Source organism: Oncorhynchus masou, chromosome 11, assembly GCF_036934945.1.
Source record: "Oncorhynchus masou masou isolate Uvic2021 chromosome 11, UVic_Omas_1.1, whole genome shotgun sequence".
Lineage (NCBI taxonomy): Eukaryota > Metazoa > Chordata > Actinopteri > Salmoniformes > Salmonidae > Oncorhynchus > Oncorhynchus masou.
The window spans coordinates 57,785,810-57,846,757 of record NC_088222.1 but is presented as its reverse complement, the minus strand read 5'-3'; the positions used below and the strand labels follow the sequence as shown (position 1 = coordinate 57,846,757).

General features: G+C 46.6%; 1 protein-coding gene and 1 pseudogene across 1 annotated transcript; one reads left to right on the top strand and one right to left on the bottom strand.

Moving 5' to 3' along the window:
* The first annotated feature begins 1,005 nt into the window (after positions 1 to 1,005).
* On the top strand, positions 1,006 to 37,898 carry LOC135547889 (probable glutamate receptor; annotated as a pseudogene).
* Positions 37,899 to 40,817: 2,919 nt separating this feature from the next.
* On the bottom strand, positions 40,818 to 43,051 carry foxr1 (forkhead box R1). The gene is made up of 6 exons (XM_064977208.1): positions 42,931 to 43,051; positions 42,710 to 42,814; positions 42,355 to 42,599; positions 41,905 to 42,173; positions 41,196 to 41,428; positions 40,818 to 40,846 (listed from the first exon to the last, which is right to left on the bottom strand). Exons 1-6 carry the CDS (start codon positions 43,049 to 43,051, stop codon positions 40,818 to 40,820), a joined length of 1,002 nt encoding a protein of 333 aa, XP_064833280.1.
* Positions 43,052 to 60,948: the final 17,897 nt, after the last annotated feature.

Here is a 60,948-nt window from a genome sequence, read left to right as displayed (position 1 = left end):
GATGAGATATGGAGCTTCCCCAAAACCTACAATAACTCAACCCTAGTCTTCGTGCAGATTTGCGGTGGGAATTTACGCACTGTAGCCCGCTGGCAAGGAAAAACTCCCCAGCATGCTGGTAAATTCCACCAAGCCACGGATGTGCCCCGAGACAACTGCTCAGTCCACAGACACCACACAAAAATAACAAACATTAACCATGCCCAACATATTCCAAAAAATGAAACACGTCGCTAAACCTATCAGGGGAAAAAGGCTATAGCTCCAGGTAGCAAGTTCCACTACCCTACCCAAATCTCCCACTGAGGTACACAGCCGATTACTCACCTCAGACTGACGTCCCAACAGAAAGTAGAACAAGAGTTCAGGCTAAGCAGGGCCTGGAAACTAACCATTATACTCTCTCCAACACAGCACGCAAACAAAATAACAAAGGCAACCAATACTGGGCCTATCACACGCAAACAAAATATGCAAACCAAACACGTAACTCCACGGCCTCCCAAACCAATAGTTCAAAAGATCCCGGACGAGTCCCCACTTGTCACGAACCGGCTCAAAGCCCGTAACAAAGGGAGACAACGTGGAGATAAGGAGTAGCAATATATATATATTTATTAAATAAGTAACTAAGTATAATATACAATGGTGTGTGTAATCAGTAATCAGCAGTGTAAGTGAGTGTTTTGCATGCATGAATGTGATAATGCAGGTTGTTGAAAGGTGCCAAAGCAAATAAACAAAAGACCACCAAGAACCACAACACAATCTACAATGGTGTCTGCATGGAGAGAGTCTCCTCCATGAATGTAGAGGAGGTCTATTTATCCTGGGACACACCTGGCCCAGGTGTTTCCCATGTAGCTGACGACCCTCCCCAACTCCGCCCACCGGCATCCTAATAAGGAAACAAGAACAAACAGAATACAGAAGACGGAGTGGGAGGGTCGTCACAAGTGGAAGACTGGGTTCATCACTGCTAGGGGACACTATGAACACCTCGTTATGCCATACGGTCTCACCAATGCTCCCGCAGTCTTCCAGTCCTTCATGAATGAAGTTTTCCAGGACATGATCAACCAATTCCTCATCGTGTACATTGACGATATCTTGATCTACTCTCACTCCATTGCAGAACAAGTACAGCATGTGCAACAGGTCCTCCAATGGCTACAGGACCACAATCTTTATGTCAAGGCTGAGAATAGCGCCTTTCACTTTAGTACGGTAACCTTCCTAGGTTTCGTGTTGACACCAGGAGGGGTCAACATGGACAAAGTCAAAGTCACGGCCGTGCTTAACTGGCCCAAACCTACCACCGTAAAGGAACTACAACATTTCCAAGGATTTTGTCGTAGGAGTGGATAGGGACACCTCCCAAATTACACCGATGTGGCTTCTTTTCCAAGAAACTGTCACCCATCTGAGAGGAACTATGATGTCGGGAACCGAGAGCTCCTTGCCATTAAGCTGGCTATCGAAGAGTGCCGCCACTGGTTAGAGGGAGCTCATCACCCATTCCTTATCCTTACCAACCACCAAAATTTGGAGTACTTAAGAAGTGCTAAGAGGCTCAACCCCAGACAGGCTCGCTGGGCACTCTTCATCACCCGATTCAGTCAACTTCACCATCACCCATCTGCCTGGCAATAAAAATGTGAAGGCTGATTCATTATCCCATCTATTTGACTCCCCTTCCTCTAACCCAGCTCCCGAACCCATCCTGCCTCCGTCTTGTGTCGTGGGACCCATACAATGGGAAATCTAATCAGCCGTCCAAGAGGCCCTACGCCACGATCCAGCACCCCCCGACACCCCTGCAGGCAAGACCTACGTTCCGGCGTCCGTCAGACTCCAACTAATGCAGTGGTGCCATACCTCGCTGAGTTCTGGCCATCCCTGGTTCACCCGGACCACGGAGCTACTGACACGCAGTTCTGGTGTTCATCCCTAACAGCAACCGTCCGAGATTACGTTCTTTTCTGTCCCGTCTGTGCATGGGTAAAGAGCCCTCATCAACTACCTACCGGTAAGTTTGAGCCTTTACCTACACCACACAGACCATGGTCCCACATCGCTATGGATTTCCTCACTGATCTGCCAGACTCTTCGGGCTTCACTACTATTTTAGTTTTAGTGGACTGGTTCTCCAAGATGTGCCGACTCATCCCCCTTCCGCATCTACCTAATGCCATGGAAATGTCCGCGTGCATGTTCCAACAGGTGTTTCTTCTTTATGGGATCCCGGAAGACATTGTTTCGGATCGGGGTCTCCAGGGTATGGCGAGCCTTCTGGGACCGACTGGGGGTCTCCATCAGCCTATCCTCCGGATACCATCCCCAAACCAATGGTAAGACGGAACGCCTGAATCAGGAAATAGGGAAGTACCTTTGCCAACTCTGCACACACCAACCACCAACCACACAAGTTGAGTCGCTATCTAGCCTGGAACGAATACGCACAGATTTCCCTGGTGCATTACTCTCTCCGTCTCCTTTTCAGTGTGTCCTCAGATACCACCCCTGCCGCTGATGAGTGGTTTCGACTGAGTGAGCCAGCACATCGACACCTACATCAAGCTTCCCTCTCCCAGAAACGGATTTCAGACCGGCGTCGCCAAATTACTCTTCCACCCTGGGCAACGTGTGTGGCTCTCTATCCGGAACATCCGGCTTCATGACCTCTGCAAAAGTTCAGTCCCCGGTTCATTGTTTCCTTCAAAATAACACACCGCATCAATCCTGTCATCTACCATCTCCAGTTGCCTCGACATTACCGGATCTCCTCATCCTTCCATGTGTCCCTTCTCAAGCCTGTGAGGTACCGTCCTTTCCATCCTCCAGTGGCGCACCTCGGTGCACCCTCTCCGTTTGATGTCGGTGCACTGGCCTATTCTGTCCAAGCCCTCCTTGACTCCAAGCGCCTGAGTGGTCGCATCCACTACCTGGTGGATTGGGAGGGGTACAGACCTGAAGAACAGTCCCACGACCCAGCCATGATTCTGGCTTTCCACTGTAACCGTCCTGACCACCCAGCTTCACGTCCCCGGAGGAGGCCCCCTGCTCAGCTTCCTAGGCCATGAAGAGCCGCCCGTGAGGGGGAAGGGGTACTGTAACGTCTGCTTCCAACTCACTCTCAAACATGTAGATCCACTGAATGAACGCAGCTCACTTTCTAGCCTACTTTCCAGCTCACACTCTCAAACACATAGATCACCTAAACACAGCTCACTCCCCAGATCCCATTCACCTGTTCACACACCTGTATGTCATTGTCACACACTATTTAGTTCAATTCTTTGCAGCCCATCATTGTGAGGTATTTTTTGTTTTGTGACACTTCTTTTCAAAGATCTGTTTTTCCCGTAATTGAATCCTCCGTGTATGATAGTTTCTGCCTGCCTCACTAACGACGCCTTTTTGCTTATTTCCTGCCTGTACTTTGGCCTTTAGGATTTCCTGTTATCAACCTATGGCCTGATCTCCCAGACAACGTTACTGTTTCCTTCTTGGACCCCCTGTGTATGACCTTCTGCCTGCCCCTGGACCCAGCTACCTGCCTCCTCCTGTGGTCTTTTACAAATAAACACCTGCTGCGTTCTGTGCTTGTCTCCCATAGTGTTCATTACAGGTCCCTGATGGAATATAGACAAAACACAAGAAAGGAACAGTACAAGAACGCATCATACAGCATAGAATAAATAAATACCTAACAAAGAAGAGAAAGTCCTAATCTCATCTCCTGGACTCTAATATATCCGTATCAACAATACTATAACAGCTAAGATTGTCTCTGGGCCAGACCTCTGCCTGCACCTTTCTGATTTGGGCTCCAGAGTGGCGCAGCAGTCTAAGGCACTGCATCGCAGTGCTAGAGGCGTCACTACAGACTGTGGTTCGATTCCGGGCTATATCACAACCGGCCCATGATTGGGAGCCCCAAAGGCCAGCGCACAATTGGCCCAGCGCCGTCCGGTTTTGGACAGAGTAGGCCGTCATTGTAAGTAATAATTTGTTCTTACTTGCCTAGTTAAAAAAAAATTTAAAACACAATGTGGCGGAGACATAAATGCCTGTCAGCGACCAGATTATAAAACGGCAAAGTAAAGTAAAGTGCTTAGATTTGGTGGAAAATGCCACGTGCTGTTTATGTGACCATGTTTGTCAACCTTTGGACAGTGTTATAATTGAGATATAGTTCAAATGAAATGTTACAGATCCAACTGGGTTAGAGATTGTAAATGCTTAAGATCCCGTTCAAATTCATAGAACATTTGGAAATCGTAACAAAAAACATTCAGGATGTAACATATACTGGATATCATTTATTTATTTATTTTTAAGATCTGATAGTGTTGGCAGAGGAAGGGGTGTGACCATATACATATAGAGCAACTAATATGTTTCTGTATCTATTACCACCTTAGTCCCTAAGCAATTTGTGTGTAAATGTGCAATGTGTAATAATTCCCATTTGACACTAGTGCGAATTTATCACCCTCCCCAGGCATCCTTTTGTGCTCTTAAGAAATTGTCTGACCTGCTGTCTAATTATGCTAAATCCGAATTATTAGTAGTGTGTGATCTTAATCTGGATTGGTTGATTCCAGTATCTGATATTTATCCTGAGCTAAATCTAACTCTGCGGATAACCAACTCACCCCAACTTTAAACACCCTGAGAAATCTACTTAGATATTATTCTAACAAATACCCCTCATAAATGTACAGCTAATGGGATAATTGCCAATGAGTTCAGTGACTATAGTCCCATTGCCTGTATAAAACATGTTAAACTACCTAAATCTTGCTCATGCATTATTACAGAGATCTTTTAATGCTATGTTTTTTTGTCTGAGCTAAGGTTGATTGCCTGGTGGGTTGTAGCAATGATTCGGATCAGACTCTTAACTTTTATTTCCCTGTTTTACTCTGTGGCAGATAAACATGCGCCGCACAAAATGCTATCGGGTGAAAAACAGATCTAATCCTTGGTTCACACATTAATTGTATGTGAAATTACAGCAAAGAAATGTAGTTTGGGCTAAAGCTGACTGATTCTACATTTGATTGAAAGTCCTTCAGAGAAATAAATGGTTAGAAAAGCAAAATCAGCATTTCTTGAATAGTGGTGGTAATCAATGTTCCCTCATTCTGTTGAGCACAAACTTGGAACAAAAATTCTGGGCAACTTCCGGTGTGTGTTTTACCGGGATCTCTGAGGCTGTACCCGCTTTAAGTTACAGTTTCAGACAGTGGTCAAGTAGGCTACTGTGGCTATTTGACCATAATGTAGTGGCCTACCATCAGAAACAATGGATAAAATGCATAACATTTTAACATGGAAATTGCTGTTCTATCATTCTGCCTACAATAGCAGTCATTGTGTGTTGTTCAATGTAATCCTACATTCCATGACTTTTGAAAAAAACTTGCAGGGCTAGATATTAACCTGAGCATCAACTTGTCCTTCAGACAACTGAAAATGTTGTGTTTGTTGCAAGAAACCACTTTACAAATTAAAATGCATTATTATTCCCATACCATTATTACAGAGACTCAGACAAATTATGCTACTCTCTGCCTATTGGCTAACTTATTCAAGCCCGTCTCAAAATACAACTCTGCAGGGGAAAAGGGAAAAAAGGCTCTTTTACCAGACTTGCTTTTCAAAGATGTCTAAAAAACTTGTAGGAGGTAACTGAAAATGTTGTGTTTGTACATGCAACTTTGTTCTAAAAAAACCACTTTTACAAATTAAAATGCATTATTATTTTATTGTTTGCCTACAACAATCTCTTGCATAGTTCCTTTTGTTTCATTATGTTGCATTGAAAGTGACTAATATTGCGTTGATTTGATCACAATTCCCACAGTGAAGGGAAACGTTGATAGTGTCAACAAATAAGGAGGAAATCTCTAGAAAGTTGAGTGAAGTTCAATCTCATGCTACTCTGAGGGGGCTGATATTTTTCCCAGTTTAGGACACATTTGTGGTAATCCAGCTAACTTCCCGAAAGTGGTCAAATCTTTGAAACAAAACTCCACCCCCTTATTGACAGCTGGTTTTGACATCCTTTGGTCCCATACTAGACACAATGGAAATGTGTGGTACTTTAATTGCTGTTTTGTTTCAGCTGGCCACCTATTTGAAAGGTTGATCTGAGTCCTCTAATGCATCATTCTCTACAATTTGTTCTGGGGTGACAAACAGACATATACTTTATTTTCATTTCAACCATTGGTGTCTATGATGCACTAAGTGCTTCGAAAAGATTTGTTTAAAAAATCCATTTGGGGCTGAGTCACTTAATCCCTTCTTACTGCAGCTGTCTGCACCACTTATTGCAGAACCTTTGACCTAGAGTGAGTGTTCAAAACATTAAGAACACCTTCCTAATATTGAGTTGCACCCCCTATTCCCTTCAGAACACCCTCAATTTGTTGGGGCATAGACTCTACAAGGTGTCGAAAGCATTCCACAGGGATGCTGGCCCATGTTGACTCCAATGCTTCCCACAGTTGGATATATGTGTTTTATATTTGTTTTGCCCATTCACCCTCTGAATGGGACACATGCACAATCCATGTCTCACGACTTAAAAATCCTTCTTTAACTCATCTCCCCCCCTTCATCTACACTGATTGAAGTGGATTTAACAAGAGGTCATAACTTTCACCAGGATTCACATGGTCAGTCTGTCATGGAAAGACGAGGTGTTCCTAATGATTTAGGAGATATTTCTGACTTATAACTACCATCCAATTTCCAAATAAATTTTGCCTCAAGTTGTAGAACTATATTGCAGTTGTTTCAATTGATTGTAGTGGTTTATTTGTTGAAATTGTTGTGTTGAGGTTGTGCCTTATGGTTGTTTTATTTGTAATGTACATTTTCATCCTGTTTGTGAAAAGGTTTTTACTCTGGGCACTATTGGGCTACCCTGAGTAAATAATTTTTTAAAAAATTATAAAGCCCTTCTTAAGTAGGCACTTATCAAAGTGCTTTAAAATAACCTGGTCTAGACCCCACATAGCAAGCAAATCAGTAAATATTTGAAAAGCTGTGTTTCAGTGTTTCTTTTCCAAGGACAGATATGGCAAAGACCAAAAATAGCTAAAAGATTTCCGACACACCCACTGAGCTACAGTATATTGCCACTTGAAAGTGCTAAAATCATGTGTGTTAATAATTCTCTAGTTGCCTGAACAAATTGTTGCCCTCAATAATGTCTCGTCATACTAACCAAGCAGGTATGTGACCAACCCAATGTCACACCCCTCCCCAAAACGTTGGGTGTTGGCCTTGCCTGTAAACCGGTGTAAAGCGGATAGTTCTGAGCACCAAGTGTCAGCGCACTCTTGGCTTTTAGTCTAGTCTGCCTTCACCTCTGTTTCCATCACCCTGATCATCCTGGTCTGCATTTGTCTAAGCCTGGCGTTGGACGCAGAGGCTCAGAAACCGAAGCGTTGCAGTGATTACACGACTGAATGATTTCAAATATTTATCTGGAAAACCAGAAAACGGTGACACAGCAGTCTGCGTTTCTACAGATCCTGGTTCGATACCGGGCTGTGTTGCAGCCTGCCGTGACCGGGAGACCCATGAGACGACACACAATTGGCGTCATACAGGTTAGGGGAGGGTTTAGCCAACCTTAAATGTCCTTGTCCCATCATGCTCTAGCGACTCCTGTGGCGGGTCAGGTGCATGCACTCTGACACCGTCGCCAGGTGTACAGTGTTTGATTCAACTAATTCTTATTTAATAACTGGTTCCACAGTCTTTTGTAGTTTACTGAACTTTTTGGTCAAAATGTTACCCGAACTTAAAATGTTTAGTTGGGCCAAACTTAGCTCTTGGACACCGACACATTCAATTAGTGCTTTTAAAATACAATGGTTTCAACATATGACACACGTTTTGACGTACATGATTACATTGTGCTTGTTCATTTATACACTAATTATTATTCAACATGTCCTCACCTGGGATTGGAACTCACAACCTTTTGGTTCACGGCATACTTATCTTCCTGCTACTATGTGTAAAGATGTGCGCTGAGAGTCGTGAAGCAAGTTCAGGGAGTGAGTGTTTTAATAAAGAAATGAACCCTAATACAAGACTCACAGACAGGAATGCCAGGGGAAGGAACCAAAGGGAGTGACAGGTAATCAAGGAAGTGACGGAGTCCAGGTGAGCAATGACACAGGTGCGTGTAATGATGGTGACAGGTGTGCGCCATAACAGCAGTCTGGTGACCGAGAGGCCAGAGAGGGAGCACACGTGACACCATGTAAATTTGCCAGGCCCTATTTAATGTGGAAGATCCCTTAACAGACATACTGTTGTGGACTTCCATCAGTCCTGGAAGAAAGAATCCTACTCAAACACATCAGATAAATACTGTTCCATAAAGTGGAATAGACACTTCTAAAGTAAACAAACCAAGTTTGTCAAATCATGTTATTTCTGTGATAATGTCTGTGATAAAGTGATAATGTCACCTCATTAAGTCAGGATTCCTATTTGACTAAGCCATGACTAGACTTATACTCAGCTGGCCCCTACCCGGATTTTGTGTTAAATACTCTGCAACAAAGCTATCTTAGTGTCCAACAAGCTTTCTCTACCCTTAACCTTGTTCTGAACACCTCCAAAACAAATGTCATGTGGTTTGGTAAGAAGAATGCCCCTCCTCCCACAGGTGTTATTACTACCTCTGAGGGTTTAGAGCTTGAGGTAGTCACCTCATACAAGTACTGGGAGTATGACAAGACGGTACACTGCCCTTCTCTCAACACATATCAAAGCTGCAGGCTAAAGTTATATCTAGACTTGGTTTCCTCTATCATAATCACTCCTCTTTCACCCCAGCTGCCAAACTAACCCTGATTCAGATGGCCATCCTATCCATGCTAGATTACGAAGACATCATTTAAAGATCGGCAGTTAATGGTGCTCTCTAACGGCTAGATGTTCTTTACCATTCGGCCATCAGATTTTCCACCAATGCTCCTTATAGGACACATCACTGCACTCTATACTCCTCTGTAAACTGGTCATCTCTGTATACCTGTCGCAAGACCCACTGATTGATGCTTATTTATAAAACCCTCTTAGACCTCACTCCCCCCTATCTGAGATATCTACTGCAGCCCTCATCCTCCACATACAACACACGTTCTGCCAGTCACATTCTGTTAACGTCCCCAAAGCCCACACATCCTTGGATCACTCATCTTTTCAGTTTTCAGCAGCTGAAGACTGGAACGAGCTGCAACAAACACTCAAACTGGACAGTTTTATCTCAATCCCTTCATTCAAAGACTCAATCATGGACACTTACTGACAGTTGTAGCTGCTTTGCATGATGTATTGTTGTCTCTACCTTCTTGCCCTTTGTGCTGTTGTCTGTGCCAAATAATGTTGTACCATGTTTTGTGTTGCTGCAGTGCTGTGTTGCTGTCTTAGGTCTCTCTTTATGTAGTGTTGTCTCTCTTGTCTTGATGTGTGTTTTGTCCTATATTTATATATATTTATTTATATATATATATTTTATCACAGCCCCCATTCCCGCAGGAGGACTTTTGTTAGGCCATCATTGTAAATTAGAATTTGTTCTTAGCTGACTTGCCTAGTTAAAATAAACTTTCAATAAAAAATGTAATATATTATACGGGGTCATTTACTATTAAAATAGAGAGCAAGAAGGCTGGTAACAGTTAAACCACAAACTGGACCGGTTTAGTGTGGTTTTATAGGTGTTTATACACTGATACAGTTTATACACTGTTGTTGTAATCATTTTGACCCCACGGGGTGAGATCTTGCGTGGAGCCCCAGATTGAGGGAGATTATCAGTGGTCTTGTATGTCTTCCATTTCCTAATAATTGCTCCCACAGTTGATTTCTTCAAACCAAGCTGCTTACCTATTGCAGATTCAGTCTTCCCAGCCTGGTGCAGGTCTACAATTTTGTTTCTGGTGTCCTTTGACAGCTCTTTGGTCTTGGCCATAGTGGAGTTTGGAGTGTGACTGTTTGAGGTTGTGGACAGGTGTCTTTTATACTGATAACAAGTTCAAACAGGTGCCATTAATACAGGTAACGAGTGGAGGACAGAGGAGCCTCTTAAAGAAGTAGTTACAGGTCTGTGAGAGACAGAAATCTTGCTTGTTTGTAGGTGACCAAATACTTATTTTCCACCATAATTGGCAAATAGATTCATAAAAAATCCTACAATGTGATTTTCTGGATTTTCTCATTTTTTGAAAATTACAGGCCTCATCTTTTTAAGTGGGAGAACTTGCACAATTGGTGGCTGACTAAATACTTTTTGCCCCACTGTATGTCATGAGGTGGAATGTGACATATTCTTTTGGATCTGGGTTGAGCAGGCAGTGAAGGACCAGTTTTAAAACATTTAATAAATGAAGACCTGGCTTCCGTCAGTTCATGTTTTCAGTACTGTCCAGGTTGACCCAAGAACACCAATCAACCATGCAAATTTAAAACATACCAAATAAAACGGAAACAAAAGGCACAGGAGGTGGTGCAGCCCAGGAGGCAGACGTCCATCTTGTTTCCCATAACTTCCAAAGTGTCAGACTCATTACCACATCCTAGTTTTTAGCCCAGTGGGCCAGTCTAACTTAGGTTTTTACAGTTAAATTAGAATTATCTGGCTAATAACAGGGGCCTCATGGGGAAAATAAATGGGCAGGTGTGGGGGCCTTGAGGAAAAGAATTGTCCAGTGTGGGTGCCTAAAGAGAGAGAATGGGCTGGTGTGAGAAATGCCAGGGCTGATTTCTGGTCCCAGTCCGCCCCTAATTGGAGTTCTAGGTATGGGTGGCCCCACTCCTCCTTGGCTGTGCTTCCTGCACTCTCCTTCCCGGTCTTCCCTGCCGCACCACTCACCCACTTTGAGTGGACCACCTCGTCCGACTTCTCCACAGCTCACATGGAAGCACCGTCCTGACCTCTTAGCTGGCAGTCCCCTTAGCTTCACCAGTGCATTGTCCATGTACTCTCAGCTGCTGAGCCATCACCCATAGGGAACTCAATCCTGCTCCAGTCTAGACCACACCGGGTCTTCCTTAAGGCCATCCTGCTGAAACTACGACAAATGTCATGAGGTGGAAAGTGACAGGTTCTTTTGGATCTGGGTTGAACAGGTGGAGTGAAGTGAAGAGTAACAAAGGACCAGTTTCTGAACATTAAATAAACATTAAATAAACGAAGGCATGCACCCGTGTTTGGGGAAACCCTGATTTAGTAGATGCTCTTCTCGAGCGACTTACAGTAATGCATTCATCTTAAAATAGCTTGGTGAGACAACCATATCTCAGTCGTAGCTACATTTTTCCCCCCCAAAAAGAATTTAAAACATACCAAATAACACAACAGAAACAAAAGGAGGTAGTGCAGCCCAGGGTGTAGGTGTCCATCTCTTTTCCTATAACTTCCAACATATCAGCACTGGCAGACTTACCATTAGGCAGAAGAGCCAATAGCCTCAGGCCTCACATCAAGGGGCCTCATTAGCTGGGCATGAAAATGTTTTTGATTTTTAAATAATAATAATAAAGGCCACCTCATGTCTGCTCAAGGTATAATAAAAAATAAACATCTGTCTGCTAAATATATGTTTTTTGTATGTTGACCTTTCGCATCTGCGGTGGAAGGTGGCCGAGCTACAGCTGTGTTCGTCTCATGAATTGGGGTTGGCAGGTAGCCTAGTGGTTCGTGTTGGGTCAGTAACCGAAAGGTTGCCAGATCGAATCCGTAAACTGACAGGTAAAAATATGTTGTTCTGCCCCAGAACAAGGCAGTTAACCCACTGTTCCTTGGCTGTCATTGTAAATAAGAATGTTCTTAATTAACTGACTTGCCTAGTTAAATAAAGGTGACATTTTTTTTAAATGTAGCTACAGAATTGTAAGGTGATAGCGTCATTCAGCATTACAAATCAATAAAGGTGGATTTAATTTCTGAATATTCTGCTTTTTGGAGAACCAACTGCAACTGGACACTAATGTTTAAGAGACCGGTTTCTTCCGAATTAAGAACAAAAAGTATTGCCAATAACCAATTGTGAAAAATGGGTGCCACTCTTCATTTAACCGACCTCTGTATCCATGATTCATTCACTCTTTAGTCCATCGTCTATGCTTCTTGCATTATGGGAACGTGGAGTTCAGGCCAATTGTGATGTTTCTCATTTCCCCCTTTTATGTAAGCCTCATCTTTAAAAATATGTTAATCAGTGCGGGTTATTTTTGTAATGTAGTAGACACACTGCACAGTCAATAGGATACATCTAGTAGTCAGTAAAGTGATTTCAAGAATGTAGTATCGAGATTTCAATCACGCATTATTGAGATTCCAACGAGAACAGTTGATGTCTTTGCCTACTCATCAGTGCAGACAGAGGGCCGGGCAACACCACGCACAGACTTCACTAGAATCGTTTGTAAAACGAAACAGAACGTACTTCAGTAAGCCCAAAAATTCTCACGAAGCAACTATTTTCTTCCGCTGACGGCGGAGTGGCTTCTCCGCGCAGCAGGATCGAACTTGATACCGCGTGGACATTTAACCGACTTTTTAGTTCTGCGTGGAATTAATTCTTTATCCGCAATGGGCACACGAGGAAGAGGATTACCGTGAGTGAAACCCACAGCACCTCGAGACCTGAGTGGTTTAATAGTGGATCTTGCATGAGATCCGACTTCAACTCGATTTGATCTGTTGGCCATAGAGGAAATTACAAACAACCTCATTCATGCTTTGATGGAGAGATTTTCTGGCGTTCTCTCAGGAAACCTGTAACTTCCAGACACCTTGGAAATAACGCCATTGTTTACTGAAGCTGACAGCAACGACCCTGCACAGGTTGTGGCACGCAGCTAATGGAGATTTAAACATTTCCACCGCTCAATAACAGCAGGTGCAAGCAATAAAGGGAAATACCCAACCCAAATCTCAAGCCGTTAAACAAGCGGAAACATATTTTAGCCTAATGTTTTCATGCCTGCCTTGGTAGGCCATGCATGTATGTACTTTATTCAAAGTGAGCTAGTGTATTCATACCTGCTGTGGTATTATATATAATGATTTCATGCCTGAATGCCTGTTGAGTTTCATTTCATGTCCGCCGTATTTCAAGATATAGCCCTAAAGTGTTTGTGGATGTTTTCATATGGCAAAAAGTGTGCACTTTTGGGCATAATGAAAACACTTCCAGGGCTTTCTATTCTTCCTTGCTTAATCAACGTGTGCCTGTACTGTAGATCGTTTCTTTGAGTGGGAGTGGTCGATCTGATCTCTGATATGTTATCGCATTCGACTGTCAGACTGAACAAACATAAACATATCCGTATTTTGTGACACTATACTTTGTTCCATTTTATCACTGAATTTGTCTGCTGCTATATAATCTCTCTCTCTGAATATGTAGGTGATAGACATGTGTATTTTGTTATGTTTTTTTTTTTACTGTCTCACTCGGTCAGGTGGCCTGTTTTGTCAGCAGGGTAGCCAAGTGGTTTGAGCGTTGGACTAGTAACCGGAAGGTTGCAAGTTCAAATCCCCGAGTTGACAAGGTACAAATCTGTCGTTCTGCTCCTGAACAGGCAGTTAACCCCCGTCATTGAAAACAAGAATTGATTCTTAACTGACTTGCCAAGTAAAATAAAGGAAAAATAAATAAAAGTGTTAGTAGTTATGTTAGCGGTTGCTTACTTGCGCTCCCTACTTGGCAATAATAACGGGCTTGTTTGTCAAGGGAAATGTGTGGTGTTTTAGGTCATATTTATCCTGTGTTATGTGATATGTCGGGGTATATTTGCTGTATTTTTTTTCTGGAAAATGTTACCCAGCCACACAGCAATTCATGCATATCTCCAAGTTTCACCATCAGCCCTAGTTATTTAGTTGCTTTGACCATGTTTATTTATTTTACCTTTATTTAACCAGGCAAGTCAGTTAAGAAACAAATTCTTATTTTCAATGACGGCCTAGGAACAGTGGGTTAACGGCAGAACGACAGCTCAGGGTTTGAACTCGCAACCTTCCGATTACTAGTCCAACACTCTAACCACAAGGCTACCTGCCCTGTCATTTCTGACGGATATTATTTATTTAATGTGATTAGTTAGTAATGTATGTCTGTACCTCATTTTAAGGTCAACCCTGTTACGTGAACTCTCGTTTTAATATGGTGAAACTTCCTTTAAATTATTTTTTTTCAAAAGCAACATTGAACATCTAAAGCATAAAGTCAACCGAGGTACGCATAAATAGACATTTTTTTCGGGTGAAGCTTGCATTCAATTGCCACACCCTGTTGCTCACGATCATTCCTCCTGTCATGATGGGATTTATGGGTGATTTAAGATGAAATCGTGTTACTTTATTTTGCACTTAAAATGCACATTTTAATTTATTTACAGTGCATTCGGAAAGTATTCAGACCACTTGAAATCTTCCACATTTTGCTACGTTGCAGCCTTATTATAAGTTTCGATTAAATCGTCTTTTTCTCATCAATCTACACACAATACACCATAATGACAAAACGATATATATACTTTTTTAAATAGTTGCAAATTATTAAAACAATAAAAGCTGTAACGTAACAAAATATGGAAAAAGTAGAGGCCTGAATGCTTTCCAAAGTGCACTATAACTTCAAAAGAGGAAGCGTGTTAAATTGAACATCTGCTCCCTATATGACATAATGTACACATTTGCTGAAATCAAACGTTTACCAGAAGTTATTTTGTTGCATCTGAAATAGTTTTAACTCGTGATTACTTTGATTTGATGTGCAGTATAATTTGTGATATTAATGTAAAGGAGAGTTCTAGAGTGAATGACAACGGCAACTGCCCTTAATAAAACAACTAATCCATTTGAAAACAGCCATCGATATTTTTATTACCTTTATTTTACTGGGCGCAGTTGTTTAATTGCCCCCAACGCGTTCAAAGGTCACAGCCGTTTGAGACCAAAAAAGCCCTAACTATACAGATTGATCAACTATGGTTTGCATGTCCTGCCGAAGGACCCTCCCTTGCAGAAGAGGGGGTTCTAGTTTGTTAGTCCCCAGTGGTGGTGAGTATACCGGTAGCTAGACCATAGACTGCTGGTTATGTATGTTTTTAATCATTACCATCATCATCGCTAGCATAATCGACGTTAGCTAGCTAGCTAACTTTAGCCTACTTCAATACAACTCGGATTTGGCTTGGAAACACGATAACATTTCAAAAGGAGGCAAATAATTAGTTAGAAGGAAAACCTTTCGTCATGATGTCGTCAGATTGACCTTATATGCAGTATCGCGTTAACCAGCTAACTAAGATTGAAGGGACCACTGTATTTTAGCTAGCTAACATTGCTAGCAATTCTTTTATTTTTTTTCTCTCGAGGTTTTTATTACATTCAATGATCTTCTTGAATTGGGTCAGCAACCATAAGACAGTAATGACAACATTGCCATGTCACTAAGGTAAATTGGACATCATAAATCGTTTCCTACTTCAGCAATGTGTCGTAATTTCAATCTCCTCTAAATTAGTGTAATTTAGACTAAACAGTCACGTTAGCCTCAGAGGTGCAACCCATCTCAAGGGCACAAATAAATATTGGATGCAGCTATGGCGGTACTAGCTAACTCATGTCTGACTACAACAGTGTACTAACTAGCATTAACAAACTAACAGTTGGCACAGTTAGCCACATTTTGATAAGAATCCGGCCAGCAACCTTCACCTGTCAGCAGCTTTCACAGGCCTACCATTTTGTACAAATACAGAAGGTAACCCACTTCATTACTTTGATATGTTTGATAACCTAATTGTGAAACATAGTTTATGTAAATTGACATTATTGTTTGCTTTTTAGATGCATATAATGTAACTAACCTGTTCAAACTTTAACATAGTATATCTGACACACAAACAGGTACTAACTGCCATTAGTAATAGAACAGTGACTATGTGTGTTTTGTGTTCACAGAAATATGTATGGAGTCAGCACATGGAGACTTGAAAGATGAGGTGATGAAGCCCAGACTGACAGATGGGCTTCATGGGGGATACATTTATTACATCCAATTTTGAATTATTACGTGGCTAGAGATTTGAGTCAGTATGTTGGCAGCAGCCACTCAATGTTAGTGATGGCTGTTTAACGGTCTGATGGCCTTGAGTCTGATTACTTTTTTCCAGTCTCTCGGTCCCAGCTTTGATGCACCTGTACTGACCTCAACTTCTGGATGATAGCGGGATAAATAGGCAGTGGCTCGGGTGGTTGTTGTCCTTGATGATCTTTTTGGCCTTACTGTGACATCGGTGGTGTAGGTGTCCTGGAGGGCAGGTAGTTTGCCCCTGGTGATGCCTTGTGCAGACCTCACTACCCTCTGGAGAGCCTTACAGTTGTGGGCGGAGCAGTTGCCGTACCAGGCGGTGATACAGCCCGACAGGATGCTCTTGATTGTGCATCTGTAAAAGTTTGTGAGAGTTTTTGGTGACGAGCCAAATTTCCTCAGCCTTCTGAGGTTGAAGAGGCGCTATTGCGCCTTCTTCACCACGCTGTCTGTGTGGGTGGACCATTTCAGTTTGTCCATGATGTGTTAGCCCGAGAAACTTAAAACTTTCCACCTTCTCCACTGATGTCCCTTCGATGTGGATGGGGGGGTGCTCCCTCTGCTGTTTCCTGATGTCCACGATCATCTCCTTTGTTTTGTTGACGTTGAGTGTGAGGTTATTTTCCTGACACCATACTGAGGGCCCTCACCTCCTCCCTGTAGGCCGTCTCGTCGTTGTTGGTAATCAAGCCTACCACTGTAGTGTCATCTGCAAACTTGATGATTGAGTTGGAGGCGTGCATGGCCACGCAGTCGTGGGTGAACAGGGAGTACAGGAGAGGGCTGAGAACTGTGGGGCCCCAGTGTTGAGGATCAGCGGGGTGGAGTTGTTGTTTCCTACCCTCACCACCTGGGGGCGACCCATTAGAAAGTCCAGGACCCAGTTGCACAGGACGGGGTAGAGACTAGAGGTTGACCGATTTAATTGAAATGGCTGATTTAATTAGGGCCGATTTCATAACAATCGGAAATCTGTGTCCAAATATTTTTGGACACTTTAAAAAAAAAAGTTTTTGTTTTACACCTTTATTTAACCAGGCAAGTCAGTTAAGAACACATTCTTATTTTCAATGACGGCCTAGGAACGGTGGGTTAACTGCCTTGTTCAGGGGCAGAATGACAGAGTTTTACCTTGTCAGCTCGGGATTCAATCTTGCAACCTTACAGTTAACTAGTCCAACGCTCTAACCACCTGATTACATTGCACTCCACGAATAGCCTGCCTGTTACGCGAATGCAGTAAGCCAAGGTAAGTTGCTAGCTAGCATTAAACTTATCTTATAAAAAACAATCAATCAATAATCACTAGTTAACTACACATGGTTGATGATATTACTATTTTATCTAGCGTGTCCTGCGTTGCATATAATAGATGCGTTGCGTATCCACGAAAAAGGACGGTCGTTGCTCCAATATGTACCTAACCATAAACATCAATACACAGAAGTATATATGTTTAAACCTGTGTATTTAGCTAAAAGAAATCCAGGTTTGCAGGCAATATTAACCAGGTTAAATTGTGTCACATGATAGTTTCCGGATTTGACCATATTAATGACCTAGGCTCGTATTTCTGTGTGTTATGTTATAACTAAGTCTATGATTTGATTGAGCGGTGGTAGGCAGCAGCTAGCTTGTAAGCATTCATTCAAACAGCACTTTCATGTGTTTGACATCAGCTCTTTGAAATGCTTCAAACATTGTGCTGTTTATGACTTCAAGCCTATCAACTCCCGGTGTGAAATGGCTAGCTAGTTAGCGGGGTGCGCGCTAATAGCTTTTCAAATGTCACTCGCTCTGAGACTTGGAGTGGTTGTTCCCCTTGCTCTGCATGGGTAACGCTGCTTCGAGGGTGGCTGTTGTTGATGTGTTCCTCGTTCGAGCCCAGGTAGGAGCGAGAAGAGGGATGGAAGCTATACTGTTACACTGGCAATTCTAAAGTGCCTATAAGAACATCCAATAGTCAAAGGTATATGAAATACAAATGGTATTTGTAGAGAAAAATAGTCCTATAATTCCTATAATAACTACAACCTAAAACTTCTTACCTGGGAATATTGAAGACTCATGTTAAAAGGAAACACCAGCTTCCATATGTTCTCATACTCTGAGCAAGGAACTTAAACATTAGCTTTCTTACATGGCACATATTGCACTTTAACTTTCTTCTCCAACACTTTGTTTTTGCATTATTTAAACCAAATTGAACGTTTCATTATTTATTTGAGGCTAAATTGATTTTATTGATTTATTTTAAGTTAAAATAAGTGTTCATTCTGTATTGTTGTAATTGTCATTATTACAAATACATTTTTTTTTAAATCGGTCGATTTAATCTATCGGCTTTTTCTGGTCCCCCAGTAATCGGTATTGGCGTTGAAAAATCATAATCAGTCGAGACCCAGGGTCTCAAGCTTAATGACGAGTTTGGAGGGTACTATGGTGTTAAATGCTGAGCTGTTGAGGAACAGCATTCTTACATAGGTATTCCTCTTGTCCAGATGGGTTAGGGCAGTGTGATTGCAATTCCGTTGTCTGTGGACCTATTGGGGCGGTAAGCAAATTGGAGTGGGTCTAGGGTGTCAGGTTGGGTGGAGGTGATATGATCCTTGACTAGTTTCTCAAAGCACTTCATGATGACGGAAGTGAGTGCTACGGGGCGATCGTCGTTTAGCTCAGTTACCTTAGCTTTCTTGGGAACAGGAACAATGGTGACCCTCTTGAAGCATGTGGGAACAGCAGACTGGGATAGGGATTGATTGAATATGTCCGTAAACACACCAGCCAGCTGGTCTCTGCATGCTCGGAGGACCCAGCTAGGGATGCCGTCTGGGCCGGCAGCCTTGCGAGGGGAGGGGTAACACGTTTAAATGTTTTACTCACATTGGCTGCGGTGAAGGAGAGCCCACAGGTTTTGGTAGCGGGCCATGTCGGTGGCACTATTGTCCTCAAAGTGAGCAAAGAAGCTGTTTTAGTTTGTCTGGGAGCAAGACATCGTGGTCTGCGACGGGGTTGGTTTCCTTTTTGTAGATTGACTGTAGACCCTGCCACATACCGCTCGTGTGTGGGCCATTGAATTAGCTTAGATTGTTTGATTGCCTTGCGGAGGAAATAGCTACACTGTTTGTATTCAGTCATGTTTCAGTCATGTTTCACGCTTTCATCTTTGCGCGAATGCTGCCATCAATCCACAGTTTCTGGTTGGGGAAGGTTTTAATAGTTGCCGTGGGTACAACATCACTGATGCACTTGCTAATAAACTCGCTCACCGAATCAGAATTTACATCAATGTTGTTATCCGGAACGTATCCCAGTCCACGTGATCATAGCAATCTTGAAGCGTGGAATCGCACTGGTCGGACCAGCGTTGAACAGACCTGGGCATGGGTGTTTCCTGTTTTAGTTTCTGTCTGTAGGCTGGGACCAACAAAATGGAGTCAGATTTGTTGAAAGGAGGGCGAGGGAGGGCTTTTTCTGCATCTCGGAAGTTAGAGTAACAATGATCCACGATTTTGCCAGCCCGGTTCGCGCATTCGATATCCTGATAACATTTAGGGAGTCTTGTTTTCTGGTTAGCTTTGTTAAAATCCCCAGTTACAATAAATGCAGCCTTGGGATATGTGGTTTCCAGTTTACATGGAATCCAATGAAGTTCTTTCAGGGCCGTCGAGGTGTCTGCTTGGGGGGGATATACACGACTGTGATTATAATCAAAGAGAATTCTTCTGGTAGGTAATGCGGTCGGCATTTGATTGTAAGGAATTCTAGGTCAGGTGAACAAAAGGACTTGAGTTCCTGTATGTTGTTATGATCACACCATGACTCGTTAATCATAAGGCATACGCCCCCACCCTTCTTCTTACCAGAGAGATGTTTGTTTCTGTCGGCGCAATGCGTGAAGAAACCAGGTGGCTGTACCGACTCTAACGTATCCCGAGTGAGCCATGTTTCCATGAAGCAGAGAATGTTGCAATCTGATGTCTCTCTGGAAGGCAACCCTTGCTCGGATTTCGTCTACCTTGTTGTCAAGAGACTGGACATTGGCAATTAGTGTACTCGGGAGCAGTGGGCGATGTGCCCGTCTACGGAGTCTGACCAGAAGACCGCTCCTTCTGCCCCTTCTGCGGCACGGTTGTTTTGGGTTGCCTGCTAGGATCCGATCCATTGTCCTGGGTGGTGGTCCAAACAGAGGATCCTCTTCAGGAAAGTCGTATTCCTGGTCATAATGTTGGTAAGTTGATGTTGCTCTTCTATCCAATAGTTCTTCCCGGCTGTATGTAATAAGACTTAATATGTCCTGGGTAACAGTGTAAGAAATAATACATTAAAAAACTAAATACTGCATAGTTTCCTAAGAACGCGAAGAGAAAAGGAGAGCCGCACACTCTAGGAGTTCAAACGCAATAATTTTATAACCAACGTTTCGACAGCCAAGCTGTCTTCATCAGGGCACAGTTATGAATGAGACTCTGGTCTCAATGGGTTTCCCCTGAATGAATAAATAAATAAAAGCTTCTGGCGTCTCACCATACATCTGCCTGGAGTTACTGAGCTCAACCTGCTGGAGATTTTTGTTTTGATTGAGTGGAGGGAAACAGCTGCAGGCAAAGTTCTAACAGATGGGTGTGTCTTGGTGGTGGCATGGATACACCTAAGAAACACCCACATCAAACCACACCTCCAAGCCAACTCACATTTGGCTTCTGTCTTGAGGAGCCAAAAAACGGGTGCAAAAAAAAGGCCAAATCAGCGGGTGCAGTTCCCCTTTAATAACTAATAAAACAGGAAAACAACAAATGCCTCAAGACATTGGTATTTCCAACACGTGTCTATAGACTCTCTAAAATGTCTCTGTCTTAATTTTAATGTCTTAAGACGTCTCAAGTAGAGGTCGACCAATTAATCGGCATGGACGATTTAATTAGGGCCGATCTTCAAGTTTTCATAACAGTCGGTAATCAGAATTTTTGGACGCCGATTACATTGCTCTCCACGAGGAGACTGCGTGGCAGGCTGACCACCTGTTACCTCACGAGGAGACTGTGTGGCAGGCTGACCACCTGTTACTCCACGAGGAGACTGTGTGGCAGGCTGACCACCTGTTACTCCACGAGGAGACTGTGTGGCACGAGGAGACTGTGTGGCAGGCTGACCACCTGTTACTCCACGAGGAGACTGTGTGGCAGGCTGACCACCTGTTACTCCACGAGGAGACTGTGTGGCAGGCTGACCACCTGTTACTCCACGAGGAGACTGCGTGGCAGGCTGACCACCTGTTACTCCACGAGGAGACTGTGTGGCAGGCTGACCACCTGTTACTCTACGAGGAGACTGTGTGGCAGGCTGACCACCTGTTACTCCACGAGGAGACTGTGTGGCAGGCTGACCACCTGTTACTCCACGAGGAGACTGTGTGGCAGGCTGACCACCTGTTACTCCACGAGGAGACTGTGTGGCAGGCTGACCACCTGTTACTCCACGAGGAGACTGCGTGGCAGGCTGACCACCTGTTACTCCACGAGGAGACTGTGTGGCAGGCTGACCACCTGTTACTCCACGAGGAGACTGCGTGGCAGGCTGACCACCTGTTACTCCACGAGGAGACTGCGTGGCAGGCTGACCACCTGTTACTCCACGAGGAGACTGTGGCAGGCTGACCACCTGTTACTCCACGAGGAGACTGTGTGGCAGGCTGACCACCTGTTACCTCACGAGGAGACTGTGTGGCAGGCTGACCACCTGCTACTCCACGAGGAGACTGTGTGGCAGACTGACCACCTGTTACTCCACGAGGAGACTGCTGACCACCTGTTACTCCACGAGGAGACTGTGTGGCAGGCTGACCACCTGTTACTCCACGAGGAGACTGTGTGGCAGGCTGACCACCTGTTACTCCATGAGGAGACTGTGTGGCAGGCTGACCACCTGTTACTCCACGAGGAGACTGTGTGGCAGGCTGACCACCTGTTACTCCACGAGGAGACTGTGTGGCAGGCTGACCACCTGTTACTCCATGAGGAGACTGAGTGGCAGGTTGACCACCTGTTACTCCACGAGGAGACTGTGTGGCAGGCTGACCACCTGTTACTCCACGAGGAGACTGTGTGGCAGGCTGACCACCTGTTACTCCACGAGGAGACTGTGTGGCAGGCTGACCACCTGTTACTCCACGAGGAGACTGGGTGGCAGGCTGACCACCTGTTACTCCACGAGGAGACTGTGTGGCAGGTTGACCACCTGTTACTCCACGAGGAGACTGTGTGGCAGGCTGACCACCTGTTACTCCACGAGGAGACTGTGTGGCAGGCTGACCACCTGTTACTCCACGAGGAGACTGCGTGGCAGGCTGACCACCTGTTACTCCACGAGGAGACTGCGTGGCAGGCTGACCACCTGTTACTCCACGAGGAGACTGTGTGGCAGGCTGACCACCTGTTACTCCACGAGGAGACTGTGTGGCAGGCTGACCACCTGTTACTCCACGAGGAGACTGTGTGGCAGGCTGACCACCTGTTACTCCACGAGGAGACTGTGTGGCAGGCTGACCACCTGCTACTCCACGAGGAGACTGTGTGGCAGGCTGACCACCTGTTACTCCACGAGGAGACTGCGTGGCAGGCTGACCACCTGTTACTCCACGAGGAGACTGCGTGGCAGGCTGACCACCTGTTACTCCACGAGGAGACTGGGTGGCAGGCTGACCACCTGTTACTCCACGAGGAGACTGTGTGGCAGGCTGACCACCTGTTACTCCACGAGGAGAGACCTGTTACTCCACGAGGAGACTGCGTGGCAGGCTGACCACCTGTTACTCCACGAGGAGACTGCGTGGCAGGCTGACCACCTGTTACTCCACGAGGAGACTGCGTGGCAGGCTGACCACCTGTTACTCCACGAGGAGACTGTGTGGCAGGCTGACCACCTGTTACTCCACGAGGAGACTGTGTGGCAGGCTGACCACCTGTTACTCCACGAGGAGACTGCGTGGCAGGCTGACCACCTGTTACTCCACGAGGAGACTGTGTGGCAGGCTGACCACCTGTTACTCCACGAGGAGACTGAGTGGCAGGCTGACCACCTGTTACTCCACGAGGAGACTGAGTGGCAGGCTGACCACCTGTTACTCCACGAGGAGACTGAGTGGCAGGCTGACCACCTGTTACTCCACGAGGAGACTGAGTGGCAGGCTGACCACCTGTTACTCCACGAGGAGACTGAGTGGCAGGCTGACCACCTGTTACTCCACGAGGAGACTGTGTGGCAGACTGACCACCTGTTACTCCACGAGGAGACTGTGGCAGACTGACCACCTGTTACTCCACGAGGAGACTTTGGCAGACTGACCACCTGTTACTCCACGAGGAGACTGAGTGGCAGGTTGACCACCTGTTACTCCACGAGGAGACTGTGTGGCAGGTTGACCACCTGTTACTCCACGAGGAGACTGTGTGGCAGGTTGACCACCTGTTACTCCACGAGGAGACTGCGTGGCAGGCTGACCACCTGTTACTCCACGAGGAGACTGCGTGGCAGGCTGACCACCTGTTACTCCACGAGGAGACTGTGTGGCAGGCTGACCACCTGTTACTCCACGAGGAGACTGTGTGGCAGGCTGACCACCTGTTACTCCACGAGGAGACTGTGTGGCAGGTTGACCACCTGTTACTCCACGAGGAGACTGTGTGGCAGGTTGACCACCTGTTACTCCACGAGGAGACTGTGTGGCAGGCTGACCACCTGTTACTCCACGAGGAGACTGCGTGGCAGGCTGACCACCTGTTACTCCACGAGGAGACTGCGTGGCAGGCTGACCACCTGTTACTCCACGAGGAGACTGTGTGGCAGGCTGACCACCTGTTACTCCACGAGGAGACTGTGTGGCAGGCTGACCACCTGTTACTCCACGAGGAGACTGTGTGGCAGGCTGACCACCTGTTACTCCACGAGGAGACTGTGTGGCAGGCTGACCACCTGTTACTCCACGAGGAGACTGTGTGGCAGGCTGACCACCTGTTACTCCACGAGGAGACTGTGTGGCAGGCTGACCACCTGTTACTCCACGAGGAGACTGTGTGGCAGGCTGACCACCTGTTACTCCACAAGGAGACTGTGTGGCAGGCTGACCACCTGTTACTCCACGGGGAGACTGTGTGGCAGGCTGACTACCTGTTACTCCACGAGGAGACTGTGTGGCAGGCTGACCACCTGTTACTCCACGAGGAGACTGCTGACCACCTGTTACTCCACGAGGAGACTGTGTGGCAGGCTGACCACCTGTTACTCCACGAGGAGACTGTGTGGCAGGCTGACCACCTGTTACTCCACGAGGAGACTGCTGACCACCTGTTACTCCACGAGGAGACTGCTGACCACCTGTTACTCCACGAGGAGACTGTGTGGCAGGCTGACCACCTGTTACTCCACGAGGAGACTGCTGACCACCTGTTACTCCACGAGGAGACTGTGTGGCAGGCTGACCACCTGTTACTCCACGAGGAGACTGTGTGGCAGGCTGACCACCTGTTACTCCATGAGGAGACTGTGTGGCAGGCTGACCACCTGTTACTCCACGAGGAGACTGTGTGGCAGGTTGACCACCTGTTACTCCACGAGGAGACTGTGGCAGGCTGACTACCTGTTACTCCACGAGGAGACTGTGGCAGGCTGACCACCTGTTACTCCACGAGGAGACTGTGTGGCAGGCTGACCACCTGTTACTCCACGAGGAGACTGTGTGGCAGGCTGACCACCTGTTACTCCACGAGGAGACTGTGTGGCAGGCTGACCACCTGTTACTCCTCGAGGAGACTGTGTGGCAGGCTGACCACCTGAAACAATTCGAGGAGACTGTGTGGCAGGCTGACCACCTGTTACTCCACGAGGAGACTGTGTGGCAGGCTGACCACCTGTTACTCCACGAGGAGACTGTGTGGCAGGCTGACCACCTGTTACCTCACGAGGAGACTGTGGCAGGCTGACCACCTGTTACTCCACGGGGAGACTGTGTGGCAGGCTGACCACCTGTTACTCCACGAGGAGACTGAGTGGCAGGCTGACCACCTGTTACTCCTCGAGGAGACTGTGTGGCAGGCTGACCACCTGTTACTCCACGAGGAGACTGAGTGGCAGGCTGACCACCTGTTACTCCTCGAGGAGACTGTGTGGCAGGCTGACCACCTGTTACTCCACGAGGAGACTGTGTGGCAGGCTGACCACCTGTTACTCCACGAGGAGACTGCCTGGCAGGCTGACCACCTGTTACTCCACGAGGAGACTGCCTGGCAGGCTGACCACCTGTTACTCCACGAGGAGACTGCCTGGCAGGCTGACCACCTGTTACTCCACGAGGAGACTGTGTGGCAGGCTGACCACCTGTTACTCCACGAGGAGACTGTGTGGCAGGCTGACCACCTGTTACTCCACGAGGAGACTGTGTGGCAGGCTGACCACCTGTTACTCCACGAGGAGACTGTGTGGCAGGCTGACCACCTGTTACTCCACGAGGAGACTGTGTGGCAGGCTGACCACCTGTTACTCCACGAGGAGACTGTGTGGCAGGCTGACCACCTGTTACTCCACGAGGAGACTGTGTGGCAGGCTGACCACCTGTTACTCCACGAGGAGAGGAGACCTGTTACTCCACGAGGAGACTGTGCAGGCTGACCACCTGTTACTCCACGAGGAGACTGTGTGGCAGGCTGACCACCTGTTACTCCACGAGGAGACTGCGTGGCAGGCTGACCACCTGTTACTCCACGAGGAGACTGCGTGGCAGGCTGACCACCTGTTACTCCACGAGGAGACTGTGTGGCAGGCTGACCACCTGTTACTCCACGAGGAGACTGAGTGGCAGGCTGACCACCTGTTACTCCACGAGGAGACTGTGTGGCAGGCTGACCACCTGTTACTCCACGAGGAGACTGTGTGGCAGGCTGACCACCTGTTACTCCACGAGGAGACTGTGTGGCAGGCTGACCACCTGTTACTCCATGAGGAGACTGTGTGGCAGGCTGACCACCTGTTACTCCACGAGGAGACTGTGTGGCAGGCTGACCACCTGTTACTCCACGAGGAGACTGTGTGGCAGGCTGACCACCTGTTACTCCACGAGGAGACTGTGTGGCAGGCTGACCACCTGTTACTCCACGAGGAGACTGAGTGGCAGGCTGACCACCTGTTACTCCACGAGGAGACTGTGTGGCAGGCTGACCACCTGTTACTCCACGAGGAGACTGTGTGGCAGGCTGACCACCTGTTACTCCACGAGGAGACTGTGTGGCAGGCTGACCACCTGTTACTCCACGAGGAGTGTGGCAGGCTGACCACCTGTTACTCCACGAGGAGACTGCGTGGCAGGCTGACCACCTGTTACTCCACGAGGAGACTGTGTGGCAGGCTGACCACCTGTTACTCCACGAGGAGACTGTGTGGCAGGCTGACCACCTGTTACTCCACGAGGAGACTGTGTGGCAGGCTGACCACCTGTTACTCCACGAGGAGACTGTGTGGCAGGCTGACCACCTGTTACTCCACGAGGAGACTGTGTGGCAGGCTGACCACCTGTTACTCCACGAGGAGACTGTGTGGCAGGCTGACCACCTGTTACTCCACGAGGAGACTGTGTGGCAGGCTGACCACCTGTTACTCCACGAGGAGACTGTGTGGCAGGCTGACCACCTGTTACTCCACGAGGAGACTGTGTGGCAGGCTGACCACCTGTTACTCCACGAGGAGACTGTGTGGCAGGCTGACCACCTGTTACTCCACTGTTACTCCAGGAGACTGTGTGGCAGGCTGACCACCTGTTACTCCACGAGGAGACTGTGTGAGACTGTGTGGCAGGCTGACCACCTGTTACTCCACGAGGAGACTGTGTGGCAGGCTGACCACCTGTTACTCCACGAGGAGACTGTGTGGCAGGCTGACCACCTGTTACTCCACGAGGAGACTGTGTGGCAGGCTGACCACCTGTTACTCCACGAGGAGACTGTGTGGCAGGCTGACCACCTGTTACTCCACGAGGAGACTGTGTGGCAGGCTGACCACCTGTTACTCCACGAGGAGACTGTGTGGCAGGCTGACCACCTGTTACTCCACGAGGAGACTGTGTGGCAGGCTGACCACCTGTTACTCCACGAGGAGACTGTGTGGCAGGCTGACCAGGAGACTGTGTGGCAGGCTGACCACCTGTTACTCCACGAGGAGACTGTGTGGCAGGCTGACCACCTGTTACTCCACGAGGAGACTGTGTGGCAGGCTGACCACCTGTTACCACGAGGAGACTGTGGCAGGCTGACCACCTACCCACGAGGAGACTGTGTGGCAGGCTGACCACCTGTTACTCCACGAGGAGACTGTGTGGCAGGCTGACCACCTGTTACTCCACGAGGAGACTGTGTGGCAGGCTGACCACCTGTTACTCCACGAGGAGACTGTGCAGGCTGACCACCTGAGGAGACTGTGTGGCAGGCACCTGTTACTCCACGAGGAGACTGTGTGGCAGGCTGACCACCTGTTACCACGAGGAGACTGTGGCAGGCTGACCACCTGTTACTCCACGAGGAGACTGTGTGGCAGGCTGACCACCTGTTCCACGAGGAGACTGTGTGGCAGGCTGACCACCTGTTACTCCACGAGGAGACTGTGTGCTGCCTGACCACCTGCAGGCTCCACGAGGAGACTGTGTGGCAGGCTGGCAGGCACCTGTTACTCCACGAGGAGACTGTGTGGCAGGCTGACCACCTGTTACTCCACGAGGAGACTGTGTGGCAGGCTGACCACCTGTTACTCCACGAGGAGACTGTGTGGCAGGCTGACCACCTGTTACTCCACGAGGAGACTGTGTGGCAGGCTGACCACCTGTTACTCCACGAGGAGACTGTGTAGGCTGACCCTGTTACTCCAGGAGACTGTGTGGCAGGCTGACCACCTGTTACTCCACGAGGAGACTGTGTGGCAGGCTGACCACCTGTTACTCCACGAGGGAGACTGTGTGGCAGGCTGACCACCTGTTACTCCACGAGGAGACTGTGTGGCAGGCTGACCACCTGTTACTCCACGAGGAGACTGTGTGGCAGGCTGACCACCTGTTACTCCACGAGGAGACTGTGTGGCAGGCTGACCACCTGTTACTCCACGAGGAGACTGTGTGGCAGGCTGACCACCTGTTACTCCACGAGGAGACTGTGTGGCAGGCTGACCACCTGTTACTCCACGAGGAGACTGTGTGGCAGGCTGACCACCTGTTACTCCACGAGGAGACTGTGTGGCAGGCTGACCACCTGTTACTCCACGAGGAGACTGTGTGGCAGGCTGACCACCTGTTACTCCACGAGGAGACTGTGTGGCAGGCTGACCTGGCAGGCTGTTACTCCACGAGGAGACTGTGTGGCAGGCTGACCACCTGTTACTCCACGAGGAGACTGTGTGGCAGGCTGACCACCTGTTACTCCACGAGGAGACTGTGTGGCAGGCTGACCACCTGTTACTCCACGAGGAGACTGTGTGGCAGGCTGACCACCTGTTACTCCACGAGGAGACTGTGTGGCAGGCTGACCACCTGTTACTCCACGAGGAGACTGTGTGGCAGGCTGACCACCTGTTACTCCACGAGGAGACTGTGTGGCAGGCTGACCACCTGTTACTCCACCTGTTAGGAGACTGTGTGGCAGGCTGACCACCTGTTACTCCACGAGGAGACTGTGGCAGGCTGACCAGGCTGACCACCTGTTACTCCACGAGGAGACTGTGTGGCAGGCTGACCACCTGTTACTCCACTGCGTGGCAGGCTGACCAGACTGTGTGGCAGGCTGACCACCTGTTACTCCACGAGGAGACTGTGTGGCAGGCTGACCACCTGTTACTCCACGAGGAGACTGTGTGGCAGGCTGACCACCTGTTACTCCACGAGGAGACTGTGTGGCAGGCTGACCACCTGTTACTCCACGAGGAGACTGTGTGGCAGGCTGACCACCTGTTACTCCACAGGAGACTGTGTGGCAGGCTGACCACCACGAGGAGACTGTGTGGCAGGCTGACCACCTGTTACTCCACGAGGAGACTGTGTGGCAGGCTGACCACCTGTTACTCCACGAGGAGACTGTGTGGCAGGCTGACCACCTGTTACTCCACGAGGAGACTGTGTGGCAGGCTGACCACCTGTTACTCCACGAGGAGACTGTGTGGCAGGCTGACCACCTGTTACTCCACGAGGAGACTGTGTGGCAGGCTGACCACCTGTTACTCCACGAGGAGACTGTGTGGCAGGTGACCACCTGCAGGCTGACCACCTGTTACTCCACGAGGAGACTGTGGCAGGCTGACCACCTGCGAGGAGACTGTGTGGCAGGCTGACCACCTGTTACTCCACGAGGAGACTGGCAGGCTGACCACCTGTTACTCCACGAGGAGACTGTGTGGCAGGCTGACCACCTGTTACTCCACGAGGAGACTGTGTGGCAGGCTGACCACCTGTTACTCCATGAGGAGACTGTGTGGCAGGCTGACCACCTGTTACTCCATGAGGAGACTGTGTGGCAGGCTGACCACCTGTTACTCCACGAGGAGACTGCGTGGCAGGCTGACCACCTGTTACTCCATGAGGAGACTGTGTGGCAGGCTGACCACCTGTTACTCCACGAGGAGACTGCTGACCACCTGTTACTCCACGAGGAGACTGTGTGGCAGGCTGACCACCTGTTACTCCATGAGGAGACTGTGTGGCAGGCTGACCACCTGTTACTCCATGAGGAGACTGTGTGGCAGGCTGACCACCTGTTACTCCATGAGGAGACTGCGTGGCAGGCTGACCACCTGTTACTCCACGAGGAGACTGCGTGGCAGGCTGACCACCTGTTACTCCATGAGGAGACTGTGTGGCAGGCTGACCACCTGTTACTCCACGAGGAGACTGCTGACCACCTGTTACTCCACGAGGAGACTGTGTGGCAGGCTGACCACCTGTTACTCCATGAGGAGACTGTGTGGCAGGCTGACCACCTGTTACTCCATGAGGAGACTGTGTGGCAGGCTGACCACCTGTTACTCCACGAGGAGACTGTGTGGCAGGCTGACCACCTGTTACTCCACGAGGAGACTGTGTGGCAGGCTGACCACCTGTTACTCCACGAGGAGACTGTGTGGCAGGCTGACCACCTGTTACTCCACGAGGAGACTGTGTGGCAGGCTGACCACCTGTTACTCCACGTGGAGACTGTGTGGCAGGCTGACTACCTGTTACTCCACGAGGAGACTGTGTGGCAGGCTGACCACCTGTTACTCCACGAGGAGACTGTGTGGCAGGCTGACCACCTGTTACTCCACGTGGAGACTGTGTGGCAGGCTGACTACCTGTTACTCCACGAGGAGACTGTGTGGCAGGCTGACCACCTGTTACTCCACGAGGAGACTGTGTGGCAGGCTGACCACCTGTTACCTCACGAGGAGACTGTGTGGCAGGCTGACCACCTGTTACTCCACGAGGAGACTGTGTGGCAGGCTGACCACCTGTTACTCCACGAGGAGACTGTGTGGCAGGCTGACCACCTGTTACTCCATGAGGAGACTGTGTGGCAGGCTGACCACCTGTTACTCCACGAGGAGACTGCTGACCACCTGTTACTCCACGAGGAGACTGAGTGGCAGGCTGACCACCTGTTACTCCACGAGGAGACTGAGTGGCAGGCTGACCACCTGTTACTCCACGAGGAGACTGTGTGGCAGGCTGACCACCTGTTACTCCACGAGGCGACTGCGTGGCAGGGACCACCTGACCGAGGAGACTGCGTGGCAGGCTGACCACCTGTTACTCCACGAGGAGACTGCGTGGCAGGCTGACCACCTGTTACTCCACGAGGAGACTGCGTGGCAGGCTGACCACCTGTTACTCCACGAGGAGACTGTGTGGCAGGCTGACCACCTGTTACTCCACGAGGAGACTGTGTGGCAGGCTGACCACCTGTTACTCCACGAGGAGACTGCGTGGCAGGCTGACCACCTGTTACTCCACGAGGAGACTGCGTGGCAGGCTGACCACCTGTTACTCCACGAGGAGACTGCGTGGCAGGCTGACCACCTGTTACTCCACGAGGAGACTGCGTGGCAGGCTGACCACCTGTTACTCCACGAGGAGACTGCGTGGCAGGCTGACCACCTGTTACTCCACGAGGAGACTGCGTGGCAGGCTGACCACCTGTTACTCCACGAGGAGACTGCGTGGCAGGCTGACCACCTGTTACTCCACGAGGAGACTGCGTGGCAGGCTGACCACCTGCTGACTGCGTGGCCACCTGTTACTCCACGAGGAGACTGCGTGGCAGTTTGACCACCTGTTACTCCACGAGGAGACTGGCAGTTTGACCACCTGTTACTCCACGAGGAGACTGCGTGGCTGACCACCTGTTACTCCACGAGGAGACTGCGTGGCAGGCTGACCACCTGTTACTCCACGAGGAGACTGCGTGGCAGGCTGACCACCTGTTACTCCACGAGGAGACTGTGTGGCAGGCTGACCACCTGTTACTCCACGAGGAGACTGCGTGGCAGGCTGACCACCTGTTACTCCACGAGGAGACTGTGTGGCAGGCTGACCACCTGTTACTCCACGAGGAGACTGTGTGGCAGGCTGACCACCTGTTACTCCACGAGGAGACTGCCTGGCAGGCTGACCACCTGTTACTCCACGAGGAGACTGTGTGGCAGGCTGACTACCTGTTACTCCACGAGGAGACTGTGTGGCAGGCTGACCACCTGTTACTCCACGAGGAGACTGTGTGGCAGGCTGACCACCTGTTACTCCACGAGGAGACTGTGTGGCAGGCTGACCACCTGTTACTCCACGAGGAGACTGTGTGGCAGGCTGACCACCTGTTACTCCACGAGGAGACTGCGTGGCAGGCTGACCACCTGTTACTCCACGAGGAGACTGTGTGGCAGGCTGACCACCTGTTACTCCACGAGGAGACTGTGTGGCAGGCTGACCACCTGTTACTCCACGAGGAGACTGTGTGGCAGGCTGACCACCTGTTACTCCACGAGGAGACTGTGTGGCAGGCTGACCACCTGTTACTCCACGAGGAGACTGTGGCAGGCTGACCACCTGTTACGCGAGTGCAGCAAGGAGCCAAGGTACGTTGCTAGCTAGCATTAAACTTATAAAAAAACAATCCATTTTAACATAATCACTAGTTAACTACACATGGTTAATGATATTACTAGTTTAACTAGCTTGTCCTGCATTGCAGATAATCAATGCGGTACCTATTAATTAATAATTTAATCACAGCCTACTTTGCGAAATGGGTGATGATTTAACAAGCGCATTCGCAAAAAAAGCATTGTCGTTGCACCAATCTACCTAATCATTAACATTAATGCTTTTCTTAAAATCAATACACAAGTATATATTTTTTTTCACTGCATATTTAAATTCATGTTAGCAGGCAATATTAACTAGGGAAATTGTCACGTTTCTTGTGTTCTGTGCAAGCAGTCAGGTTGGGCCGCATGGCTCGTTGCCAACTGTTTGAAGACCATTTCTTCCCAACAACAACCGTAATTATTTTGCCAGAATTTTACATAATTATTACATAACATTGAAGGTTGTGCAATGTAACAGGTATATTTAGACTTATGGATGCCACCCGTTCATTAAAATATGGAACTAACCACTAGGCTACCCAGCCGCCCCATATCCCCGCCTGTGTTTCTGTACAAATCTGAGGAATGGGGCTGGAGAAATCGAACCACTCTCAAATGTGTAGACAGAGCTATGGATGCAAGGACTGACCATCCATGATATCAAAATGATAGTTTTAACCATGTTATGAGGCTGTAGACTAGTTTAATGTTTTTTTGTTTTTGTTTTTACATTTACTTTGTTTACAAACATTGAAGTAAAACAAGCTTATATTTTGGTTTCTGATGGGGTACGACAGTTGAACTAAGCTCATGAGGCATTTATAAGTTATATTCTTCAACTATCAAAGGGTACATTTATAATTCTAAAAATGGATTGAGTAACAGCAGATTTACCGTTTTGAGGACGAGCCTAGGAATCTTTGTTTGGCCTTATCTCAAATTAAATGCATAAATAAATGGATTATTTTATAGGATCTTGACGTCAGAGGGTCATCCGGGCCTCAAGGTCCACTACACTGGGTTTTTAATAACCTACACACATTCAGCAGACACTTTTATCAAAAGCAACTTAACAGTAGTGCATACTTGTTTTTTTTTCCTGTATGGATGGCCCCAGCAGGAATCGAACCCACAATCCTGTCATTGCGTGTGCCATGCTCTACCAACTGAGCCTCACAGGACCAGTTTGCCATATTTACAGTAGGCTAACTGCAGTAGGCTAACTAATCACTTCCAGAAAGCTGACCTGGCTGTAGCGGGACACACCATCTCAGAGAGAGAGAGAAGGTCATTGACTTCTAACCCTTCATAACCCTGGGCATCAGCATAATGTACACAGCACATGTGGTGAGACACAAGCACGCACACATGCATAGAGAACTGGTCAAACAATGGTCACCGACTTTAGTCCATGAGTAGATTGGATGAAGAGCTTAGGTCAGTTTTACATTCTTCTCCATAATGTTAACGGTTTAGGATTGGGGATGCCAAGCTGATCCTAGATATGTGCATATGGGCAATTTCTCTACTGTAATCTGTCTAGTGAGTCAATGAAAGATGCCAAAATATGACTGCACAGTTCTTTGGTGAAACCAGACAACAAAATATGTTTATTATAGATACATGCACATCAGATATAGAAATTCATTTTCAACCATCTTGGAAATTTAAGAAATCTAAACTTCATTGATATACTGTAGTTGATCAAGGTAATTGAGTGTCTTTGATAGAGGTTAGGCACTCAAACCTGGTGAGTGTACCCAAATCCATTGTTTCTTATCAACCATATCAATGAGAGAATAGCACTTTCCTGGAAACTATTGAATCTCCATGGTAATTCTTTATAGCCTGGTGGATCCAGAATGTACACTACTTTCACTCCACTTATCAGTCTGTCTTCAAACCAATAGATGGGGCGAAGTGATTTAAACCTTTAAGTAGGTGGAGTCCAGGCTAAATGATTTATGCTCTGGCTTCTGTAGACCCGTTGACCAGGCTACTGGTCCTTCTTAGACCCCTTCTCTTCAGGCGTATGGCTCTGCATGCTGCTGGCCTATCTGATCGTCAGCTGTGTGCTCTTCCTAGTGGCCAGTTAAATGTGCAGATTGACACAGTCACCGACTGGTGGTGCTGTGGACTGTAACAGGTATTCTATTCTGAAGCTGCAGTCTAATTTCCACTATAATTCTTGGGGTGACCTGTTTGGTAGGCACCAACCGGAGAAAATTATTTTGAAAACGGCATATTAAAAGGTGCATACTTATTGGTTAAGATCAGATTGTAGCTTTCCTCCCCCGTTCTCAAATATGTGACTTCTGTTGTGTTCCTATTCAACCCTAGTTGTACGCTTTAATTTTCCCTATATTGAGCACCCGGTTTTTTATTCTCCTGGCTGAATAAGTGGTTCAGTACTGAGCCATGCCTGCGGGGGCGCTCTAAGCTGGTTCTGAACCAGTACACTCTGGGGAACAGTCTGTGGTTCCTTGTAGGGGAGTTCAAGCAGCAAGGCTCAGCCATGCCCTGTCCACACGCTGTCTGGTGAGTAGACTACACAACAATCCCCTATATAGGGACTGCATTGACCCATAGGCACGCATGCACACATACGTTGGCCATTTTCCGACACAAAGATAACCATTGGCCATTCATTATCTCTTAACATTGAGACACACACAGGTATTGATGCACTTTATGCTTACCACGCTGTATGAACCAATTTGACTGTCTCACGATAAACAGGATTCACACCTCAATATTCAAATGGGGCTTGTGCTTAACATAGTGTCCTCCAACACGGCTAACCTGGCCACCTTCCTCACTGTCCAGAGGATGGAGGCTCCCATTGAGTCAGCGAACGACCTGGAAGACCAGACCAACAGAGTATGGCACCATGCAGGGAGGCTCAACCATGGCCTTCTTTCAGGTAGAGAGAGATCATAATGCTTGCTATCTCATACGTTGTTTCAGCCAATTTTGTCTGCTTGGTTAGCCTTGTTGCAGCCTTCTCTTCTCACTTGCTTGCCCACAGAACTCGTGGTACCTACCAGCGCATGTGGAACTTCATTCACACCAAGTAACCCAGTGTGTTTGTGAAGAGCACGGAGGAAGGCTTCGACCGGGTGCTCAACTCCAACTACGCCTACCTGCTGGAGAGCACCATGAATGAGTACTACCGCCAGTGCAACTGTAACCTCACCCAGATAGGCCTGCTGGACACCAAGGGCTATGGCATTGGCATGCCACAAGGTAAGACCTGGGTTGTTCATGCCACAAGGTAAGACCTGGGTTGTTCATGCCACTGGGTAAGACCTGGGTTGTTCATGCCACAGGGTAAGACCTGGGTTGTTCATGCCACAAGGTAAGACCTGGGTTGTTCATGCCACAAGGTAAGACCTGGGTTGTTCATACCACAAGGTAAGACCTGGGTTGTTCATGCCACTGGGTAAGACCTGGGTTGTTCATGCCACTGGGTAAGACCTGGGTTGTTCATGCCACTGGGTAAGACCTGGGTTGTTCATGCCACTGGGTAAGACCTGAGTTGTTCATGCCACTGGGTAAGACCTGAGTTGTTCATGCCACTGGGTAAGACCTGGGTTGTTCATGCCACTGGGTAAGACCTGGGTTGTTCATGCCACTGGGTAAGACCTGGGTTGTTCATGCCACTGGGTAAGACCTGGGTTGTTCATGCCACTGGGTAAGACCTGGGTTGTTCATGCCACTGGGTAAGACCTGGGTTGTTCATGCCACTGGGTAAGACCTGGGTTGTTCATGCCACTGGGTAAGACCTGGGTTGTTCAGAACAACATATTCAAATAATGATTCACCTTTTTAAATTAAAAACGTTATTTTGATTAATGTATTCATACTATTTCATCCTTACACAAGATATCGTCCCAACACAAATATAGGGTTGCTCCCCAAGCTGGCTGGTCATTCTATCGGTTTGGTTGCCAGAGACATGACCCAGTCATTCAGTCTTTTTGTTCTGTATCTATGGACACGACTTAGTCATTCGTTCTAAATGTTCCATTGTGTACTTATCCCTTGTTTTCTAGCTAGCCAACTTCAGCTAACTTAGCCACGTCAAACAGTGCTGCCAGAATGACAGCAAAGTAGCCGCATTTCATTTGTTAAAGCTGTTTAGTGACATTTTATTTGGATACATCCATAACAATGAGCTAATAAGTTGCGAATTTGCCTGGCATAGAAAATGTGCTCACTCGTCAGGACATGGTTGTTCACAGGATCTAGCCAACAGGACAGCTAACACAATCACTTCAAACTGAAGCTGGAAAGACTGCAAATTACCTTATTTCAATTGAAATGTCGTTGTATATAGCCATAAAAATGATGCCAGCTGATTCATGATTTAGACTGGCTTAGAAACGATGCCTGTCGGTCTCGTCAGTCGTCCCAACACGTTCATTACTAAGGGACAGCAGGAGATCAAATTTGAATATTGAAACAATGTTAGACAGACAGCAAGGTTTATACAAATCTCTGCTGTTGAAAACTAAATGTGAGATAATGTCTAGATGCTTTTTATAGTGGAGATCAAGTTTATAACTTCCCTGTCTGGGCTGATGAGACAGTGGATTGCGCAGTCAGAATGAACAGAGTAAATAGGCATTTTAACATCATAGATTTAGCTGGTTGTAACTTGTGTAATAGACACCAGCTGGAATGCGGTTTTAACCAATCGGTATTCAGGATTAGACCCACCCGTTGTATAATGACATTTAACATCTATGCTTTTTATACAGCAATGCAACATCAATGTCAAGAGTTAATCATGAAAGTTTATCACCAGACCATGTACATCACATTTTTCTCTCTGGGGTAGGGCTGAGCATGGACAAATAGGTGGGTCCTGCTGTCTGGTCTACTGCTTGCGGTGTTCATTATGGGGCTGGAGTTTGCCTGGGTGCAGCAACACACTCTGGGGTCAGAGGTGAGGGGTTATCATATCTGCTCTCCCTGCTTCGCAGCCCTCTTAGGAGCAAATCCCATAATGTCAATCCAAGGGCGTTATGGAATAGCGCACTATACAGCCGACAATGCATCTTTTAGTCATTTTCCCTGGTGTTAGATTTCATTCATGGTAAAAGCTGCTCAATCGTAAATTACCTTTAAAAGATTGTTATAGTGTGGCTGCTCATTGGATTGTCAATGGGAGACTAAGTGAAAATTCAACATAAGAGAAAGTTAGGCCCCTTAGTAACTCATTACAAACCAGCCTGGCTGAGACTGCACATATCTCCCTAACAGCTAGCATCTTTATAAGGCTTTGTTTGTTATTCAGTATGTTAAATTTCACACCAGCTTGACAATGCAACTTTACATGTGAAGTTAAACAAATTGGAACCTAGACTTCAAAGAATGCAAAGCGGAAGAAAAAAGCTTTAAAGCACTGAAAACGAAGATACACTTATCGTTTTGCCCTTTCCTGTTCCGTTCTAGCTCTCCTTGTGTACAGAGAGGGTTCTCCATGGGATCCAGCTGTGCGAGGACAGTAATGGCACGGTGTGGTTTACGAGGCCCAGGGACATTACTACAGACACTTCCAGAGGAGCGCAGGCCCGGTACAGCCGCTTGCACCCTCAGTAACGGCATGTGTGGACCATGTGTGGGCCACAGTAGCAGCAGTCCTATGGCACCTCTGTCTCAGACGGGTACAGGAAGCCATTTTGGCTCCGCGTGGCTCTGCCCACGTCCGCATAAGCCCAGGCGATATAAAGGACTGCAGGTGCAACCACCACTACCCAGAGAACACTCACCAGATCTCAGAGGAGAATGTGTAGGTAGGGTGGTCAGAGACCTCAGTGGATCTTTGTGAACCATCCCCGAGCAGTGACCCTGGGCCACTTGTCTGTCTTTCCACTTGGTTTAGTTCAGTAGATGAGACATCAGGTCTGACATACCTGTGTTTCATCCTCAGCCTTGGGTTCAGGGATTACTACCCGCTCTGAAACAAAGCATTTGCCCTGTGGAGGAAAGTGTACCAGTACTGCTGTACTTCAAAGTCCCAGCTCCAACTGGCGGCTAATGCCGCTCCCCACATTGCACTACATCTGTAAGAGAAACAGGAGTGTTGCTCTAGTCCAGTTCATTATTTTATTTGGAAACATTTAAGTGGCAAAAACATTGGCCAGGATTCAATCCGAAACGTGCGACGTAGAGAGCTTCACATTTAAGGCGATTTCCAATTGAGCCGACATCTTCAGCGTTTACGCGGTAACATTGCCTATGAGCGCAATCGGATTGAATCCCTGCCATTCTTGTACAATGGAGTACACAAGATGCTAGCATGGATCTTATTTTGAAAATGTCATTGGCCTTTGTGGATCATTTCTGGTTCAGGTTGTCATTGAATGTCAAAATAAAAGGTTCCCCATGTTATAGATGGTTCAGCTGACAACGTCATGAAAACAATGCTCACACTTCAGTGGGACCAGGGTTGCCAGGTCAGGAAAAAAAAAGTGTAGCCGTTAGACCACTCAACCTGACCAACTTATTTTCACAGCGAGAAAAGAGTTGCCATATCTATACATTAACCCCTTTTTCCATAACGTTATCAAGCCAATTGAGGAATCATAACTTGTAACAGCGTTCGATTCAAAATTCAGGTTTTCAAAATAATTGCAAGCTAATGAATATGACAAGCGAAAAGGTAATTGGCCATATACCACCCCGGGGTGCCTTATTGCTATTAAACTGGTTACCAACGTAATTAGAACAGTAAAAAATTGTCATACCCATGGTATATGGTCTGATATACTACAGCTTTCAGCCATTCAGCACAGAGCTTGAACCAGGTGTATAATTGTAAATACCCTTTGCATAAATAAAATCAGGAGAGTTTGAGTGAAAGTTGGACAGATGATCTGAGCATGAAACAAACGTTAGACTATTTTCTGGCAATTGTGCTGTTAAGACAAACTTAAATGGCCCATTTGCGAGATTGTAGACGACCATTTGATAAGCATAGGCTAAAGGTTCATAATCTGCAAATAATCACATTGTAGAATTTGATGTATTTTCTGGATTTTCTCATTTTGTCTGTCATACCTATGATGAAAATTACAGGCCTCTCATCTTAAGTGGGAGAACTTGCACAATTGGTGGCTGACTAAATACTCCCCCCCCCACTGTACATTAGGCTACTTGATGACCTGAGGCAAATGTATAATTCTCCACATTTAGCCTTCAGTTTCATCGAGGACTTTTCCCCCATAAAAAGAACCATGCGAGGGAGTTCCATATCTTCCATTTAAAAGGTCTACTCAGGCAGCCCCCGAGACCCTAGAACTGAGCATGCATGAAGCACTTTAATACCATTTTCTTTAAGCAGTCAACATTAGAATGCAGTTTAAACCACCTCCGAACAGATGTAATACGCTCAGTTGCGCCCAAAGCCGTTTACCAGTGCTTTGTTTCCATTATTTGATGTACATCAGTTAGAGTATTCATGTTTTATGGAAAAAGGTTTGGAAATAAATGTCTCGATAATGACAAATCTAAATAGCCTACCTACAACTGGTAAAAAGTTGTCACAACATGAGTGCATGCCACGCTCTCCGCATATGTGGAAACTCCTTCAAGACTGTTGGAAAAGCATTCCAGGTAAAGCCATTCGTCAAGGAAGTGAGTTTATACAGAATGTACCACCCCCACCTACTGTCAACCAATCATGTCGCATGCGGAGCTCCATGGAGCCCTCCACATTGTTACATTTGGAAGGCGCCATGCAATGCGGTACAGAGCTCCATTTGGCCTCTGCAGCAGGCAACTCTGTTCCTGCAGGATTATTCTTCCAACTAGACACCACACATGACTGAGGTAATTGATCAGTTCAGTGATTGCCCAAAGTCAACACACCTGGTCTCCCAGGTTGGTTAAATCAGAGACATGAAGTGCCTGCTGCACTCTAGGACCAGGGTTGCCCTGCTCTGGAGACTCCGCATCACACCCTCCGCACAGAGCCTCCAGATCATGGCTCGATAGCTACCAACAATGACATGAAGCTACCATTTGGGGAATGGTAAATGCTTCATTTCAGCTGGTGTCATGTCAATGCTAATATGGCATTGACATGCAACAATCAAAGCAAACCCCATGTGTTTTGTCCCATAGTTGTGCACATGTAGATTGCGTTGCTCAACAACCAACCCATCTATTGTAGATTTATTTTATTACTATTCATCTTTACAGAAGCAAAACCATTTTTAGATGCATTATTAGGATCTATCAGCCAACAGATGATAGTAGATAAACAAGTGGTGTCATTTAATGCATTTTTATTTTCAGAACAAATCCAAAAGTACAGTTAGTGATAAATTCACACTTCTGAAAAACATTAGCACACCCCCAAAATCCATAACACACCCCAAAAATATACAGTCTAAGGAAAACATAACTGAAGTGCTGCTGTTCACTTATCCATTATCAACAGCCATCGATGCCCCTTGCATCACAGCCATTGTCCCAAGGTCCCACTTCAGTTTGGGGTAACCTCTAAGGCACAGATCATAGCGCAAACAAAGTCTGAATCAGATCTGTCAAATAAGAAGAAAAAAAACATTTATGTACAGGTTGCCACACCAATGTAACTGACTGCATTTCCAGCTCAGTATGAAAACCCTCCTGTTGTCCAACCACTCCCTTAGCCTCATTTGAAAGCCTGGCCCATACATTAGTATATAAAAAAATACTGGTACGCACAATGGTGGACATCATTGGGTCATCGACATCCAATATTAATCAAACACAGCCCTACGTATGTAAATAGCAAGAAAACAATGTCCTCTGTCACCCCCTAATAAGACAGCTCTGCACATGGAGGTTCTATAATTTAATTCCATGGCTCTGTGTGTAATTCTATGACTATGCTCCCCTGAAACTCACCAGGATTATTCATGCTTCTCTTCAACACTTTGTACGAGTCCCCGGTAAGGGTGTGGATTTCATCCCTCAGCCTCCGGCGTCCTTCTAGAGTCAGGTGCCACAGACAGGACTTCCTCTTCCCCTCGCTGCACACCTGCTGGGGGGTCTTACGAAAGCTGTTGCTGAAACACAGGTTGTGGCGGATAGTGTTCTTCCAGCCGTCAGGGGCTGTCTGGAAGAAGGGGAAGTGCTCTCTGGGAGACGGAGCCGTGAGAATCACACACAATCATCCATTACACTTTCAAGGACTGAGACCTCAAGGTGTCACAACAATGACGGATGGAAACGATAAAGATAATAACAAATAGATCCCTAAACTCTGAGACCTCAAGGTGTCACAACGATGACAGATGGACACGATAAAGATGGCATAATAACAAATAGATTCCTAAACTCTTCTGCATGCACTTGTGAAGCACTGAGAGGATGTTGTTGATACAAGCAACATGGTGAAACTTCCACCCTTAAGCTATCAGAGGACAAGGTGGCTCCATTACATTCTTACTGTACATCTGTCAAATCCTCTCAGCTCTCCACAAGTACTTAAGGGTCGATTTGGGATTCAGTATAGTTTCTCCAGCTTCAACAAAATAGTAACTGCATTGTGTTACTGGTCTCCAGCTATCAGTTCAAAAACACGTGATGCTTCTCTGTGGTCAGTAGTTCTTACCTTGTGAAGTTATAGATCTGCTGGACATTGAGGCTGCCAGTGCGGCTGCTGCCAATAGCCATGGCGATTAAGATGCAGTAGTTGACAGGGGGACGCAGCCAGGCTCCGCTCTTCAGGTTGTTGCTGTCTTGAAGGACCCGTTGGAGGCGCTTGCTTTGGGCCAGACTAAGCTTTCGTGGTCCACCCTTAGGGGCCTTTGCCTTGCGGGCAGTTTTGACTTTCCGACAAACGGGGACATCCACCGAAGAGGCGTCATCCTCATCTGTAAGCTATGAAAAATATGTCACAAGATGTAGTTATTGAAGCAAGAGATCAATTGAGTGCAATATGTCCAATGTGCTCTTAAATGCTTATACATATTGCACTGATTTAATCTGGTTTGAAAACCATGAACTAAATGCATATCTTTTTTTCACTATAAGTTTGCTCTCCAGATCAGAGTTTACCTACCATGCATTCACTGGAGGACGCGTCATGTCGAGAGTCGGCCAAGCAGGTGACCTCAGTAGGTGAAACTGGAAGCACATTTGGGATAGACTTGGGTTTGACATGGGTGACTGTGGGCTTGGGTACTGGTTCCAGGTGTTTCAGTGGCACCTTGGGACTCAATATCTTTGTTACTTTTTTGGGATACTTAATTGGGCAGGCTAGGTTGGGGTTGACAATCAACCACAGATTTGGCTGTATTGGAGAGTCTGAAATGCAAGTACATTTTAAGAGAACGTTGAAGCATCAAACACATACATGAAACATTTAAAATGGGGCTAAGACTAAAGTTAAGTAATGTCTCTATTAGGCATGTTACCCTCAACTGATTTCTGATAGTTTTGAAAAGAGAGGTCGTCCTTTCTTCTCGATATTCTTGCATACTGCCACTGAACCAGATACTCATCATTCCGTTTGTCTCCTGCTAATGAGTAATAGACAGACAAAAAAGACAAAAAGTGTTGTACAACAACTTTTCAGGGCAGCATGTCATCATTAATCCCCTTCGGAGGGTAAATTACACACAGGTGTTTTTCTTACCTTGGTAAAATTGGTCAGTTGTTGTGGTCAGCTTGATCTCTTCATCCATATCCCAGTCGTTAAGGCTGTTTGAAAGATGGAGCTCAAGAAACCTGCTTCGAGTTTGGAATTGTAGAGACATTCTCGTTCTGTTGATATGGAGTAACGTAAAAACCACTTCTGAATATAGTACACACGCCAAAATAACCCTCTCTTGAAACTCATCATAAGTTCTGACTGAATTCACTCAAATCTCCAATTATAGGTAAGGCCCTTGCCACAGCATTTATGCCAGGTGTGAAGAATTAGCCATTAGTGACTTGATCAGTTCTGTCCTTCTCTCCTATAACATGTTGAAATTACATTTGGTTAGGCCTCATAAAAAAAAAGATTGTATTTATTTAGGAAATATGATAAGCGTCCTAATTGTCATCAAGAAAAACTTTAAATGTTTTATAAAATGTATTACCACAGTTGTGTTTTCTAATAGCCATCATCCACAGGCGGCTGGTGGCACGTTAATTAGGTAAGACGGGCTCATAGTAATGTTTTGAACAGAATAAATGGAATGGTATCGAACACGTCAAACACATGGTTTCCATGTGGTTGGTATCATTCCATTCACTCCATTCCAGCCATTATTATGAGCCGTCCTCCCCTCAGCAGCCTCCTGTGCCATCATCACTGCAAAAGAGATGCTCAATTAACTTCCTTGATACTGTAGCTAATGGCAAAGCAGGTAAGCGGAGAGTCGCTGGTGTGAAAGGCAAAGACCCTGCGCATCGCGCTAATAGATGGAAATTGTAACATGGCTCTTATAGTAAGTATAGGAGCCACGTTCCAACGGGAAGGCATGGCCAGTGCTTCAACTTCTCAGCCCCCTTACACGTCCAGGCCAAACGACCGCCATCCCGCTTCTGACACCACTGTAGGGAATGGTGTGGCGGGGAAGTAAAACTGGGTCGCTGGCGTGAAAGGCAACTATCCTACGCATAGCGCCAATAGGGTTAACCCACTTGGTGGAATTTGGAACATGGCTCATTGGCTCATACAAGGATCACTTCAACATAAAAAAAGTATAATTATCAAGCATATTTAAACAAAAGCAAATCATGGTTCTGATATTAGCATTTTTTTGCGCATCAACTACCAAAAAATGCTAATATGGATACCATAACATGAATGGGATTTGTGCCACAGATGCAAAATCGTTAGCATTTGGAAACCAGTGCCGTGGAAATAAACCCCAAAATGTGTTGCCGTCATACATTGTCAATAGAACTGCTGACATGGTAAGGAAACCAATGTCTTTTTGTAATTTCGGTGAACTATCTTGTTAAAGATTCTAGTTTTGAGAATAGAAAACTGTCTTGAGATCCAAAAGATCCATGAGAAATGCCGAATGCCAACCACGTTTTATTATGCTCCGTCTTCTCTGCCTGTCACTGGATTTCACCACCAAATATATAGTGGTAAGTGGAATCCCCGACCAGATGCTTCAGGCTCTTACCCATAGAGATCAATAAATGGAAAAAAACCGTTTTTGCATGACCATTACCATTGAGGGCATTCACCATTTTAAGGTAGTCAACTGGGTGGGGATTCTTATGGGTTGGGAGTGATCAGCCAATGATCAGGTCATTGTCTTCTTCAAATTGGTTTGCCTAGTTTGTAAATGTCTTTAAGCTATATGGCCGCCATCTAGTGGCTACAATAAATGAATGACAAGATTTGGTTCAACTCCATTTGGTTCAACGCCAGCACTGCATGTGGTGGTAACCAATATTAACTTTACACGTTTTCAAACATCAAAAGAAGAAGAAAATGTACTACTTTAACATGGAGATAGCATGGGAAGCCCCATGATGCCACAGACCCCTCCTCTCTCGCTCCCTTTCTCTATTTCTCTCTCTCTCTATGTCTCCCTATTTCTCTCTCTCTCACCTGTTGTCTCGACCTCTGAGTGCTCGGCTATGAAAAGCCAATTGACATTAACTCCTGTGGTTCTGACCTGTTTCACCCGCTATAACTGTTACTATCATCTATGAACATTTGAACATCTTGAAGAATGATCTGATGATCTGGACAATCTCCACCCGGCACAGCCAGAAGAGGACTGGTCACCCCTCGAACCTGTTTCCTCTCTAGGTTTCTTCCTAGGTTCCTGCCTTTCTAGGCAGTGTTTCCTAGCCACTGTGCTTCTACATCTGCAATGCTTTATCTTTGGGGTTTTAGGCTGGTTATCTCTATAACCACAATTCTCATTTCATTGTGGTTAAAGTAGAGTGGGAAGAGGAAGCAAGAGACATCCCACTCCCACATTTTTTCTGGTTCATATACAGTCAATAAACTAAGCAGACCAGACCCAGCTGCTAATACATTTGTGTCTATGGGAAAGCCACCCCGCTAAAAGACAATTTATGCTTGATCCGTAAATGTGCTCAAAGGCTCTGTATGGAGGGTGTGATGCAATTGTGGTGCCTCCAGAGGCATGGAGAGGCCATATTGAGCTCTGTACTGAATTGCTATGCGCCTCCATATTTTTTTTTTACATGACTGGTTGAAAGTAGGTGGGGGAGGGAGGTCCTGTATAAACACAAACTCACTTTCTGGACATTTTCCTTCACAACAGCTCTAATCAACAGCTCTGCGCTGCTCCACGAAGCGCAAGAAGTATGAGTTCTGCTGAGGCCATATGGAACATACAGTACCAGTCAAAAGTTTGGACACACCAACTCATTCAAGGGTTTTTCTTTATTTGTACTATTTTCTACATTGTAGAATAATAATGAAGATATCAAAACTATGAAATAACACATATGGAATCATGTAGTGACCAAAACCAGTGGTTTTATATTTGATATAGCCCCACTTTGCCTTGATGAAAGTTTTTCACACTCTTGGTATTCTCTCAGTCAGCTTCATCAAATAGTCACCTGGAATGCATTTCAATTAACAGGTGTGCCTTGTTAAAAGTTTAGTTGTGGAATTTCTTTTCCTTCTTAATGTGTTTGAGCCAATCAGTTGTATTGTGAAAAGGTAGGGGTGGTATACAGAAGATGGCCCTATTTGGTAAAAGACCATATTATGGCAAGAACAGCTCAAATAAGCAAAGAGAAATGACAGTCAATCATTACTTTAAGACATTAAGGTCAGTCAAAACAGAACAATTCAAGAACTTTGAATGTTTCTTCAAGTGCAGTCGCAAAAACCATCAAGTGCTTTGATGAAACTGGCTCTCGTGAGGACCGCGACAGGAAAAGAAGACCCAGAGTTACCTCTACTGCAGAGGATAAGTTCATTAGAGTAAACAGCCTCAGAAATTGCAGCCAAAATAGATGCTTCAGAGTTTAAGTAACAGACACATCTCAACTGTTCAGAGGAGACTGCCTGAATTAGGCCCTCATGGTCGAATTGCTGCAAAGACACCACTACTTAAGAACACCAATAAGAAGAAGACACTTGCTTGGGCAAAGAAACACAAGCAATGGACATTAGACCGGTAGAAATCTGTCCTTTGTTCTGATGAGTCCAAATTTGAGATTTTTGGTTCCAACTGCCGTGTCTTTCTGAGACGCAGAGTAGGTGAACGGATGATCTTTGCATGTGTGGTTCCCACCGTGAAGCATGGAAGAGGAGGTGTGACGGTGCTTTGCTGGTGACAATGTCAGTGATTTATTTAGAATTCAAGGCACACTTAACCAGCATGGTTCCCACAGCATTCTGCAGCGATACGTCGTCCCGTCTAGTTTGCGCTTAGTGGGATTATCATTTGATTTTATAACAGGATACTGACCCAACACACCTCCAGGCTGTGTAAAAGCTTTTTGACCAAGAAGGAGAGTGATGGGTGCTGCATCAGATGACCTGGCCTCCACAATCACCTTACTTCAACCCAATTGAGATGGTTTGGGATGAGTTGGACCGCATTGTGAAGGAAAAGCAGCCAACAAGTGCTCAGCATATGTGGGAACTCCTTCAGGATTGTTGGAAATGCATTCCAGGTGAAGCTGGTTGAGAGAATGCCAACAGTGTGCAATGATTTCATCAAGGCAAAGGGTGTCAATTTTTAAGAATCTCAAATCTAAAATATATTTTGATTTGTTTAACACTTTTTTGGTTACTATGTGCAGTTCATCAACTGGAGGCACACACAGATGGAGCTTTGCAAAACTGCTAAACTAAGGGAATCTTTTTTTTAAAGCTTCTTTATCATTGACATGAAAGATAAAGGGAATATCAGCATATGTTTCAAAAGCAATGATTATTGGCGTTAAAACACAATGTCGAAATTGTAGTTTACATAGAGCCAAATGTAATGGCTGACAACAATACATACGGAGAAGACTGGTTTTTAAGAGCTAGCCTACAAGTAGCAAAATAGGACTCAACTGATTAAACATGAAATGTATTTCTATATGATTGAAATAGGCTTATTTATTTTTTATTTAACTAGCCAAGTCAGTTAAAAACATTCTTATTTACAACGACAGCCTAGGAACAGCAGGTTAAATGCCTTGTTCAGGGGCAGAACAACAGATTTTTACCTTGTTAGCTCTGAGATTCGATTTAGCTTTCGGTTACTGGCCCAACAATCTAACCACTAGGCTACCTGCTGCCCCTTATAGTCTACTGTTTATTTTTTAATGTAGTCATCAGTTTTCATTTGAAGCATATATTTATATGTCACATGTTTGTATCAATTGCAAAGACTTTGTCAACTTTGTATTTGTAGTCAACTTTGTTCTGAAGTTACAGTGCCTTGCAAAAGTATTCACCCCCCCTTGGCATTTTCCCTATTTTGTTGCATTACAACCTGTAAATTAAATAGATTTTTATTTGGATTTCATGTAATGGACATACACAAAATAGTCCAAATTTGCTTTGAAGCCCCGAAATAAGATGTGGTGCAGACAATTTCCTTCAGAAGTCACATAATTAGTTAAATAAAGTCCAGCTGTGTGCAATCTAAGTGTCACATGATCTGTCACATGATCTCAGTATATATAGACATGTTCTGAAAGGCTCCAGAGTCTGCAACACCACCAAGCAAGTGGCACCATGAAGACCAAGGAGCTCTCCAAACAGGTCAGGGACAAAGTTGTGGATTAGTATATATCAGGGTTGGGTTATAAAAAAATATCAGAAACTTTGAACATCCCACGGAGCACCATTAAATCCATTATTAAAAAATGGAAAGAATATGGCACCACAACAAACCTGCCAAGAGAGGGCCGCCCACTAAAACTCATGGACCAGGCAAGGAGGGCATTAATCATAGAGACAACAAAGAGACCAAAGATAACCCTGAAGGAGCTGCGAAGCTCCACAGCGGAGACTGGAGTATCTGTCCATGGGACCACTTTAAGCCGTACACTCCACAGAGCTGGGCTTTACGGAAGAGTGGCCAGAAAAAAAGCCATTGCTTAAAGAAAAAAATAAGCAGACACGTTTGGTGTTCACCAAAAGACATGTAGGGGACTCCCCAAACATATGGAAGAAGGTACTCTGGTTAGATGAGACTAAAATTGAGCTTTTGAGCCCTAAATTGAGCCCTATCCCCACATTGAAGCATGGTGGTGGCAGCAGGCTGTGGGGACGTTTTTCATCGGCAGGGACTGGGAAACTGGTCAGAATTGAAGGAATGACAGATGGCGCTAAATACAGGGAAATTCTTGAGGGAAACCTGTTTCAGTCTCCAAGAGATTTGAGACTGGGACGAAGGTTAACCTTCCAGCATGACAATGACCCTAAGCATATGGCTAATGCAACACTAGAGTGGTTTAAACTTCTTATGGCTGCAGGGGCAGTATTGAGTAGCTTGGATGAAAGGTGCCCAGAGGTGCCCAGAGTAAACAGCCTGCTCCTCAGTCTCAGTTGCTAATATATGCATATTATTAATAGTATTGGATAGAAAACACTTGGAAGTTTCTAAAACTGTTTGAATGATATCTGTGAGTATATCAGAACTCATATGGCAATCAAAAACCTGAGAAATCCAAACCAGGTTGATCGATTTTCAACCCAGGCCCTATTGAATTCACAGTGGGATATGGATAAAGTTGCACTTCCTAGGGCTTCCACTAGATGTCAACCATCTTTTTAAACTTGAATGTGGTTTCTACTGTGTTGTGGGCCTGAATAAGAGCTGAATGAGTCAGGTTACTGGCAGAGCCATTTCCTGGTCAAGTGCATTTCACATGATATCAACCTGTGTTCCATTGCTCCTCTACACACAAAGGAATTCTCCGGTTGGAACTTTATTGAAGATTTATGATAAAAACATCCTGAAGATTGATTCTTTACTTAGTTTGAAATGTTTCTAAGACCTGTAATATAACTTTTTGAAGTTTTTGTCCGAAGTTATGCGGGACCTGCACAAGCGTTTGGATTTGTATACCTAAGCCCTAACAAAAGTAGCTACTTGGACATAAATAATGGACATTATCGAACAAATCAAGCATTTTATTGTGGAACTAGGATTCCTGGGAGTGCATTCTGATGAAGATCATCAAAGGTAAGGGAATATTTATAATGTGGTTTCTGTTGACTCCAACATGGAGGAAAATTGTATTTATTTTCTAAGCGCCGTCTCAGATTATTGCATAGTTTGCTTTTTCCGTATTTTTTTTTTTAAATCTGAGACAGTGGTTGCATTAAGGAGAGGTATATCCATAATTCCGTATGACTTGTATTATCATCTACGTTTATGATGAGTATTTCTGTTCAATCGATGTGGCTATGCAAAATCACAGAATGTTTTTGGAACTAGTGAACGTAACGCGCCAATGTAAACTCAGATTTTTTTAATATAAATATGAACTTTATCAAACAAAACATACATGTATTGTGTAACATGAAGTCCTATGAGTGTCATCTGATGAAGATCATCAAAGGTTAGTGATTAATTATATCTCTATTTGTGCTTTTTGTGACTCCTCTCCTTGGCTGAAAAAATGGCTGTTTTTCTGTGTCTTGGTGGTGACCTAACGTAATCATTTGTGGTGCTTTCGCTGTAAAGCCTATTTGAAATTGGACACTGTGGTGGGATTAACAACTAGATTAACTTTAAAACGGTATAAGATACATGTATGTTTGAGGAATTTTAATTGAGATGTCTGTTGTTTTGATTTTGGCGCCCTGCACTTTCACTGGCTGTTGTCATATCATCCCGTTAACGGGATTGCAGCCCTAAGAAGTTAAGGGGAACAATTAAATGTCTTGGAATGGCCTAGTCAAAGCCCAGACCTCAATCCAATTGAGAATCTGTGGTATGACTTAAAGATTGCTGTAAACCAGCAGAACACATCCAACTTGAAGAAGCTGGAGCAGTTTTGTCTTGAAGAATAGGCAAAAATCCCAGTGGCTATATGTGCCAAGCTTATAGAGACATACCCCAAGAGACTTGCAGCTGTAATTACTGCAAAAGGTGTCTCTACAAGGTATTGACTTTGGGGAGGTGAATTGTGTAGGGATGTTGTGTAAATCAAATGATACAAACCCACAAAATATCTATTTTAATTCCAGGTTGTAAGGCAACAAAATAGTAAAAATGCCAAGGGGGGTGAATACTTTCGCAAGCCACTGTATATAGGGAACAGCCACTGTATATAGGGAATAGCCACTGTAAAGCCACTGTATATAGGGAATAGCCACTGTAAAGCCACTGTATATAGGGAATAGCCACTGTAAAGCCACTGTATATAGGGAATAGCCACTGTAATTCCACTGTATATAGGGAATAGCCACTGTAAAGCCACTGTATATAGGGAATAGCCACTGTATATAGGGAATAGCCACTGTAATTCCACTGTATATAGGGAATAGCCACTGTAAAGCCACTGTATATAGGGAACAGCCACTGTAAAGCCACTGTATATAGGGAATAGCCACTGTAATTCCACTGTATATAGGGAATAGCCACTGTAAAGCCACTGTATATAGGGAATAGCCACTGTAAAGCCACTGTATATAGGGAATAGCCACTGTAACTATGAATCTCCTGCTTTTAAGAAGCACAAGCTGGTCAAAGCCACCACACAACTACAGGAAAATATCTGCTCTTGTCATGACAAGCTGCTGGAGATTTACTCCCATACTGATAGCAGTGTATCTGTTTGATGGATGAACATAAAGGCCATGAAAGGCAGCTGAATTAGAGACTTTTCAGAATCTGCTGGATCTGAGACAGATGATCCATGAGAGGGAAAGGGAGCTGCGAGACATGAAACTGGATATGTTCCACATCGCACACTCTTCACATGAAGCAGTGGAGAACAGTGAGAGGATCTTTGCTGAGATGATCCGCTACATTGAGAGAAAGTGCTCTGAAGTGAAGGAGCTAATCAGAGCCCAGGAGTGAGGCTAAAGGACTCCCGGAGCAACTGAAGCAAGAGGATGGTGAGCTGAGGTAAGACGCCGAGCTGGAGCAGCTCTCACTCACAGAGGATCACATCCACTTTCTTCAGTGTCCAGTCTCTCAGTTCTGTGCTGGACCCCAAGGTTGTACCTACCACCTCCTGTTACCCCCTTTTCTGGTTAGAGGATGTGACGAAGAGAGTGTGTGAGCTGAAGGAGAGACTGGAGCAAATCTGTCAGGAGAGGTGGAGAAGATATCTTCTGAAGCCCTGCTTGCCCCCCTGCACAGCCCCTAGCCCAGCTCCAACCTCAGGAGAGCACCCTGCTTGCCCCCCTGCACAGCCCCTAGCCCAGCTCCAACCTCAGGAGAGCACCCTGCTTGCCCCCTGCACAGCCCCTAGCCCAGCCCCAACCTCAGGAGAGCACCCTGCTTGCCCCCTGCACAGCCCCTAGCCCAGCTCCAACCTCAGGAGAGCACCCTGCTTGCCCCCTGCACAGCCCCTAGCCCAGCTCCAACCTCAGGAGAGCACCCTACTTGCCCCCTGCACAGCCCCTAGCCCAGCTCCAACCTCAGGAGAGCACCCTGCTTGCCCCCTGCACAGCCCCTAGCCCAGCCCCAACCTCAGGAGAGCACCCTGCTTGCCCCCTGCACAGCCCCTAGCCCAGCTCCAACCTCAGGAGAGCACCCTGCTTGCCCCCTGCACAGCCCCTAGCCCAGCCCCAACCTCAGGAGAGCACCCTGCTTGCCCCCTGCACAGCCCCTAGCCCAGCTCCAACCTCAGGAGAGCACCCTGCTTGCCCCCCTGCACAGCCCCTAGCCCAGCTCCAACCTCAGGAGAGCACCCTGCTTGCCCCCCTGCACAGCCCCTAGCCCAGCTCCAACCTCAGGAGAGCACCCTGCTTGCCCCCTGCACAGCCCCTAGCCCAGCCCCAACCTCAGGAGAGCACCCTGCTTGCCCCCTGCACAGCCCCTAGCCCAGCTCCAACCTCAGGAGAGCACCCTGCTTGCCCCCTGCACAGCCCCTAGCCCAGCTCCAACCTCAGGAGAGCACCCTGCTTGCCCCCTGCACAGCCCCTAGCCCAGCTCCAACCTCAGGAGAGCACCCTGCTTGCCCCCCTGCACAGCCCCTAGCCCAGCTCCAACCTCAGGAGAGCACCCTGCTTGCCCCCCTGCACAGCCCCTAGCCCAGCCCCAACCTCAGGAGAGCACCCTGCTTGCCCCCCTGCACAGCCCCTAGCCCAGCTCCAACCTCAGGAGAGCACCCTGCTTGCCCCCCTGCACAGCCCCTAGCCCAGCCCCAACCTCAGGAGAGCACCCTGCTTGCCCCCTGCACAGCCCCTAGCCCAGCTCCAACCTCAGGAGAGCACCCTGCTTGCCCCCTGCACAGCCCCTAGCCCAGCCCCAACCTCAGGAGAGCACCCTGCTTGCCCCCTGCACAGCCCCTAGCCCAGCTCCAACCTCAGGAGAGCACCCTGCTTGCCCCCTGCACAGCCCCTAGCCCAGCTCCAACCTCAGGAGAGCACCCTGCTTGCCCCCTGCACAGCCCCTAGCCCAGCTCCAACCTCAGGAGAGCACCCTGCTTGCCCCCCTGCACAGCCCCCTGCACAGCTCCAACCTCAGGAGAGCACCCTGCTTGCCCCCCTGCACAGCCCCTAGCCCAGCTCCAACCTCAGGAGAGCACCCTGCTTGCCCCCCTGCACAGCTCCAACCTCAGGAGAGCACCCTGCTTGCCCCCCTGCACAGCCCCTAGCCCAGCTCCAACCTCAGGAGAGCACCCTGCTTGCCCCCCTGCACAGCCCCTAGCCCAGCTCCAACCTCAGGAGAGCACCCTGCTTGCCCCCTGCACAGCCCCTAGCCCAGCTCCAACCTCAGGAGAGCACCCTGCTTGCCCCCTGCACAGCCCCTAGCCCAGCTCCAACCTCAGGAGAGCACCCTGCTTGCCCCCTGCACAGCCCCTAGCCCAGCTCCAACCTCAGGAGAGCACCCTGCTTGCCCCCTGCACAGCCCCTAGCCCAGCTCCAACCTCAGGAGAGCACCCTGCTTGCCCCCTGCACAGCCCCTAGCCCAGCTCCAACCTCAGGAGAGCACCCTGCTTGCCCCCTGCACAGCCCCTAGCCCAGCCCCAACCTCAGGAGAGCACCCTGCTTGCCCCCTGCACAGCCCCTAGCCCAGCTCCAACCTCAGGAGAGCACCCTGCTTGCCCCCTGCACAGCCCCTAGCCCAGCTCCAACCTCAGGAGAGCACCCTGCTTGCCCCCTGCACAGCCCCTAGCCCAGCCCCAACCTCAGGAGAGCACCCTGCTTGCCCCCTGCACAGCCCCTAGCCCAGCCCCAACCTCAGGAGAGCACCCTGCTTGCCCCCTGCACAGCCCCTAGCCTGGCTCCAACCTCAGGAGAGCACCCTGCTTGCCCCCTGCACAGCCCCTAGCCCAGCTCCAACCTCAGGAGAGCACCCTGCTTGCCCCCTGCACAGCCCCTAGCCCAGCTCCAACCTCAGGAGAGCACCCTGCTTGCCCCCTGCACAGCCCCTAGCCCAGCTCCAACCTCAGGAGAGCACCCTGCTTGCCCCCTGCACAGCCCCTAGCCCAGCTCCAACCTCAGGAGAGCACCCTGCTTGCCCCCTGCACAGCCCCTAGCCCAGCTCCAACCTCAGGAGAGCACCCTGCTTGCCCCCTGCACAGCCCCTAGCCCAGCCCCAACCTCAGGAGAGCACCCTGCTTGCCCCCCTGCACAGCCCCTAGCCCAGCTCCAACCTCAGGAGAGCACCCTGCTTGCCCCCCTGCACAGCCCCTAGCCCAGCTCCAACCTCAGGAGAGCACCCTGCTTGCCCCCCTGCACAGCCCCTAGCCCAGCCCCAACCTCAGGAGAGCACCCTGCTTGCCCCCCTGCACAGCCCCTAGCCCAGCTCCAACCTCAGGAGAGCACCCTGCTTGCCCCCCTGCACAGCCCCTAGCCCAGCTCCAACCTCAGGAGAGCACCCTGCTTGACCCACACTCCCCTGAGCCTTGGTTCTTGACTCTGTGGATGTAAGTATGGGCAGTGATCAGTTCGAGCATCTTATACAGGTGACCCTGTATAAGTCAGATAAAGACACCTGCGTTGGATTTAGAACCTATACTGAACAACTCACCAGCCCATGGGTGTCTGCAAGTAGGGGATGAGTTGTTGACTGTGAACAATATGTCAGTGGGTTATTATGATTAGTTTGAGCTCCAAGACGAGATTGAAAGTGCTGATCATAATGGTCTGCTGAACCTGACCGTGTGGAGAAAGGTCTAGCATGTCCTGGTGTAGTCTGTAGTCTCCACCTGGGATGGCTCTATACTCTGACCCCTTTGTCTGTGCGTACGCCTGCTCAGTGCACTTTGCAAGGTGGTAGAGTGGAACAAGGGCTCAGATATGACAAATGATAAGAATTGACTTTTTTTCATTTTACAATTCAATAAAGTTAAAGGGATACATCGGGGTTTTGGCAATGAGGCCCTTTATATAATTTCACAGAGGAAGATGAAATTGTGGATACCATTTTTATCTCTGTGTCCAGTGAGAAGGAAGTTAGAGGTAGTTTCATGAGCCAATGCTAACTAGCATCAACGCAATGACAGGAAGTCTATGGGTATCTACTAGCATGCTAGCAGAAACCCATAGACTTCCAGTCATTGTGCTAATGGACAGTAACCAGGTTTCCATCCTTTTTATGCGAGTAAAGTACATGTCGGATTTAAAAATGTCACGACAGGCCTGATGGAAACAGCAACATTTGTAGGTAAAGTTGACAAAACCAAATGCGCTACACAAGGTGGGATCTTTAATTATGTGAGAAATGGTGGTGGAAATACTTTTTGTGCGCAAATATTGATATAATAACCATCATATTGAAGTGAACTTAGTTACGCAATGTCATGTTGTGTGGTCGTTCCACTACAATTTGGGAAAGCATGCAGTTTATTAGGCTACAGATGAAATAAATGACGAACTTAACAGCGTGGTGAAAATGAAAAGTGATGAACTTGATGCTCCTTTCCAATAGATATTGAGGGTTTTATTCTGGTGACATGATGACTGACGCTTGGCTGCTATTTGACAAATAAAAATAATTTTGCTCTTAATAATCTCATAATGTAGGCTTTACCCGCACTGTATCTGCGAGCTGTTAGCTATGGCGCATGAATGTATATAACACAACATTTTTTGCGACAAATCCATCACTAGAGTTGAACATTCTATTTTTTAATTTGGTACATCGGACGTTTTTTATGTGCACTAGGTCATCACTCACATCCTTTTGTCCGTACAATTCAATTTGATGTAAACACATCTCTGGTGGGAAAAAAACTGCATATTGTTTTTATGCAGTTTTTGAATATTCACATGAAAATCTGTCGCCAATTGGATGGAAACCTAGCTACAAAAAATGTATCCACTAGTTCAACTGACTCTGGAGAAGTAGATCAATTGTCAAAATCTGGAAGTATCCCTTTAATGTAGGCTAACTAATGGTGTTTATTACTATTAATAATCATGAAATGTAACTTTCGAATGTTGTTTAATTTTGCTTCCACATAGATATCATATCATTTGTAAAAACTAAGCAGCGCAGTAAAACAAATAACATGTAATATTTAACATGGAAATGGTGTTGTAATAGGGTTATTATAATACATTTTTGACAATGTTTAAGTGGTTATTAACAAACATTTTAAATCATTTGAATTCAGTCATTATCCAAATAAGCAAATGATAGACAGCAGTTGAAACGACATAAAACACTCAGTTTTAAATATACTAGAAAGTGTTGGAAATTCCTCATTGAATCTGATTCTAATGTTTCAATAAATAACTAATTCAACAATGTTCAGTACTGATGTTTGCATATACATTATAATTGTATACATTTATCCATATATACACATGTATTTTTATGTATAGAAAGACAATGGGATGGTCTGTCTTCAAAACCTCCTGGACGTTGCTCTTCTCCGCTCCTACCACATACTGAAGCCAGAAAATAAATAGAACAACAATTTGATTGTGGTCAAAATATTGAAGAACAAAATATATGCAAAGGAAAAATACAGTAGCTACCTGTATGTTGACCCAGTGGTGAGATTGTCACTTGGTAAAGTAGCCCAGTTTTCTCCTAACAGTGAACTGGCCATATTCTCAACGGTTGAGATGACATCCCTTATGAGACGACATTGAATATATTGACATTGAATATATTCCACATTTCTGTGGAATGAGACACTCATAGCCCAGTACTATAAATATTTCTAATGACCACAATAAAAACAATTACATCACTGGTTTAGTCTATTTCAATTGACCATGTTTTTATTTAACCATAACTAGATAAATAAAGGTTATCAGTCAAAATAACATCTACCAAGTTAATAGTTCTAGAAATTGAATGGAAAGTTATGCAAGATTCCTCCCATTGATTACAAAACAAAAGTCCAAATCAAACATTCACTGCTCTCGTTGGTGTCAGGGCTGTTGTACTCAAGTCACTCTCTGTGGTGCCAAAACACATGGAGGCAGACTCAAAAGTAGAGCCTGCCAACCTGCCTGTCACAACTTCATCTGACTCTTTCAGAAGACTCTCTTGGAATTCTAGAGTAAAGTAACAGTTTGAAGAAGGAACAACCACACATTATCAGCAATAGTAGTATTTATTTGTTATTGTATGTGCACATTAGGACTTTCACACACTCCTGCAGCCCCCGCAAGGCGGGGGAGCCTACAAGCTTTGGGGTCCCTCCAGAGGTAGGGCAACCCAGATAGCAAATAACATTTTGATTTGTTTAACACTTGGTTTTATACATGATTCCATATGTGATATTTCATGAAAAATTATCTCTGCTTCATGACAAAATTAGTAGAATAGTGGAAATTTGCTCTAAAACAGCATTTCCTCCCAGCTTAATGGCAAAATAGCATGAGATTTGCTCTAAAATGAATGAAATTAGCCAAACTGCAGTACACCACTGACTCAGTTGATAGTAAATATGAAAGATTTAACATTACAGTAAATGTGGACAGTAGGTAAAAAGCATAGCTGATGTCCACTACAGACCTCCAGAATGTTGCTCTTCTCTGCTCCTAGCACATTCTGAAGCATGGAAATAAATAAAGTCAAATCTTGAAGAAATAAAAGCTACCTGTACGTTGACCCAGTGGTGAGAGGCGCTGACAGAGATGGATGCCTCCCTTCCCGTTCTTAGTAAACTATGCAGTATTTTGTTTTTTTAATGAATTATTTCTTACACTGTTACTCTAGGAGATCTTAGGTCTTATTACATACAGTCGGGAGAAACTATTGGATAGAAGAGCAACGTAAACTTACCAACATTACAACCAGGAAAATTACTTTCCCGACGTGGATCCTCTGTTTGGACCACCATCCAGGACAATGGATCGGATCCCAGCAGGCGACACAAAACAACGGCGCCGCAGAAGGGGCAGACAGAGCGGTCTTCTGGTCAGGCTCTGTAGACGGGCACACCGCCCACCACTCCCGAGTATACTACTCGCCAATGTCCAGTCTCCTGACAACAAGGTAGATGAAATTCGAGCAAGGGTTGCCTTCCAGAGAGACATCAGAGATTGTAACATTCTTTGTTTCATGGAAACATGGCTCACATGGGATACGTCATCAGAGTCGGTACAGCCACCCGGTTTCTTCACGCATCGCGCCGACAGAAACAAACATCTCTCTGGTAAGATGAAGGGCGGGGGTGTATGCCTTATGATTAACGAGTCGTGGCGTGATCATAACAACATACAGGAACTCAAGTCCTTTTGTTCACCTGAATTCCTTTGATCATATGCCGACCACATTATCTACCAAGAGAATTCTATTTTATTATAATCACAGCCGTGTATATCTCCCCCCCCACCCCACCTCGACGGCCCTGAAATAACTTCATTGGGCTCTATGTAAACTGGAAACCACATATCCTGAGGCTGCATTTATTGTAGCTGGGGATTTTAACCGGCTGCTCTGAAAACAAGGCTCCCTAAATTTGATCAGGATATCGAATGTGCGGCCCGGGCTAGCAACACCCTGGATCATTGCTACTCTAATGTCCGCGATGCATACAAAGCCCTCCCCTGTATACAAAGTCCTCCCTCACCCTCCTTTCGGCAAATCTGACCACGACTCCATTTTGTTGCTTCCAGCTTATAGACAGAAACTAAAACAAGAAACCCTCATGCTCAGGTCTATTGAATGCTGGTCTGATCAATCCGATTCCACGCTTCAAGATTGCTTCGATCATGTGGACTGGGATATGTTCCGGATAGCATCGGACAATAACATTGATTCGGTGAGCGAGTTTATTAGCAAGTGCATCAGTGATGTGGTACCCATGGTGACCATTAAATCCTTCCCCACCCCAGAAACCTTGGATTGATGGCAGCATTCGCGCAAAACTGAAAGAGCGAACCACTGCTTTTAATCATGGCAAGGCGACCGGAAACATGACCGAATACAAACAGTGTAGTTATTCCCTCTGCAAGGCAATCAAACAAGCTAAGCATCAGTATAGAGACAAAGTAGAGTCGCAATTCAATGGTCCAGACACGAGACGTATGGGGCAGGTTCTACAATCACGGACTACAAAAAGACACAGATGTCTTGCTCCCAGACAAACTAAACAACTTTTTGCTCGCTTTGTGGACAAAACAATGCCACTGACAAGGCCCACTACCAAAACCTGCGGGCTCTCCTTCACCGCAGCCAACGTGAGTAAAACATTTAAACGTGTTTACCTCGCAAGTCTGCCGACCCAGACACCATCCCTAGCTGCATCCTCAGAGCATGCGCAGACCAGCTGGCTGATGTGTTTACGGACATATTCAATCAATCCCTATCCCAGTCTGCTATTCCCACATGCTTCAAGAGGGCCACCATTGTTCCTGTTCCCAAGAAAGCTAAGGTAACTGAGCTAAATGACTATTGCCCCATAGCACTCATTTCCGTCATCATGAAGTGCTTTGAGAGACTAGTCAAGGATCATATCACCTCCACCCTACCAGACACCCTAAACCCACTCCAATTTGCTTACCGCCCCAATAGATCCACAGACGACGCAATAGCAACCACACTGCACACCGCCCTAACCCATCTGGACAAGAGGAATACCTATGTAAGAATGCTGTTCATCGATTACAGCTCAGCATTTAACACCATAGTACCCTCCAAAGTTGTCATTAAGCTCGAGACCCTAGGTCTCGACCCCGCCCTGTGCAACTGGGTCCTGGACTTTCTGACGGGCCGCCCCCAGGTGGTGAGGGTAGGAAACATCTCCATCCCGCTGATCCTCAACACTGGGGCCCCACAAGGGTGCATTCTCAGCCCTCTCCTGTACTCCTTGTTCACCCATGACATCGTGGCCATGCACGCCTCCAACTCAATCAAGTTTGCAGGCGACACCACAGTGATAGGCTTGACTACCAACAACGACGAGGTGGCCTACAGGGAAGAGGTGACGGTGTCGGGAAAATAACCTCAAACTCAACGTCAAACAAAACAAAGGAGATGATTGTGGACTTCAGGGAACAGCAGAGGGAGCACCCCCCTATCCACATCGACGGGACAGCAGCGGAGAAGGTGGAAAGTTTTAAGTTCCTCGGCGTACTCATCACGGACAAACTGAGTTGGTCCACCCACACAGACAGCGTGGTGAAGAAGCCGCAGCAGCGCCTCTTCAACCTCAGGAGGCTGAAGAAATTCAGCTTTTCACCAAAAACACTCACAAACTTTTACAGATGCACAATCGAGAGCATCCTGTCAGGCTGTATCACCGCCTGGTACGGCAACTGCTCCGCCCACAACTGTAAGGCTCTCCAGAGGGTAGTGAGGTCTGCACAAGGCATCACCAGGGGCAAACTACCTGCCCTCCAGGACACCTACACCGCCCGATGTCACAGGAAGGCCAAAAAAGATAATCAAGGACAACAACCAACCAAGCCACTGCCTGTTCACCCCGCTATCATCCAGAAGGCGAGGTCAGTACAGGTGCATCAAAGCAGGGACTGAGAGACTGAGAAACAGCCATCACTAACATTGAGTGGCTTCTGCCAACATACAGACTCAATTTCTAGCCACTTTAATAATTAGATGTAATGAAGGTATCACAAGTCACTTTAAACAACGCCACTTCATATAATGTTTACATACCCTACATTGCTAATCTCATATGTATATACTGTACTCTATACAATCTACTGCATCTTGCCTAGGCCGTTTGGCCATTGCTCATCCATATATTTAAATGTATTTGTATATTTTTAATAATTACTTTACACTTGTGTGCATAAGGTAGTTGTGGTGAAATTGTTAGATTACTTGTTAGATATTACTGCACGGCAGGAACTATAAGCACAAGCATTTCGCTACACTCGCATTAACATCTGCTATAACCATGTGTATGCGACCAATACGATTTGATAGGCATGAAACTGTGCTACGAAACTGACTCAGTTGATATGAAATATGTAACATTACAGTAAATTGGGACAGTAGGTAAAAAACATACTGTATTTAGCTAATTTCCACTGCAGAGGACATTTATTAATAAGCTATTTTTTAATGTGGGAAAAGGATTGCACTACTCTGAAAACTCTAACTATTCCTGAGATTTTATTATTAGAAACTATTTGAATATCAAACTGACA

Bases quoted from the DNA above. Each gene is read 5' to 3' on its own strand.
- foxr1 (XM_064977208.1), bottom strand. From the start codon at position 43,051: ATGTCTCTACAATTCCAAACTCGAAGCAGGTTTCTTGAGCTCCATCTT. The intron at 42,815-42,930 runs GTAAGAAAAACA...ATTACTCATTAG, and splicing joins AACTGACCAATTTTACCAAG to CAGGAGACAAACGGAATGAT. The intron at 42,600-42,709 runs GTAACATGCCTA...CTTGCATTTCAG, and splicing joins CTATCAGAAATCAGTTGAGG to ACTCTCCAATACAGCCAAAT.